Source organism: Cajanus cajan, chromosome 3 (genome assembly GCF_000230855.2).
Source record: "Cajanus cajan strain Asha chromosome 3, NIPB_CcT2T_4, whole genome shotgun sequence".
In the NCBI taxonomy this organism is placed as follows: domain Eukaryota; kingdom Viridiplantae; phylum Streptophyta; class Magnoliopsida; order Fabales; family Fabaceae; genus Cajanus; species Cajanus cajan.
The window spans coordinates 61,541,022-61,613,110 of NC_138519.1; the positions used below are offsets into that span (position 1 = coordinate 61,541,022).

At 37.7% G+C, this 72,089-nt stretch overlaps 2 protein-coding genes across 2 annotated transcripts; both read left to right on the plus strand.

Annotated features, from left to right (window-relative positions):
- The first annotated feature begins 36,158 nt into the window (after positions 1-36,158).
- Positions 36,159-37,646, plus strand: LOC145956372 (GDSL esterase/lipase At5g45910-like). Its single transcript, XM_083071956.1, has 4 exons — positions 36,159-36,396; positions 36,871-36,923; positions 37,038-37,128; positions 37,405-37,646. The coding sequence occupies exons 1-4, from the start codon at positions 36,159-36,161 to the stop codon at positions 37,644-37,646; spliced, it is 624 nt and encodes a 207-aa protein (XP_082928082.1).
- Positions 37,647-44,314: 6,668 nt separating this feature from the next.
- LOC145956373 (uncharacterized) lies at positions 44,315-47,355 on the plus strand. Its single transcript, XM_083071957.1, has 5 exons — positions 44,315-44,851; positions 44,990-45,464; positions 45,561-45,620; positions 45,674-45,798; positions 47,074-47,355. Exons 1-5 carry the CDS (start codon positions 44,315-44,317, stop codon positions 47,353-47,355), a joined length of 1,479 nt encoding a protein of 492 aa, XP_082928083.1.
- The last annotated feature ends 24,734 nt before the right edge of the window (positions 47,356-72,089 follow it).

The window sequence follows — 72,089 nt, forward strand, 5'->3', positions numbered from 1 at the left end:
GTGCCAGAACGGGCCGTTTCGATTTCAGAATGGGCCGTTCTGGATGTGAATTTTACACATGATGAAGGAGCCCAGAACGGGTCGTTCTAATTTTGAAACGGGTCGTTCTGGCCACTTCAAATTTCTATAAATAGAGGTTGTGCAGTTGATGAGAAGGAAAGATTTTTAGAGAGAAGTTTTAAAGAGAAGGACTTTGGAATAGGAAGCTTGCTTTGGGTGGATTGAAGTCCCGGGTTGAGCTTTGGAAAGGAAATTCCACTTCTTCTCATTTCTTGGCTATTCTGAGCCAATCTTCAGGTAAGGGAAGCTAGATTGTATGTTGTTTGGTTGTATGTGAGTTTAGGAACTCATATGGAGTTATATAATTACATTGAGATATATGATGAGCATAAAGTGAAATGAAGAGATGCATGTTGAGTATAGTGTTGTAATCTAAATGAGTAGTTGTGCCAAATAGAAAATGCGTTGAATACATGGTATGTTGCTAAAGTTGCTATATTTATGTGTGCATTATTTATATGTTGTAGAATATGATGAAATGATAATGTTGTGAGTTGTGAGAAGCATGATGTGAAATGTGTAGACGTGTTGAGATTTATACAAAATTTATTAGTAGACCATGTTGTTAACTTGTTAGAGAAGAGTTATATGTTGCTATAAAGTTGTATGTTGTGCCATGTGTTGAAAAGATATTATTTTATGATGATTGAGTTGTAAATTATGAGTTGAGCTAATAAATTGTTGAGTTGAATGTGTTGTTTAAAGTTGAAATGAGATGTTGTGTTGTTAAAATGTGTTGTTAAAGAATGTTTATGAGTTGTTGTGTTGATAAACTATGTTGTTCAAGTTGAATGTTGATTGAGATGATGAGTTGAAAAGTTGTATGTTGTTTAAGTTGTTAAGTTGATTAAGCTATGATGATTAGTTGTTGATCACTAGGACTAGGGGAGATGTTTTCAAAGTTGCTCATCCCATTGTGTGGATTGAGATAGTTCTGGTGCTCTGAGAGCCCAATTTGTTGAAAAACCCTCATTGGGAAGTTGTCCCTTGGAGTGGACGTTGTGTTCTCCTCTAGGACATAGATGATCCCGTGTGTGGCAAGGTCGAGGCACACGTGTACAAAGCGACCACGGTATAGGGGTCAGGCCGAGCTATACTGGTTACAAGCGGCCAGATGTTTATTATTGTAAAGTTGTTATGGTGTCTATTGTTGTAAAGTTGAAAAGTTGGGGACATATGGGGAAGATATATGTCCTATGTTGAGATACATAGTACTAAGGAGATAAGTTGAAAGTTATTTTAAAGTTGAATCCCTTAGTACTGTGTGGGCGACATGGAAGTAGTCGATCCATGTCATGGTTGAATGACCAATTTGAGTAAGGTATCTAGTTAGAGATGTAGTCTTTGACTAGGTACTGGAGGGTGCGTGGTACTTGGAGGACAGTGGGTGGGCTAACTCCATATATGGATTGGTGATGCTAGCCAAAGCCGTGGTAGGCTCATACCCAAACCCATCTGTCCTGACAGTAGTACTAGACCTCCGAGTCTAAGTGGCACACCTGAGCAATTGCCTATTGTTGTCTATACCTAGTTTTCTTCGAAGTTCCTAACGGTTTTCTATACCTGACCTGGTTGACATAGGTCAAACGCAGGATTCGGTAGGGTTTATGCCACCTAGACTGCTCAACCTCAATTGTTGGAGATCTGAGTTGCAATGTGTGACGACGCATAAGTTGTTGATGAGTTGATTTGTAAATGATAAGAGTTGTATCTATGTTGTTATGTTGTTAAGCTGTGATTATGTTGTATGTTGATCCAGTTGAGGATGACGATAGTGTTGTTATGTTGTAAGTTTCTTAATTGTATACAAGTTGATGATGATGCTAGTGTCGCAAGATTACCTGTGTTGTAAGGTGTTTTAAACATGTGTTGTTGAGAGGTGTGTAACACATGTGTTGGTTGTTGTTATGATGAATATGATAACTATTCCAATGGTTGTACAGTAGTTGCGTTGAGGTGTTGATACATCGTTGATACGTGGAATCAAGTTGAAATGATGTTAAGATGTATAATATATGTGTTGTTTATCTTTTGTGTCGGATGTGAAGATGATTATATAGTTGTGTTTCATATTTCATATTTATCAGTTGTTTATTGTCTCTAGCATACCCTTGCGTGTTTCCATGTAGTTTGGACTACGATGATCATACGTTAGTATGAGAACGGGCCGTTCCGCTTTGGAAACGGGCCTTTCTGGATGTGGTTTTAAAGACCAAAGTATTGACTCAGAACGGGCCGTTCTGGTTTTGGAATGGGCCATTCTGGGAGAGGCTTTTGTACATGTTCTATTTGCCCAGAACTGGCCGTTCTAGATTCAGAACGGGCCGTTATGGCCAAATCCTGATGCCTATAAATCCGTTCCGGCACTCTAAAAAATGAATTTTTTCACTTTTGACCTTTTTCTTCTACACTTTCTGGAGACCAAGGGGAACCCAGAGGAGGAGATCCTGCTTCAGTTTCAACCCCTGTTTATCGAGGTAAGAGGGGAGTGAGAAACCTTGCTCTGGGTGTGGGATTGTATGCTGGGTAGTGGTATTGGCCCCCAATCCTGTGTTTGTGGCATGTCATATTTTTCTTGTATGTTCCAATTACTTAATTAATATGCGTGTATGAATAGAAACTTTGTTTAGGCTATGATTGTGGAATTTGGTGCTCCTATGGGTTCTTACGGGAAACCCTAAGGGAGTGCATTGGTGCTTGTATGAGTAAATTAATTGTGATAATAATTATATATGTGAATTGTCTTATTTTAAATGTTTATTGCATAAATTGGAACACTCTATGGGTTTTTGAGAGAACCCTATGAGTAGCAGGAAAAATAGGAATATTTCTATTTTGCCTTCTGTCTGTTCCGTTATATTCCCTATTAAAAGAGATGTGTGAATATGTGTTTGGTTTTGCAAATGGGTGAGTGTTGTTGTGAATTAAAATGCTTATGAATACCTTGAAATTTCAAAAATTACGTAACCATGATGCGAAACGTGAATATGAAATATGAGAAGCGAGAATAACGAAATGTTACATGAAATATGATGATGTGTTAATTGGAATATTTCTGTTTGAGAAATTGATTATCCTAGTAGATTCTGTATGTGTTGAGGATTAGAAATACATATTTAATTTGTAAGAATGATGATCTAAGAGAAAGAAATTGTAGAAAAGTGCTTGTGAGTTGGGTGTTGGAATAATTGGAGATTTTATTGTTTGTATTAAAATTATATTAAATTGCTAATTTATTGATTATTATTACATTTATGAATGTTATATTAAATTGATAATTCTATTGATTTAATATTGTATTAAACTGGGGAATTAACTGAGTTTTATATTATTATTATAATGAGTATTCATGGTGAATTGCGTGAGGATGTGTAAACCCTTATTTTGTTAGACTTATCTGTTGAGTATGTGATATGAAATTGTGTATGTGATATGAAATCGTGATATGAGATGAGATGTTGTATGGACATGATTAAGGTTGTGATTGTGATGTGTTTCCTCACACTAGTGACTAGGGATGGCACGACCCCTGGGTAAGTGGTGCTACAGGGAGGGCATGACCCTAGTATGGTGTGGGATGAGTAAGACAGTTAACACACACCACTTATGTCGATTATGGCAGCCCTGACATAGGGTTAATTGCAAGAGATTGTATGGATGGTAATGTGATTGTGGGTTCCTCACATTCATGCTTCAGGGACGAGCGTACTCCTGAGTGATCAGGGATGATACGAACCCTGGGTAGGTGATGCTTCAGGGACGAGCGTACTCCTGAATGATCAGGGATGATACGAACCCTGGGTAAGTGATGCTTCAGGGACGAGCGTACTCCTGAATGATCAGGGATGATACGAACCCTGGGTAGGTGATGCTTCAGGGACGAGCGTTCCCCTGAATGATCAGGGATGATACGAACCCTGGGTAGGTGATGCTTCAGGGACGAGCGTACTCCTAGATGATCAGGGATGATACGAACCTTGGTATGGTGTGGGTTGAGTGAGGCAATTAACCCGTATCACTTGTGTCAGATGTGGCGAGGTCTTGGCATAGTGTTAATTGTAAGATTGGCTTGAATTATGGACGTGAAAATGATATTGTTAAACGTAAAATGGTGTGGATGGTGATGGATTGATAAATTATGATACATGCTTATATATATGAATTATGATGAGATTTCATTATGATGTGGTGGTATGTACTTTGCATATAGATATTTCTTTTTCTCACTGTATAAATTGTGGATGTTTTAGGTGAGGAAGATCCGGCTACGAGTAGAATGCCAACAGTTGAATTGTGGGTATGCTCTGATATTGTGACATCAGGGCAGAGGATTTTTAGGACATAGATTTGATATGGATTTGGAATTGTAAATATGATTTTGAAAACAATTTGTAAACTTTCAAGTTTTATTTTCAATTATTTTGTTGGTTATTGATAAATGAATATGAAGGTTTTATGTGAACCCTTTTACCAACGTTAAAAACTTTATTCTTTAGTTTATTTATATGATTAATATTTATATGTGTTGGGGTAGTAAGGGTGTCACATTTAGTGGTATCAGAGCAGGTCGATCCAATCGGCCGTGAGTTATGAGTTTACTATGCTTGTTTGGTAGATGAATGATGGAATATGTTTTTCTTTATGATGAGGATAATGATGATGATGATGATGTTTCCCTTGTGTTGTTAGTGTTGTGCTTACACTTATATTATGTTCTCATAGTTTGGCTGAAAGACATGATATAGCTTAGTTGATGCTATTCATAATTGCTTATTTGTTTTGATACTTCTTGCTTATGTAAGAAGTAGTGGTTGAGTGGTATCGCTCGTGTTGCGAGCATATGTGCTAGTAGTAGTGGACGAAGCCTTGTGCTAACCAACTAGAACTATTAGAACCTTGAATGTGGGCGAGACATTGATTTTTCGAGTGTATTAAGAGTTTACGATTTGTAGAGTTTCTGAAAGCTATAGTTCTAGTGATTGAATCTAAGAGGTTATGTGTTGAGCATTAGAGCTTTGAGTGTTCTTGATGAAAGGTCAAAGTTTTGGTGATTTCCTTAAGTTTTAGTGCTTGCATATTAACCTAGTTAGGGGTTAGGTTGCATGGGGATTTTACTTCAGATGTAAGTCTTTTGTGTGGAATATGTGAGTTGTTTTTGTTTAGGATTGTAGTAGAAAGCTTGAATATGAAGTTGAGGAGTGAGTTTGGAATGGTTGAGGTATTTTGTGGGATGTTAGTACACTATTGCTGTATGGTGTAGGGAATATTTTCGTTGCAGTCTTGTTGTGCCAATATCCGTACCGTATTGACAGATTTAGATTTTATGGTCTTCACAAAAGTTGTAGCCTTGGACGTTATCTTTCCAATGGAACTAGAATTAGGTAAAACGGAGGTCTAGAACTCCAATTATAGCTACTTTAGTGATCAAAGGTCTAGCTGTAAGCACCAAATATATCTGCTGAGGTTTTTAAATTTTTTAGCTAAGAAGATGATCTTGGAATTTTATGTCTTCATAAGAGTTGTAGCTTATTTTCTTAGCTTTCTTTTGAGATAGGTTTGAGATCATTTGGATGAGTATAACTCTCTGAGTGTCAATTGCTTTTACAGTTGTTGGAGGTAGGTATATGTTGTCATGATGTTTTTGAGTTGTTAGGCATAGCAAGGATAAAAATAGATTTGGATAGGATGTTTTGAGGTTTTGTCATTGAGAGGTTGTTTAAGGTGATATGATGTCATGTGGTAAGATTGATTCATGCTTTATGGTGTAAGCGATGATTGATTCGTATATGCTTAGGGATGGTATATATGAAGGTTTAAAATAGGTATTCTAATATGATTTGATATGCATGTATGTTGATATGAGGATAGATGATTTTATGGATCAATTAGTGGATGTTTGTGTATTAATGAGATTGACCTTAGGATGTGATATCATCATATTAAGAGTTAAGTGTGAAGATATATCCAAGATAAATTTAGGATATATTATCTAAGTATGATTTTTGACTGTATGAGATGAGTGTTCTAGGTCTTGTAATTTTTTACGGAGGTATAACGTAGATCTATCTAAGATAGAAGTTGTGCTTAAGTGAGAGATACATGAGTTTATTAGCGAGGTTATGAGTTTCTTGGATTAGCTCATTATTGTTGGATATTTGTTGAGTAACTTCTAAGATAGTGTTACCTTTGAACAGATTGAGTAAGAAGAGTGTTATTTTGTGTGAGATAGTAAGTGTGAGAGTAGTTTCCAAATTCTTAAGGAAAGATCGACTAGTGCGCTTGTATGAGCATTGGCCGATCTTAGTAAGCCTTTTGTGGTATGGGTTGATGTTTCTAAGATAGGTTGGGACAGAGTGTTGATGCAAGAAGAAACAATAGTAGCTTATGCTTCTAGGAAATTGAAAATTCATGAGAGGAATTTTCTTATCCATGACCTTGAGTTAGCAGCTTTAATACTTATACTAAGATTTGGAGACACTACGTATATGATTCTAAGCTTGAGATATTTATTGATCGTTAGAGCCTTAATTATCTGTTGACTGAAGGAGTTAATTACGTGACAAAAGAGATAGTTGGAATTTCTTAAGGAATAAGATTTTGATCTTATTTATTATTTGGCTAAAGCCATTGTGGTGATCGATGTTTTGTGTAGGAAACCTTTATATTTATCTTCCCTTATGATTAGAGAGATGAATCTTTTTGGCTCAAATTAGAGACTTAAGTTTGGCTTATAAGGTTACCCTTAGTAGTGTGAGACTAAGTATGACTTGAGTAACGAATGGATTGTTGAAGGAAATTAGAGAAGCATAATTTTGGTGACAAGATATGAGGCTATGGGATAAGGAGATGAATAAGAGTATGACTTGGGTGTAGATGGAGTGGTGAAATTTGAGATCTGATATGAATACCGAGTGTACTTACACTTAGGTACTTGATCTTTAGAAATGATCATAGAAGTAAAACTAATATTGTGGCAGATGCCTTGATTATGATAACCTCTGATATACCATTCTTGATGATTTAAGGATTAGATTTGATTGAAGAATTTAAAGACTTATGCTTGGTGTGTGAGATTATCCTTAGGAGCATTGAATTGATTATGTTGAAAGTGACTAGTGAATTAATGGATGAGATTAGAGAAGGCTAGGAGTCAGATCTTTTCTTAGGGAATCAAATGGAGAAGATTGGTAGAAGTATAGATAACCATTTTTTTGAATAGAAATCGACATTGTTTTGAAGTGCAAGAGCAATTTGGGTGCTTAGTAACCTTGAATTAAAAAAAAAAAAAAAAAAAAACAAAGATGATCTTAGAAAAAGAACGTAAGAGTACTCTTAGCATTCATTTAAGAGCTACTACAATGTATCAGAGTAGCGCAGCGTAAGTGTAGTGACCTAAGATGAAGAGAGGAGTAAAGAAATTGTATACTTGTGGTTAGCATACTAGAAATCTTTAAGAATTTTGTAGCACTTAAACGCTCCATTTTGGAAGTAAGATGGTGAGTGGATAGACCTTAGTGGTAGGTCTGTCTAAAACGCTTAAGAGATTGATTTTATTTGTGTTTCGGTGGATAGACTCGCCAGGTTTACATGTCTTACCCTTAGAAATTATTTGATAAAATTGATAGAGTTGTATATCAGTAAGGTAGTGAGGTGGCATAAGGATTAGAAAGTAAGAAGAGAGAAGTCTACCATTTCAAAAATTTCGGGGACGAAATTTCTTAAAGGAGGGGAGTATTGTAACAGCCCATTTTTCGTGGGCCAAAGGCCCAATTCGTGACCCAGAACGGGCCGTTTCAATTTTGAAACGGGCCGTTCTGGAATAGTAAGTATGGCCAAAATTGTAGAAGCAGAATGGGCCGTTCTGATGGGAGAACGGGCCGTTCTGATGGGAGAACGAGCCGTTCTGATGGGAGAACGGGCCGTTCTGGTTTGGAGAACGGGTCGTTCTGGAAACAGAACGGGCCGTTCTACTGGGTTTGAGAACGGGCCGTTCCAGTTGAAAAATTTACGTAGGTTTGAAGGGCCCAGAACGGGCCGTTCCGACTTTGGAACGGGCCGTAGTGGTAGGTGGGTGAAAAATCCTATAAATAGGCCTCAAATCCTCTCATTTCTACACACCTCTCATTCTCACTCTCTCTTCTCTTCTGTTCTCTCTATCGTTCCTCTTCTTCTCTCTGAAGACCAAGAGGAACTCAGAGGATGAAGTTCTGCTCCAGTTTTAGTTCCGATCCTTGTTTAAGGAAAAAGAGGAGGAGGTTCTGCCTGAGTTCCTATTTAGCCAGGTACGGGGGAAAAAAAGGAATTATTTATATGTAGAGTTACATGAGGGAATTGAGTAGAGGAAGAACCCTAATTTTATAATTATTTCTGTTTGGAGAATTCTTGGTTTTAAGTGATTCTATATGAATTTAGGATTATGAATATATGATTTATTTGTAAAAATGATGCTCTGGGAGAGAGAGCGAAATTGTAGAAAAGTGTCTGTAAGCTAGGTTTTGCGAAAAATTGGAATATTTCTGTTTGAGAAATTGATTATCCTAGTAGATTCTGTATGTGTTGAGGATTAGAAATACATATTTAATTTGTAAGAATGATGATCTAAGAGAACGAAATTGTAGAAAAGTGCTTGTGAGTTGGGTGTTGGAATAATTGGAGATTTTATTGTTTGTATTAAAATTATATTAAATTGCTAATTTATTGATTATTATTACATTTATGAATGTTATATTAAATTGATAATTCTATTGATTTAATATTGTATTAAACTGGGGATTTAACTGAGTTTTATATTATTGTTATAATGAGTATTCATGGTGAATTGCGTGAGGATGTGTAAACCCTTATTTTGTTAGACTTATCTGTTGAGTATGTGATATGAAATTGTGTATGTGATACGAAATCGTGATATGAGATGAGATGTTGTATGGACATGATTAAGGTTGTGATTGTGATGTGTTTCCTCACACTAGTGACTAGGGATGGCACGACCCTTGGGTAAGTGGTGCTACAGGGAGGGCATGACCCTAGTATGGTGTGGGATGAGTAAGACAGTTAACACACACCACTTATGTCGATTATGGCAGCCCTGACATAGGGTTAATTGCAAGAGATTGTATGGATGGTAATGTGATTGTGGTTCCTCACATTCATGCTTCAGGGACGAGCGTACTCCTGAGTGATTAGGGATGATACGAACCCTGGGTAGGTGATGCTTCAGGGACGAGCGTACTCCTGAATGATCAGGGATGATACGAACCCTGGGTAGGTGATGCTTCAGGGACGAGCGTACTCCTGAATGATCAGGGATGATACGAACCCTGGGTAGGTGATGCTTCAGGGACGAGCGTACCCCTGAATGATCAGGGATGATACGAACCCTGGGTAGGTGATGCTTCAGGGACGAGCGTACTCCTAGATGGTCAGGGATGATACGAACCCTGGTATGGTGTGGGTTGAGTGAGGCAATTAACCCGTATCACTTGTGTAAGATGTGGCGAGGTCTTGGCATAGTGTTAATTGTAAGATTGGCTTGAATTATGGACGTGAAAATGATATTGTTAAACGTAAAATGGTGTGGATGGTGATGGATTGATAAATTATGATACATGCTTATATATATGAATTATGATGAGATTTCATTATGATGTGGTGGTATGTACTTTGCATATAGATATTTCTTTTTATCACCGTATAAATTGTGGATGTTTTAGGTGAGGAAGATCCGGCTACGAGTAGAATGCCAACAGTTGAATTGTGGGTATGCTCTGATATTGTGACATCGGGGTAGAGGATTTTTAGGACATAGATTTGATATGGATTTGGAATTGTAAATATGATTTTGAAAACAATTTGTAAACTTTCAAGTTTTATTTTCAATTATTATGTTGGTTATTGATAAATGAATATGAAGGTTTTATGTGAACCCTTTTACCAACGTTAAAAACTTTATTCTTTAGTTTATTTATATAATTAATATTTATATGTGTTGGGGTAGTAAGGGTGTCATAGCGCGACTTAGCTATCCCGACGAGACTCTGGAAGTATATCCTTCTAGTGAGAGTGTGCTGAGGGTGTGACCCGACATGTACTCCTAGACTACTCTTCGTGTATTACTAGCGGCAATATGCCATGTGATGTTTTACTGGTGTCACATGCATGATAATATGTAGTCCGTGTCCATGCATGTGCATTCTTATTATTAAATGATGATAAATTACTATTTGTATGACTTGGATGATTGGATAAGCTATTGTTGTTGATTGATCTATGAGGTAACTGTATTGTTTGTGTTTGGCTATCCGGTGTGCGTTCCTACACCGTGAGCCAGAGTGAGATGTTTTTTACTCCATTCTTTTGTGTTGTTTCTCTTGTTTGAGATACAGGAGACCATCAACAACATGAGGCTGAGGATGTGGACGATGGAGCTTAGGCTTCTATGTGGGATTTTGCTCTGATAGGACATGTGACATCGGGACATAGTTAGAATTAGAATACGATGTTGTTTATGTTTTATTAAAGTGTATATTTTAGAAAATTCAATTTTTATTCTTTGTAATTTTATTTGCTATTTGGATTAAGTACATGAATGTGAATTCTCTACTCACATGATTATTGGAATTGTCGTTTCAATTTTAAATATTTTTTTATCCAATAAGATATTTCTTTTTATTATTATTATTATTATTATATATATATATATATATATATATATGTTGGGGTAGAGGGTGTCACACTTTCTAGAATTTTCTTGAATTATTTAAGTATCTTAATGATTAAGTTTCCAATTTATTTAATAATAGGGTGATGAGGTGTCAACTTTCTAGAATTTTGTAGGATTATTTAGTTATCTTAATGATTAAGTTTTCAATTCATTTTAATCATATGGTGATTATGTGTCCCCTTTTTTTGTAGAATTTTATAGAACATCCTAGAAACTTGTAGAATTATTTAAATATCTTAATGGTTAAGCATCTGATCCATTTTAGATTTCTATTATGTAGAATTTTATAGAACTTTCTTGAATTATTTGAAAATCTTAATAGTTAAGCTTCCAACCCATTTAATCATTTGGTAATTAGATATTTACTTTGGAGAGTTTTGTAGAACTATCTAGAACATTGTAGAATTATTAAAGCATCTTACATATTAATTAAAACTTTAAGAAACTAATATGAGCATTAGAATCTTGACCATTAAAAATATAAACTTTTGTTTCTTGATCATCTCTTAATTATGTTAATTAATATTAATTAAATAAACTATGATTTGCTTATGTGTCATAATTTAATTGGTTGAAACTTGTATTTTAATTTCACATAACTATACATTTTTATTAATTATTCCAAGCAATATTGATGATAAAATTATTTATAACCTTTTGAACATTTTCCATAATTTTCTAGCTTAAGGTTTTAACAAAATAATTTTTTTTGTAGTTAAATCCTTAGAGAATTTTTATAAATTTTAATTTAGAGATTTTCTCCCTTAACTGTATTTATTCTTAATCTACACTCAATAAATTATTATTTAAATTACAGATTACTTAAATTTTCTTAAATTGAGTTTCTTAGATTTTACAGCGTGCTCTCAGCGTTGTCCGAGAAACAGTCAAATTAGATAATAAATTACATGTTATTGATTAAAAAATCTTGTTAGATAATGCTACATAAATTTCATTCGTAGTAGCTTACATAATATTATATAATAATTTACAGAAATTATATAGCTAAATAGTTACAAAATTTAGGATGTTACAGTTGACCATTGAGCTTCATCTGGTGTTTGTTTGTTGCTGAGCCAACTTTGCTTGGTCTAGTTTTGCTCTTGTTTCTAATTTCTTATATTGCATTTCTGGATTGTTCTTAGCATATCTTCGTTTGGTATTCGTTGTCGTCTGGTGCGCAAGTTATGATCCTTCTTTCATTTAGCTTGATTTGTCCGATCTTTGTCTTGCTCGACCCTGCTTCATGCTTTAGTGTTGTCTGTTCTTATACATATATGAAACATTACTACACAGATTAGTAATAACAATATGTATTATATTTGTCACATTCAAAACCTTGCTGGGAATTGCTTCATCTGACTTAACAACATTGTCTCATCATATTCACATTGTCTCATACAAGGAACTTCTCAAAGGCATATAAATCAGAATAGCACATAAACCATACCAAGAAATTATCCAACATCATACACATTCAATTCGCAATTCATAACATTCGAAGAATAAAGGTCATAGACCCAACTTCATGATTTCACGCATTTGTTTTCTAACCAGCCAGTTAATATAATATTTCAATCGGTCAAAACACACCAAATATTCCCAAAACACGAATCGATAATCAATTTTACATATAATGCCTCAAAATTCATCCAAAGATCATATCCCTAATTTCACTTCATAGGGTTTCCCACAAGAACCCACAGAGCACTCTAATTCATATCAAAACTTATCTATTTTCAAAATTAAACACATATTCACACTCAACAAACATCAAGGAACACAACAGAAAACTCAGAAGCTAAAACAAAAAACATTTGAAATTTGCTTATTTCTTATAGGGTTTAGAAACCCATAAAGAACTTGAATCCATATCAAAACATATCCAAACTCAAAATTAAATATACATTTATGCTCTGTAATCATTAGGGAACACAACTGAAAACTCAAACACGAAAACAGAAAACATTCGAAAAGTGTTTGTTTCTAAGAGTATGCATCAGGCAAGGGATTGGGGCCAATCCTACTACCAAACATATCGATTATTGAAATTAAACACATATCCATACTCAGAATCACACAAAGAACGCAACAGAATAATCAGAAAGCATAAAACTTTCATGAAGTGCCTATTCCTATAAACATACATCACGCAAGGGATTGAGAGCCAATCCTACTATCCAACAGTTATTCCCACACCTTCGAGCGAGGTTTCTCACTCCCCCTTACCTGGATGAGTAAAAGATGAAGCGTAGGCAGGATCTGATTGGTCATCATGTCTTGGTTCTCCTTGGTCTTCAGAGAGTGTAGAAAAAAAGGAACTAAATAAGGAAGAAGTTAGGAGAAATGAAACATAAGGTAACTTCTCTTACTCCTGATAACTCCCTTATTAAAATAATAATAATAAGAATAACAATACTAATTAATCAAATGTTCATCACGTCCTTCATTCCCCTACCATAAAATAATTAATACAATATAATATAATTAAAATACACCTCTTCTTTTTAATCAAATAACATAAGTATAATTATTAATAAAATACAAATGATAAAAGTTATTGATATATCACCAATCCAAATAATAATTGCAAATTATGCTTATAAAAAAATAGTGCTCATATAAGTAGTTAAATAATATCATAATCCTTTAATAAACACATTTAAAATATTAAAATAAAATTTAAAATATTATTATTATAAAGTGTGAAATTCAAGATGTGACATTCACAATCAGTTACTATGATAATAAAAAAAAAAAAGAATTCATGTCATTGCAACCAATTGCTTTAGAACATGTTTTGCTAATAGCTGCAGAGACAATTATGTTAGCACCAACTGTACAAGTTGGTGTTTTTTTTTTTAAACAAGTTTAAAAAAATAAAGATTTAAATATGATTTTATTCTTTTAAGTTTAGGATAAATTTATTTTTGGTCCCTCAAAATTTAAAAGTTTTATTTTTAATTCCTATAATTTTAAAAAAAATTATTTTAATATTTGATATCCAAATTTTTTAAGAAATTTATTGAACATTATTTTATAAAATCTACCTGATGTTCTTGTTAGCGAAAACATCACATTAAATCCAATTGGTATTACATAACCGGCTTAATTTGTCACTTTTAGATATATTATTGGTGATTTAAGGGACTAAAGCAAGATTTTTAAAAATTACAGGAACTAAAAATAACAGTTTTAAATTTGATACACAAAAAATAATTATCTTAAATTTAAGGGACTAAAATATATTTAAACAAAAAATAAATGATATGATAAGAATAATTTTGTTTGAGTTCACTAGTGATCTTTTCTCTTTAATTCCTCAAAGTGAAGAATCCTGTCAAAATAACTTTAATAATATGTTTTAATAACTAACCTATTATAGTCAAATAGTCACACATGACCTAGTCATCATATTCATTCCTAGAGTTAATGGTCACACGAATAATGTAAAGGTAAGTTGTGTTTCCTAAACAATTAACGGTGAAGAGGTGTGTGCGTGTGTGTAACTTATATGATTTTTTTAGGGTACACAATATTAAGGGTTTGTTTATTTTGATCTATTTTCATTTTAAAGAAAACAAAAAATGGTATTGAAAACATGTTTGAGTAGATTGTTAGAAACATTTTTATTGAAAATATTTTCAAAAACAAGTGAAAACCTAAAAATGAAAAAATGTTTTCAAAATTTTCTCAAGAAATTAAAACAGACTATTGAAAACGCGGTGACAACGTTTGTAGTTCTAATCATAATTTTTTTTAATCTATTTACAATGTGCAACATTGTGGAGCATTGACCTTGAATTTCGAAATGTCCCTAACTTGATGTACTCAATATTTACAAAAGAAGGAAACACGCACAAAAATAATGAATAATATATGATAAAAAAAATTTAACCAATCACATATCAATTACACAACACATGGTGGGTACAAGTTAAAGTTTTATTTCCAATGAAATTTTTTCATTAAACATTCGTAAAAAATTGAAAAAATAGTACTATTTATTTTTAGGAAACTGCTATTGTACTCAGAAAATGAAGGATTTTGGTACCTTAAGTTACATGGACAACTAAATTTAAAATATAAAATCCAAACAACAGAAATTTCAAATTAAAAATTGATATCAGATGAATTAATAAAAAAGCTAACTAAAAATAATAAAAAATACAATTTACAAATTTTTTTTTATACAAAAAATGTGACAGAATTACAAAAATATAAAAGTAAAAGATTGTAATAATGTTGGAAAACATTAAAATGAAAGAAGAAATAATAAATAATACAATTGAAAAACTAGTTTATACTATAAATTCAAAAAATTAAAACCGAAGAAAAACTAAAATATATTAAAAAATTATTAATATTAAACTATTTAATTATAATAGATGTTATAGTAAGATAAAATATCTAAAAATATATAAATATAATATAAAGATATAAAAGTTTTTATAAGGATAAATTATTAAAAATACTAAATTAAAATGAAAATAACAACAAATAACATAGTAAAAAAATATTGAACTATTCCAATATCCCCTCAATTACATTAAGTGCCATAGAACTTTCCTTATTTTTATTGTAAAAAAATATGTACATAATATTATGTTGTCACTTAATCTTTCATTCGCAATTATTGTATAGATTATTTATTTTGTATTTTAATATAACTTTTATTATACACAAATTATCAAAAGTAAAACTTTATTTAGAATTTAAAATAATAATATAAGTACACAAGATATTTAAAGCTGAAGTTGCATATAAATTGTGTCGATAGTTAAATATATATTGTTTTTTTTATAAGAATATGACATATACCTCATTTATATTATTTCATTTTTTAAATATTTTTTTTTAGTTTTAATATAGTAATTTTAAGAGTATAAGTATTTCAATAAATTGAGTTTGATGTGTGCATAATAAAATTAACTTTGATGTCTGTTGGATCGAGCCCTTACCACTAGGCCAAAAGTTATAGCTGATAGTCAGGGCGCAACTTTTTTTACTTAAGAGCGCAGCAGCCCAAGCACCATGATTCGATAGTGACTTGGCCCACCTAGCCTCCGCCACGGGAGAATTATGCAACCCGCAACAATCTCCTCCTTAGCAATTGCCCCGCTGGGTATCGAACTCATGACCTTGGCTCTGATACCAATTGTTAGTCCCTTAGCCTCAATTAACTTAAGAGGGGGGGTGAATTAAGTTTACTAAATTTCCTCTTATAAAATTTTTTTCAATTACTTCTTTATCAATTTATTTCCTTAGACAAATTTGAAGGAATGAATGATGATGCAAACTACACAATTATAATTAATAACAAGAAATTAAAAGTGTAGGGAAAGAAGAATTGCAAACTTGATTTTATACTGGTTCGGCCAATCCTGCCTACATCCAGTCCTCAAGTCTCCCACTTGAGATTTCCACTACTCTTGTAAACCTTACAAGAATTGAATCCTCCAACACCTCGGAACTCCCTTTCCTTGTGTTGAGATTCAAACACTGTGACACCCTTACTACCCCAACACATACATCATAACAATGTAATTAAATTAAGAAAAATAAACTTTAAAATTTGGTAAAAGGGTTCACATAAACTTCAAAAATCGTTCTTTAATAACCTTGAATATTAAAGATTTAGAAAATGAAACACAAAAGTTTACAAATTATTTTCAAAATGATATTTACAATTCCAAATCCATATAAAAATTCTTTCCTAACAGTCCTCTGCCCCGATGTCACAATATCAGAGCATAACCCTTTCCCTTTAGAACTCAACACTATGAGTGCCTTCATCTTCACCTAAAAGAAAACCACATAAAAACAGGACGGTGAGAGATAGATAACATCATATATGAACATAGAGCTACCTAATTCCCACCCCACACCGTGCACCAAAATATCATTAAATATAAACAACAAATACATCTCATATAATTACCAAACATCATTTTTTTTTCAATCATACAAGCTTTCATACACATGCTCACTATATGCTCATACACATCTCCTCTCCTAAGAGTCTCAACTTGGCACTCCGCACAATGGGCGTACCTCGTCAATTCCCTTAGTTGTTGCCAATGCGGGCATACCGTTCTCACACCCTCCCAGGGCCGGTATGTTGCACGGTTAAACACCCAGCGGCCCGTGCAAAGGCAATCCACCCACCGTTAAACCCTCTGTGGCCAGTGAGCTGCGCAGTTAAACACCCAACGGCCCACGCATGGAATGCCTCCCACCATGGTCCCCCTGTCTCAACCCCTCTCTGGGCCCAGGGTCCAATGCAATATAGCCACGTCTGGCTTCTCAAGCACCACATGCAACTCATAAGTCTCATGCAACTCATGCATCCCACGTAACTCATAATTAATGCATCTCCATTATATAACATCATCACATGTCAATAACAATCCATGCAATATCATCCTCACATGCTAGGTACCTATCATTAAGTTATCAACATCATAGATCACAAATTTCACATAATTTTTCACACACATCACAATATCTATGACATTCAGTTAATAATTTAACCATAACTCGAGATATACATATCCTTTCTAAGTGATCCCAACTCCATTAGAATCCTAACATCAATATCTAAAACCTTCATGAAGAACACAAATCCTAATAAAGTCGTTTAGGTTACCATTCAGGGCTCACAAAAATTGATGTTGTGGTTCGCACACAGATTGGAAGGCTCAAATTGCAACTCACATAACTTGATCAGATATTAATATTTTTACACCATTCTCGTGTCTAAATGGTAGCCCCAGATGTCTAGTTTCTAACAAAACAAACGGAACTCGATTTGGATAACTACACAGAAAGATATCGCAAAATTACAAACGTATGTCGGGGTCCCGACGCCCGACGCCCAAAACTGGCGCTGAGCGCCCAAATCTCTGGGTCTTGGGGTTTTTCTAATCTCATCCATTAATTCACTAGTCACTTTCGACATACTCAATTCAATGCTTCTAAGGGTAAGCTCACACATCAAGCTTAAGTCTGTAAACTCTTCAATCAAATCAAACCTTAAATCATCAAAGACGATAGATGAAAGATCATCCTACTCAAGGTATCTGCCATAATATTAGCTTTTCTTCTATGACCCTCTCTAAAGATCAACCATCTAAGCATAAGTGCACTAGGTACACATACTAGATCTCAAAGTCTTACCACTTCATCTATACCCGAGATAAACACTTATCCATTATCTTGTCCTATAGCCTCATATCTTATCACCAAAATGAATCAACAAATTATGTTCCTCCAATTTTCCTTTAACAATCGACTAGTTATTCGAGTCATACCTAGTTTCACACTACTAAGGATAACCTCATAAGTGAAGCTTAAATCCCTAATTTGAACTAAAAGATCCATCTCTCTAATCATAAGGAAAAGCAAATATAAAGGTTTCCTACTCAAAGCATCGATCACCACATTGGCTTTACCTAGATAACAACTAAGATTAAAATCCTAGTCCTTAAGAAATTCCAATTATCTCCTTTGGTCAAAAGATATTTAAGGCTCTAATGATCACTAAATACCTCAAGCTTAGAATCATATAGGTAGTGTCTCCAAATCTTAGTATAAATATTACAACCGCTAACTTAAAGTCATGGGTAAGGTAATTCCTCTCGTGATTTCTCAATTTCCTAGAAGCATAAGCTACTACCATTCCTTCTTGCATCAACACTCCGCCCAAACCTATCTTAGAAGCACTACTATATACCATAAAAGGCTTACTAAAATCCAGTAATATTAACACTAGTCAATCTTTCCTTAAGTGTTTGGAAACTACTCTCACACTCACTATCCCACATAAAGGCAACTCCTCTTTCTCGTCAATCTAGTCTAAGGTAATGTTATTTTAAGAATTTTCTCAATAACTGTCCTATAATAATAAGCTTATCTAAAAAGACACTTAACCTCACTAATTGAGTTAGGTATCACCCACTGAAATACAACTTCTACCTTAGATAGATCTACATTATACCCCCACTAAAATTACAGGACCTAGAAAACTCTTCTTATACAACCAAAATTCATACTTAGATAACTTAGCCTAAAGCTATCTTGGATAAATCCTCACTCTCAATTCCAATTTGATGATAGCACACGTTAAGGTCAACCTTACTAAACACCCGCTAATTGATCCATAAGGTCATCTATCCTCATATCAACATACATGCATATCAAATCATATTAGAATATCTACTTCAAACAATCGATATATATCATTCTTAAGCATGTACGAATCAATCACCATTTACTCCATATAGTATGTACATGAACCAACTTTACCACATAACATCATACAATCTTAAACAACCTCTCAATCCACCTAACATCTTAGAATCATGACAAAAATCAATTTTTATCCTTGCATTGTCTAACGATTCAAAAATATCATGACACCATACATATCCCTTCAACAATGATCAAAGAAAATGATACCTAGAGAGTTATACTCATCCAAATGATCTCAAACCTATCTCAAAAGAAGGCTAAGAGAATAAGTTAAAACTCTTATGAAGACATAAAATTCTAAAAGATCATCTTCTTAGCTAAAAATTTCAAAAACCGCAGCAGATATATTCGGCGCTTACAGCTAGACCTTTGATCACCAAAGTAGCTATAACTGGAGTTCTAGACCTCCGTTTTACCTGATTCCAATTCCATTGGAAAGATAACGTCTAAGGCTACAACTTTTATGAAGATCATAAAATCTAAATCTGTCAATATGGTAGTCATAATGGCACAACAAAACTGCAGCGAAAATATCCTCTACACCAAACAGCAATAGTATATCAATATATCTAAGGCCACAAAAATACATCAACCCTTCCAAACTCACACCTCAACTTCATATTCAAGCTTCCCACTACAATCCTAAACCAAACAACTCACATATTTAGCACAACAGACTTAGAAAATAAAACTCACATGCTACCTAAACCATAAACGGTAAACATGCCAACACCAACACTCAAGGGAATTACCAACATTTCAATCTCTCATCAAGGATACCAAAACTCCAATTCTCATATACAACCTCCTTGGATTCAATCGCTACAACTATAGATTCTAGAAACTCCATTAACCGTAAACTCTCGACAAATCAATGTCTCACCCAAATCTAAGGTCCCAATAATTTCTAGTTGATTAGCAAGGCTTCGTCCACTACTACTGGCACATATGCTCGCAATACGAGCGACACCACTCAACCACTACTTCTTACATAAGAAAGAAGTATCAAAACAAATAAGCAATCATGAATAGCCTCAACTAAGCTATATCATGTCTTTCAGCCAAATTCTGAGAAAACAATATAAGTGTAAGCACAACACTAACAACACAAGGGAAACATCATCATCATCATTATCCTCATCATAAAGCAAAACATATTCCATCATTCATCTACCAAACAAGCATAGTAGACTCATAACTCACGGCCAATTGGATCGACCTGCTCTGATACCACTAAATGTGACGCCCTTACTACCCCAACACATACATCATAATAATGTAATTAAATTAAGAAAAATAAACTTTAAAATTTGGTAAAAGGGTTCACATAAACTTCAAAAATCGTTCTTTAATAACCTTGAATATTAAAGATTTAGAAAATGAAACACAAAAGTTTACAAATTATTTTCAAAATGATATTTACAATTCCAAATCCATATAAAAATTCTTTCCTAAAAGTCCTCTGCCCCGATGTCACAATATCAGAGCATAACCCTTTCCCTTTAGAACTCAACACTATGAGTGCCTTCATCTTCACCTAAAACAAAACCACATAAAAACAGGACGGTGAGAGATAGATAACATCATATATGAACATAGAGCTACCCAATTCCCACCCCACACCGTGCACCAAAATATCATCATTAAATATAAACAACAAATACATCTCATATAATTACCAACCATCATTTTTTTTTCAATCATACAAGCTTTCATACACATGCTCACTATATGCTCATACACATCTCCTCTCCTAAGAGTCTCAACTTGGCACTCCGCACAATGGGCGTACCTCGTCAATTCCCTTAGTTGTTGCCAATGCGGGCATACCGTTCTCACACCCTCCCAGCGCCAGTATGTTGCACGGTTAAACACCCAGCGGCCCGTGCAAAGGCAATCCACCCACCGTTAAACCCTCTGTGGCCAGTGAGCTGCGCAGTTAAACACCCAACGGCCCACGCATGGAATGCCTCCCGTCATGGTCCCCCTTGTCTCAACCCCTCTCTGGGCCCAGGGTCCAATGCAATATAGCCACGTCTGGCTTCTCAAGCACCACATGCAACTCATAAGTCTCATGCAACTCATGCATCCCACGTAACTCATAATTAATGCATCTCCATTATATAACATCATCACATGTCAATAACAATCCATGCAATATCATCCTCACATGCTAGGTACCTATCATTAAGTTATCAACATCATAGATCACAAATTTCACATAATTCTTCACACACATCACAATATCTATGACATTCAGTTAATAATTTAACCATATCTCGAGATATACATATCCTTTCTAAGTGATCCCAACTCCATTAGAATCCTAACATCAATATCTAAAACTTTCATGAAGAACACAAATCCTAATAAAGTCGTTTAGGTTACCATTCAGGGCTCACAAAAATTGATGTTGTGGTTCGCACACAGATTGGAAGGCTCAAATTGCAACTCACATAACAAAACAAACGGCACTCGATTTGGATAACTACACAGAAAGATATCGCAAAATTACAAACATATGTCGGGGTCCCGACGCCCGACGCCCAAAACTGGCGCTGAGCGCCCAAATCTCTGCCCAGACTCCCCTCTGTGCAATTAAACCTGCGTTTTACGAGTTCCAACAAGGTTTTTTACCAATTTTCACTACTTCTACACCCCGTTGGTTCAGTTTAACTCCATTTATATTCTTCATACGTTCCAAATCAATCCATACACATCTCAAGCCTATAAAATTGGTTTCCATTGGTTTTACAAAAAAAATTCTAAACTCTTCTTAACACATAAAATTCAAGTCATCAAATTTAAGGATAAAGAATTAACAAGAAAGCCCCAATGGAATTCAAAGACAATTCAAGAAATAAGTTCTTCCAAATGAATTAAGAATTTAGAACATCGATTGCACAGATAATCGTTCAGAATTTTAAATAGAGTTCCTAGAGGGACTTAGGGATTGCCCTCACTACCCGAACACCCCTATATTCACATATGAAGAAACCCATCCCCCCGTACCTTAAGGATGATGAACGAAGGCCAACAGAAGAACGACGGAGCAATCTGAACACTTTACGCCTTCCTTCAAGAATTTTCTCCTCTTTTTTTCCCTAACCCTTCAGAACGCAAATGAGGCAGATAGGGTTAACACCACCTGACTCCTTTCTTAAAATTAATCCATTGGACTGGGTCAACCCAACCCATTTTCCTTCTCTTCTAACCCACTTCTAATTTTCCTCAAAATAATTAAATAAAATAAATACATGTATATTATAAAATATTTTTTCTCTATAATAATAATATATTTCTGACCCTAAATATAATAATATAATTTCAATAACAAAATATCATATAAAATCAACCTTCTCTTAAAATATATAAATATTTATTTAAAAATTCTAATAAAAATACTTATTTAATACGTACAAAATAATTGTCCAAAATAATAATTATTTAAAACGTACAAAATAATATTCCTCTATAATTATTAAAATAATTATGACCAAATACCATCTAATAATAATAATAATAATAATAACCTTTTTGAAAATTGGGGTGTTACAAACACCAACAAGGAGAAAAACCCTTTCTCCTTTACAAATCAACAGATCAACAGGGTATTACAGAATGACTCTCTTTAAAGAGTAGATATTACACTTTCTATGAACTTGATGAACTCTTTAGATAATTGTTTGCAAATGATTTTTGGCCAAGTAGTTTTTGTAAATGATTTTCACAATAGAGTTCGTCACCTTTCTCTGAAAAATTATAGGTATTTATAGACAATTGTATCTTGAGTTATGTCTTTTCATGAAGAGTTGTAACTCTCTATAATTTTTCAGAAAATAGGCTCTGGTAATCGATTACAAGACTTGGTAATCGATTACAACGGTTTAAGTTCAAAATGTTTGAAACGTTGTATAGTTCAAATTCGAATTTTGAAAATTTCTCTTCTGGTAATCGATTACAGTCAGTGGTAATCGATTACCAGAGAGCATTTTAACATTTTGAAAGGTTTTCTTTCTCTGGTAATCGATTACAGCAAGTGGTAATCGATTACCAGAAACATGTCACTTGTTTTGGCTTATGAAAACTTAAGATATAAAGAGCTTCTATTTTGCAATTAAAAATATTTTTGTTTAATCTTTTGAATACTCTTTTTGCTTTCTTTTCAAACAACTTATTCTTATAGTCAAAAGTATTAAGTTTAGGTTTTCTTGAAATTCTCATTTTAATGGCCAAGTCAAATTTGCAAATTCTAAAAGTTCATTTTACATACTAAGCTAAGCAGTCAAGACTTATCTAGTTATTACTTGAGATCTTGCTTCTTGATCAGCTTGCTTTAACTTGACCTTTATTTTCTTCAATGCTTTGGCATCATCAAAACTTTGTGCATATTTTCTTCCACATTCTCCCCCTTTTTGATGATGACAATTCACTGTAAAGGGAAAGAAAATAAAACAATATATTTCGATCACTCCCCCTTAAACTCCCCCTTAGTAAAGCATTGATTGAAGTTCCTTTTATTTTTTAAAAGGACTTGTACTTATGTTTTGAAAAAGATTGTAGAGATAAATGTTTATATTTTTAAAACATAAGTGTCAAGTTGGGCATCAAGAATATTTTTGTCAAAATATTTTAGAAAAACTTAGCCCAAAGTAATATTATAAGTGTCAAGTTGGGCATCAAGAATATTTTTGTCAAAATATTTTAGACAAACTTAGCCCAAAGTAATATTAGAAAGAAAATAAACATTTTCTTTTCCTTTGCGGTCTTATCTCTCCCCCTTTGGCAACATCAAAAAGTCAAGTAGAGGATTAAGATAAGTGTTGTATTTTTCCTTTTGTGATCCTTATCCTTACTCTCCCCCTTTGGCAACATCAAAAAGAATATAATAACAAAATAATCCAAAGGTAAAGATCAAGCCAGATTGAAGTCCAAGGAAAAATTTAACTAGCCCATCATGGACATTTCAAAGTCACTTTGCATATCATTAGAAAACTCTTTGCACAAGTGATCATTAGTACTTCCAAAAATAAATCATCAACATAAATTTGCACTTTAAGAATATCATTCATTTTTCTTTTGATAAATTAATGTTGTATCAACCTTTCCTTTTGTAAATTATTTTTCCAAAAGAAATTTACTAAGTCTTTCATACCATGCCCTAGGAGCTTGTTTTAATCCATATATAACCTTTTTCAACTTAAAGACATGGTTTGGAAATTATGAGATTTCAAATCTAGAAGGTTGTTCAACATATACTTCGTCTTGAATAAAATCATTTAGAAATGCACTTTTTGACATCCATGTAATATAGTTTGAAATTCATTATAGATGCATAGGCTATTAACATTTTAATGGTTTATAGTCTTGCTACAAGTTCATATGTTTCTTCATAATCATACCATGTTCATTTAATTTATTTCTAAATACCCATTTGGTTCCAATAATTGGATGATTATATGGTCCAGGGACTAGTTTCCATGCTTGATTTCTCTCAAATTGATTTAACTCTTCTTGCATAGCTTTTATCCAATGTTCATCATTTAAGGCTTCATCAATGATTTTTAAATTCTATTTTAGAAACAAAAACCAAATTATTGCATGCTTCTTTGAGATAGTATTTAGTAGTTACCTCTTTTGATATGTCTCCAATGATATTTTCAAGAGGATGATTTCTTGAGATTCTCAACTCTCTTTGAGGAATCATGTTTGTTTGATTCTCATGAAAATGAGTGTTTTCAAAACTTTCAATTCTTCCAATGCCAAGTATTTTTTTCTTTGTTGTTGTCTCCATAGGTTACATGTCCACTTTTCTTAGGAGTATTGTCAATGAATTTTGAAGTATCTCCTATCATGTTCTTGGAACATCTACTATCAATGTACCAAGTTTGGTCTTTGGAATCCTTCAAGACAAAGAATGAATTGATTTTGGTACCCAAGTTTTCTTTGGGTCTTTAATGTTAGTAATAACAGAATAACCTTTAGGAATCCAAACCATATTCTTGAGATTGTTAAAATTCTTTCTAATATAGCAAGTTGAAGAATTATGACCTTTCTTTCTACAATAAAAGCATGTTGTTAATGGAGAACTAGTAACTTGTGTAGGAACAAAGAAATTTTTGTACTTCTTTTGTTGTTTTTGTGGATTGTATCCTAATCCTACTTTATCAAAACCACATCTTTGTTTTCCTAACAGTATATCTAAATTATTTCTACCAATGGTAAATTTTGAAAGAGTACTCCTTAAGTTGTTAACTTCTTCTTTAAATTCATGACATGATGTACATGGATGTGTAATGTTTGTAATTTCCAAGTTACTTGTAGAGCTATGATTTCCATTCTTAGAATTTAGCATTTTAACTTCTGATTTAAGACTATCTAATTCTTCATTTAATTTAGTAATTTCCTTTTCCATATTTGAAATTGTTTTCTTATAGGTTGATACTAATTTTGCAAGTTTAAAGGATTCTTTATGCAGATCATTGAATGCATCTTGTAGTTCATCAAATGAAATTGAGATATCAGTGTTAGAAGATGTTACCTCTTCTCCACTTTCGTAATCTTTGGCCATAAGTCCCAAATTCACAACTTCATTTTCAGAGTCACTTGTAGAATCCATGTCATTTCCTTCCCATGTGATATAAGCTTTCTTCCCTTTCATTTCTTTGAAGCTTTTCTTGTTGGATTTTTCCATTTTTCTTTTAAGGATTGGACATTCTAATCTCAAATGTCCTGGTCGATTGCATTCATAGCATCTCGGGGTTGAAGAAGATTCTTCTCCTTTCTTCTTTATGTTGAAATTGAACTTTCTTCTATTTCCTCTATTCTTTAGGAATTTGTGGAATCTTTTTACAAAGAGATTGAAATCTTCATCATCATCATCATCATCTTCCTCAATGTTGTCATCTTTTTCATTTTCTTCATGAGAGGATGAAGATGCTTTAAGTGCTATACTTTTCTTCTTTTTGTCACTATTTTCATTTTGACTTAGTCTCATCAATTCCATTTCATGCTCTTGAAGTTTTCCAAATAGAGATGCAAGAGACATGGTTGTTAGATCTTTTGATTCCGCAATTGCAGTCACTTTCGGTTTCCATTCCCTACTCAAACATCTCAAAATTTTGTTAATAAGATCTTCGTTAGGAAACACTTTTCCTAGATGATTAATTATATGTGTAAATCTCTTTTGCATGTCTTGTATGCTTTCATTTTGATTCATTCTAAATAATTCATATTCATGAGTGAGAGTGTTTATCCTAGATCTTTTCACATCATTAGTGCCTTCATGTGTTACTTCAAGTGTATCCCACATTTCTTTAGCACTTTTACAATTTGAAATTCTAAAATATTCATCAATTCCTAAAGCAGAAGTAATTATATTTTTGGCTTTCAAATTGTATTGAACTTTTCTTCTATCATCATTACTCCATTGATCTTTGGGTAAATCTTTTATTTCATGACCTACTACAATAGTGGGAATGAAAGGACCATTTTCAATAGAATTCCATATGTTTAAATCTTTGGCTTCTATAAACATTTGCATCCTAGATTTCCAATAATGATACCCTTCACCATTGAATATTAGAGGTCTATTAATGGAGTTTCCTTTGGGAAATAAAAAATTTGATGAGGCCATTTCAATTCTTGAAGATTTTAAGCCTTCTACAAGAAACCTGCTCTTGATACCACTTGTTAGATCGAGCGCTTACCACTAGGCCAAAATCTATAGCTGATAGTCAGGGCGCAACTTTTTTTACTTAAGAGCGCAGCAGCCCAAGCGCCATGATTCGATAGTGACTTGGCCCACCTAGCCTCCGCCACGGGACAATTGATGCAACCCGCAACAATGTCTTTGATGTATCACTTCCGACAAATATTTTAATATAACCGTTTCAACTACTCAAATAAAGATATACTTAAACATACTTACGGTAACTTTAATATTATTATTTTTTCTATATTTGCGTCCTTCTTGTTTGGTTTTAGTTGTAATAATATTCTCAGTTCTTTCCTCATTATCCTTTTAATATATAATCAATTTTCTTAGTCACTATCAATTTTTTTTTCAAAGGGACTAATTCTAAATGAACAAAATATAAAAGGGTGTTATGTAACGACCCTGCTGGTCACTACACTCACAACCACAACACACCGAAAACACTAGACAAAATAGAACGAGTATATAAATATAGGATCTAGAATATAATTATATACAATTTCCAATCCGACTAGAGTTAGAGTGTACAAAAGAAATACAACCAAAGTAGCCAGATAGTGGCCCAACAAACAAACATCGCCAAATAAGACTCCTCCCTTTGCCAGCTGCAGACTTGCCACTATCACCAGTCTAACCCTACTATGCTCCCATACATAGTATGATCATCGCAGTCCAAACCACATGGAAACAACTAAGGGTAAGCTAGTGAAAAGAAATAACATACATATATATATATATATATATATATATATATGAATAGTAAATAGCTACCCCTATCAGCACATCAAATCAACACATCAATCAGCTTAACAAAATCAGTTTAAAATACCAAAACATTCGGCAATAGCAGCACACATCTCACATCATCAACATATAACTCATCAACCATACAGCATAACAGCAATAAAACATACAATGCGTCGTCACGCATATAAGTTAGTATTGGTCGCTTGTAATCGATATAGCTCGACCTGGCCCCTATACCGTGGTCGCTTTGTACACGTGTGCCTCAACCTTGCCCACACACGGGACCACTAAGACTTAGAGGAGAACAACAAGTTACCACTCCAAGGGTCAACTTTCCAGGGAGGGTTTTCAACAAATTGGGCTCCAAGAGCACCACAGCCACTCAATCCACACAATGGGATGAGGAAATTTCGAAAACAACTCCTCTAGTCTTAGTGATCAACAACTCAGCCTTTCGGCCTACATCACCTCAGCCTTTCGGCCTACAACACCTCAGCCTTACGGCCTACAACACCTCAGCCTTTCGGCCTACAACACCTCAGTCTTACGGCCTACAACATCCGATATCAACACACAGTACAACACAATTGTACAGCTCAACATATCAACTCACAACAGTATACAACTGATACAGCTCAACATATCAACTCACAACAGTATACAACTGATACAACTCAACATATCAATTCACAACAGTATACAACTGATACAACTCAACATATCAACTCACAACAGTATACAACTGATACATCTCAACATATCAACTTACAACAATTTATAACTGATACAACCCAACATAATCGACTTACAACAACATACAACTGATACAGCTCAACATCAACAAGCAGCGTTAATCACAAGTCATCACATTATATTCATCAACTCAGCTCAACAACATTCATCATTAATAGCTTATACAACCTACAACATATTCAACACATAATACGACTCATCCACCCTAATTACAACTTATCTATCTTGTCAAATTAGCCATCCAAACAATACCAATCATCCTAAGCACCAAAAACAACTTTCAACTTAACCAAATCACTAAATGTGAAATGGCAACCTTCACAGAAAATAGTGCATCAGGAGTTATACTACTCCTACCATACTCATCCTTATCTCATATGAAAGATAAGAAGATTTCCTAAAACTCTCAATAAGACACCAAGTCCTAATTCCTTCATCTACCTTGTTAAAACTGATAAAAACCGCAACAGCTATAAGTAAAGCTGGCAACTTGACCCCTCTTCACTAAAACAGTCATATCTGGAGTTATAAAACTCCTTTTTGGATGATTCCAGCGCCATTGGAAAGCTAAGATCCAAGGCAACAACTTTAATGAAGACTACAAAGTCCAATTCTGAAAGCACAAAGGCGCTCAGCGCCTCCAAAGCGCTCAGCGCTTTACCTCCAGGGATTCTCCTCTTGCTCTCTGCCTCAAAGGCGCTCAGCGCCTTAAAATGGCTCAGCTGTTTGGTTCCAGGTGGCTCTCTGCCCCCAAAGCGCTCAGCGCCTTAAAATGGCTCAGTCGTTTGGTTCCAGAAACTCTCCCCTGTCACGAAACTCCCAAAGGGCTCAGCCGTTCAAAATGGCTCAGCCGTTTGTGACAGCAAACACAATCCCTCCTCCATTTTTGAACAACAACCTGCAATCAGAGAATTCCCAACACATGCAAACCTTCCAAATAGCCACATTTTCATCAATCAACACAAAAACCCCTTCTTTTTCAACATGCAACCATCAAAGAAGAAAAACCCAAAATTAGCCCAAAACCCCGAAAACCCAAAAACTAATTTTTCTTCAATCTCAACCAAAGATCATCCATCAACAAGCATCTAATGAGTTTATAGTACTCATTCTCAACCAAAAACAACAAAACCTAGCTTCCCTTACCTCGGTGCGAAGGTTCCGAGTTCTAGGAAGAAAATGACGAAGAACGAAGGAGAAAGGAGAGAATTCTGCACCCAGCTAGCTCCGCTTCAAGATTGTGAGAAAGGACCTCCAAGATCACTCACGACTCCAGCTAAAGGAAACAAAATCAACCACAAGGAATTTAGAGAAAGGAAGAAGAATAAGAGTGAGTGAGAGATGAGAATGAGAGCTTGAGAGTGAGTGAGAAAGAGAAAAAGGGGGAGGGGGTCACGGACCTCACAACCTCCCCAACAACAAAAGTTTTCGTCCTCGAAAACAGACTTACTTGGGAAAAGAAACGGATACTGCTCCCTGCACTGCTGCTCCACCTCCTAAGTAGCCTCACCAGTAGTTGCATCCCACAACACCTTCACCAGAGCAGTAAACTTGCCCCTCAACTCCTTCAGCTTATGATCAACCACAGCTACTGGCAGCTTCTCAAATGTCAGGTCCTCCTTCAATTGCACACCATCCAGCTCCACCACATGACTCGAGTCATGGACATACTTCCTCAGCTGGGATACATGAAATACATCGTGTAGATTCGAAAGAGATGGTGGCAAAGCCAACCGATAAGCAACCGGACCCACACGCTGTATTATCTAATAGGGACCAACAAACCTCGGGGTCACCTTCCTTGCTTTCAAAGCTCTACCCACACCAGAGGTTGGGGTCACCTTCAGAAACACATGTTCCCCTTCAGTAAACTCTATAGGTTTACGCCTCTTATCAGCATATGCTTTCTGCATACTCTGAGTTGTCTTCATCCTTTCCTGAATTATTTTCACCTTCTCAGTAGTCTGTAGGATCAACTCCGATCCCACAACTACTGACTCACCATCTTGACACTAGTACTGGGGAGTCCTACATATTCTACCATATAAGGCTTTAAACGGTGCCATCCCAATACTAGCATGAAAGCTATTATTATACGTGAAGTCAACCAGCAGTAGGACCTCCTCCCAGCTTCCCTTGTGGACTCACACACAAGCCCTCAGCAAATTCTCCATCACAGCTTTCTTCAGCTCAGCATCATGAGGTAGGCAAATCCTGCACTTGTACCTCAAGATTCCATCCCTGCCCAGCTCAAAATCAACAGCCTTCTCGGTACCCAGCAAACCAAAAAGTTTCACCAGCTCAACATCTTGCAACTATTTCTGTCCTCAAGAACTCACTAGTTATGGTAATCATCCCATAACTAATGTGATCCTAAGCTAACTCCACACAGAGATTTGGATCTCTAAACTCCTCAACCAGCTCCAACCCCCTCACCGTCATGCTCGACATGTGGATGGATTTCCTACTCAGCGCGTCTGCCACAACATTGGCCTTACCAAGATGGTACCTCAATTGGAAATCATAATCCTTCAGAAACTCCATCCACCTCCTCTAACTCATGTTCAGCTCCTTCTAATCAAACAAGTACTTCAGACTCTTGTGGTCACTAAAGACGCTGAACCGAGCACCATAAAGGTAATGTCTCCATATCTTCAAGGCAAACTCAACTACAGCTAACTCCAAGTAATGAGTAGGATAATTCCTCTCATGGTTCTTTAGTTGCCTTGAAGCATATGCCACCTCTTTCCTGTTTCGCATCAGCACACACCCCAGACCCTGGTGAGAAGCATCATAATACACATCAAAAAGTTCACCAGAGTCGAGCAACACCAGCACAGGAGAAGTAGTCAACCTCCTCTTCAGCTCATCAAAATTTCGCTCACAGGAAACAGACCAAATGAAAGGCTGCTCCTTCCTCGTCAATTGGGTTAGAGGCGCTACTATCTTGGAGAATCTCTTAATGAACCTCCTATAGTAACCTGCCAAACCCATAAAACTCCGAATGTCAGTGACAGTTCTTGGACATTCTCACTGCAACACTAACTCCACCTTAGCCGGATCAATAGCAATCCCCTTAGTTGAGATCACATGTCTCAAGAACTTCACCTCCTCCAACCAGAACTCACATTTTGAAAGCTTAGCATACAGCTACTTCGCCTTCAAAATCTCCAGCACCAACCGCAAGTGCTCTCCATGCTCCTCCAGGGTCCTTGAATAAATCAAGATGTTATCAATGAACACCACCACGAATTTATCCAAGAACGGCCGGAAGATCCTGTTCATGAAATCCATGAACATTGCCGGGGCGTTGGTCACACTAAACGGCATCACAACATACTCATAGTGACCATACCTAGTCCCAAAAGCAGTCTTCGGTATGTCACCCTCTTTCACCCTGATTTGGTGATAACCTGACCTCCAGTCAATCTTTGAGAAAACCGATGCTCCCTTCAATTGATCCATTAAGTCATCTATCCGGGGAAGTGGATATTTGTTCTTAATGGTCAACTTGTTCAACTGTCAGTGATCAACACACAATCGATTACCTCCATCTTTCTTTTTTACTAAAAGCACGGGAGCACCCCACGGCGAAACACTCGGCCGCACCAACTGCTTCTTCAACAGGTCCTCCAATTGACCTTTTAGCTCCACCAGCTCAGCAGGATCCATCCTATAGGGAGCCACCGACACTGGCCCCGCACCTGGAACTAAGTCAATGCTAAACTCCATCTCCCTAACAGGAGGCAACCCAGGTACCTCATCAGGGAACACCTCAGCTAAATCCCTCACCACATCAATCTCCGCAATGACCCTCTCGGTCTCCTCACTTATAGCAGCAAGCAAAAGACAACTCTCTGCCTCATCCCTCAACAATGATTCAACTTAACCAAGTGAATCAACATCTCTTCCTCTAGTAATAAGCATATGGTGAGTACTTATCCACCCATGCTCAGCCTCTCCAACCAGCATGTAGATAACATATGTCAGCCTCCTCTCTTGAGAACATCCCAACACAGTGAAGATCTTCTCCAGCTCATAGATCCAGTGGTCAGCTACCTCTGGGTCTGTATCTCCTTTGAACTATAGAGGATGGAATTTTCGGAATTCAACTAGATCCCGGCTCTCCTGTGACCCCACGACCTTGCTACACCTGCTGCGGCTCTATCAACGTCCAACCTTGCAAAATAAGCATTTTGCTACTACATAGCCATAGCCATCATCCCATGGCACAGGCTATCAGCTCATTGGTTATAGTCATTGTCTACAGAAGTAACAACATCTCCAGTATACAATAACTAAACCAAACAACCATCAACAACACAACAAAACACTACAGCAATCAACACAACAGACAACACAACTAGACAGCACAACACAGAGTTCAGCACAACAAAAGCCTAAAGGAACCACCCCCAAAGAGTGTCCACTAGACTCGAACCAGGCTCTGATACCACTAAAGTGTAACGACCCGGCTGGTCACTACACTCACAACCACAACACACCGAAAATACTAGACAGAATAGAACGAGTATATAAATATAGGATCTAGAATATAATTATATACAATGTTCCAATCCGACTAGAGTTAGAGTGTACAAAAGAAATACAACCAAAGTAGCCAGATAGTGGCCCAACAAACAAACATCCGCCAAATAAGACTCCTCCCTTTGCCAGCTGCAGACTTGCCACTATCACCAGTCTAACCCTGCTCTGCTCCCATACATAGTATGATCATCGCAGTCCAAACCACATGGAAACAACTAAGGGTAAGCTAGTGAAAAGAAATAACATACATATATATATATATATATGAATAGTAAATAGCTACCCCTATCAGCACATCAAATCAACACATCAATCAGCTTAACAAAATCAGTTTAAAATACCAAAACATTCGGCAATAGCAGCACACATCTCACATCATCAGCATACAACTCATCAACCATACAGCATAACAGCAATAAAACATACAATGCGTCGTCACGCATATAAGTTAGTATTGGTCGCTTGTAATCGATATAGGTCGACCTGGCCCCTATACCGTGGTCGCATTGTACACGTGTGCCTCGACCTTGCCCACACACGGGACCACTAAGACTTAGAGGAGAACAACAAGTTACCACTCCAAGGGTCAACTTTCCAGGGAGGGTTTTCAACAAATTGGGCTCTAAGACCACCACAGCCACTCAATCCACACACTGGGATGAGGAAATTTCGAAAACAACTCCTCTAGTCTTAGTGATCAACAACTCAGCCTTTCGGCCTACATCACCTCAGCCTTTCGGCCTACAACACCTCAGCCTTACGGCCTACAACACCTCAGCCTTTCGGCCTACAACACCTCAGTCTTACGGCCTACAACATCCGATATCAACACACAGTACAACACAATTGTACAGCTCAACATATCAACTCACAACAGTATACAACTGATACAGCTCAACATATCAACTCACAACAGTATACAACTGATACAACTCAACATATCAATTCACAACAGTATACAACTGATACAACTCAACATATCAACTCACAACAGTATACAACTGATACATCTCAACATATCAACTTACGACAATTTATAACTGATACAACCCAACATAATCGACTTACAACAACATACAACTGATACAGCTCAACATCAACAAGCAGCGTTAACCCCAAGTCATCACATTATATTCATCAACTCAGCTCAACAACATTCATCATTAATAGCTTATACAACCTACAACATATTCAACACATAATACGACTCATCCACCTTAATTACAACTTATCTATCTTGTCAAATTAGCCATCGAAACAATACCAATCATCCTAAGCACCTAAAACAACTTTCAACTTAACCAAATCACTAAATGTGAAATGGCAACCTTCACAGAAAATAGTGCATCAGGAGTTATACTACTCATACCATACTCATCCTTATCTCATATGAAAGATAAGAAGATTTCCTACAACTCTCAATAAGACACCAAGTCCTAATTCCTTCATCTACCTTGTTAAAACTGATAAAAACCGCAACAGCTATAAGTAAAGCTGGCAGCTTGACCCCTCTTCACTAAAACAGTCATATCTGGAGTTCTAAAACTCCTCTTTGGATGATTCCAGTGCCATTGGAAAGCTAAGATCCAAGGAAACAACTTTTATGAAGACTACAAAGTCCAATTCTGAAATCACAAAGGCGGTAAGCGCCTCCAAAGCGCTCAGCGCTTTACCTCCAGGGATTCTCCTCTTGCTCTCTGCCTCAAAAGCAGTCAGCGCCTTAAAACGGCTCAGCTGTTTGGTTCCAGGTGGCTCTCTGCCCCCAAAGCCCTCAGCGCCTTAAAATGGCTCAGCCGTTTGGTTCCAGAAACTCTCCCCTGTCACGAAACTCCCAAAGGGCTCAGCCGTTCAAAATGGCTCAGCCGTTTGTGACAGCAAACACAATCCCTCCTCCATTTTTGAACAACAACCTGCAATCAGAGAATTCCCAACACATGCAAACCTTCCAAATAGCCACATTTTCATCAATCAACACAAAAACCCCTTCTTTTTCAACATGCAACCATCAAAGAAGAAAAACCCAAAATTAGCCCAAAACCCCGAAAACCCAAAAACTAATTTTTCTTCAATCTCAACCAAAGATCATCCATCAACAAGCATCTAATGAGTTTATAGTACTCATTCTCAACCAAAAACAACAAAACCTAGCTTCCCTTACCTCGGTGCGAAGGTTCCGAGTTCTAGGAAGAAAATGACGAAGAACGAAGGAGAAAGGAGAGAATTCTGCACCCAGCTAGCTCCGCTTCAAGATTGTGAGAAAGGACCTCCAAGATCACTCACGGCTCCAGCTAAAGGAAACAAAATCAACCACAAGGAATTTAGAGAAAGGAAGAAGAATAAGAGTGAGTGAGAGATGAGAATGAGAGCTTGAGAGTGAGTGAGAAAGAGAAAAGGGGGAGGGGGTCACGGACCTCACATGTTAAATGAAAAATAATAGATATATCATAAATAGTAAAAAAAAATAAGTCATCAAAATAAAAATAAAAATTTACAATACCAAAATTAAATTAAATAATAGTATGATATAGGGACAACAAACATATTTAAACCATAATAGTAGTTTATATGAGTTTTACGTTGATATATGCATTTAATTCCCTACTCAATAATTAAGGAGGGAAAAAGTTAATCAACTTTATGATCTTTGTTGATAGAAATAGTTAAAGGTTTGGATTAAAAAAATAATATAAAATATTTAAGTTTGACATTAATTAAATGTCAAATAGAAGACTATTTTCGCATGCTTAATATAACTTTGTAAAGTTTCTAAATGAAGCATTCATTTTACAAAAAAAAATATAATTATTTTCCAACTTATCTATATCCATTCAATTGTTAAATATTTGTATCCTACTTCTTTCAGATGTTATTTTTTTAAAAAAGAAAATTATGTTGAAACAATTTAAGTTGAGTAATTTATGTAATAATTTTTTTATCCACAATAGACTTATAACGATGAGGAAAATAATTTGTTGAGAAATAAAGACAGTTTGGTTCAAGCATATAAGAAAATCGTTACAGCCTTTAATCGTTGTTGATGAATCTTGTTAAGAGAAGTCAAAGGAAAGAACCATATTATCATAGAATGACTAAAATAACAACACAACAAGTAATGTTAAGGAGTAACAAACCTATATTCAAGGATGTATATGTATTAGTTAAATGTATGAGAATACAACTTGCAACTCTCTTTTTTAAGAAGCAAAATAGTTAAGCGATGTCAAATTAAAATGACAGTAACATTGCGAGACAAAATGGTGGTTTATGTGACAATATATAATGCTTAATTCTAATTGATATTCTTGTACCCATCATCACACACAAATGTCCTTTAAACCTTTCTTGGGTTATAGTAACATCATGAAGATAGTCATTATCTTTTGCATCACCTTTACATGTGGTTTTCTTGGAAATGTTATTTCAAATGCCAATCCTCTCCCGTATGAAGCTATATTCAATTTTGGTGATTCTATAAGTGACACCGGAAATGCTGCTGCTTGCTACCCATCTATGGATGACAACAGTCCTTACGGCTCAACATATTTCAAACATTCGTCCGGACGTGTGTCAAATGGACGATTGATCATAGACTTTATAGGTACATGCCATTAGTTGTTTACATAGCTTAATCAAATTTCCTTGATAGGAAGGGAACATGAATAATGTACTGGTGGTTGAAAAAAATACTAACCTATGGTTGTTTCAATTGCAGCTGAGGCATATGGCTTGCCAATGTTGCCAGCATATCTCAATCTCAGCAAAGGCCAAGACATTCGACAATGAGTAAATTTTGCATTTGCTGGTGCAACTGCACTTGATATGGACTATTTCATACAAAAAAGGCTCATTCCACCATCGACGAATATCTCGTTGAGTGTTCAACTTGATTGGTTTAAGAAGCTAAAACCTTCCCTTTGCAAAAATAAACAAGGTTTTACCAAAATTCCTTTAGTAATGTTTTTTCTATATACATGATTTTTTTTCCAAATATGGCTTACAAATGTTATTCTCGTGGGAGAGATAGGTGGAAATGATATCAATGCACTTATCTCATCAAACAAAAATATTACAGAACTTCGTGAAATAGTTCCACTAATTGTTGAAGCAATAATCAATGTCACCACTGTATGTCATATCAAATTTAAGCATTGAAATATGGACTTTATATTTTGATTAGAAATATGATTTGGTAGCTCTAGATCGGTTATAAATTCAATTTTGTTTCAATTTATTTATCAGGAATTAATTAAAGAAGGAGCAGTGGAGATAGTGGTGCCAGGGAACTTCCCAATTGGGTGTAATACTGTTGTCTTAACAGTAGTGAATAGTGGTAACAAAGATGACTATGATCAATTTGGGTGCTTAGCGGCTTATAATGTTTTCATTAAATACTATAATTGGAGACTCAATCAAGCAGTAGACACACTAAGACAAAACAACAACCATGTTAACATAATATATTTTGATTATTATGGTGATGCCAAACGTTTATTTGAAGCACCACAACAATATGGTACCTTGTGTTTTTAATTTCTTATATTGGATAAGCAATTTTATTATGACTTGTTTTTTTCTTATGCTTTACTTATGTATATTAATGATGCAGGGTTTTCTTTTGGTAAGATTGACACTTTTAAAGCATGTTGTGGTAAAGGTGAACCATACAATGTTGATGTACATATATTTTGCGGAAGCCTTGCTTCAACGGTTTGCTCTGACCCTTCAAAACATATAAATTGGGATGGAGCACACTTAACTGAAGCAGCTTATAGGCTAATAGCAAAGGGAATAGTTGAAGGTCCTTTTGCATCTCCTTCTCTTAAATCGCCTGCTTTCAAGATAGCTTAAAATTGACATAAGAATTAAGGGAGGCTTTACTTATTTTGATCAATTCAAAATTAGGATTTATGTTTCTTTTACAAGTTTTTGTACATAAAAACCCATATCAAACCATATAACTTGAATGGGGATCTTGTGTTGTCCTTGCTATACTAGTTGTACTCCTAATTCTTTATGGAAAGGTTGTTCCTAATTAATATTTTTTTCTTAACTTTCATCTCCCTCCATGAAATCAATTCTATTTTTATAAAAAGTATAAAAATTTGAACCATGATACCATATATTATTATCTTTAACCATGGTGATTAATGTTAATTTTTTAAATATTTTTAATTACAAATTAACCAATCCATCAAGTTTCAATAATATGCAAAAAAAAATGTTGCCGATCTCAACTAATTTTATTTTATTTAATGATATCATCTCAAAATATCAACTCATTCAATTGCAACTGTATTTCTAATGAATCATTTTGTTCTTGATATCAAGTTCCACTAAATGGTTGTTTACAAAAATTGTTATTTTATAAATGGGATGAGTTAAACTAAATGATGTTGACAATTTTCCTAGTTAGCATGTTTTGAAATAAATTACAAAAGTGGGACAGTCAACACTGGACCTTGCATTTTTCATGACACATAGATCTTTTTTGTGTTTTATTTTGGCTAATGAATTATTAATGTTGAAGGACATCCTCATAGAAAACAAAGGTCCCATTTGGTAAACTGAAAACCCAAATGGAACTTGCCTTTTCCACACTCCATGTAAGCATTAATGTGTTGAAATTGCAAATGTCATACACGTTTTCTTTTAAATTTAATTTTTTATTTTTTTATCCCTGATGGGACGTCAATGATTATCACGTAACAAAAACGTAAGCGTCATTTTCATTTTCAACTTGTAATTATTTTTTTAAATTTTTAACAATTTGACACCAATGGCATGTCTCTAACTACCACCTGTATTTTCTATTATGATGTATCAATGTTGAAAATCTCTCATGGGAATTGCTTCAGAGAAAAAAAATAAAGTTTATTCACCTATAAATATTACAAGAAATCGTTTGTGCATTTCACATCTCTCGCAACTCAAGCTAATACTTTGTTTCTTTTATTATGTTACACATGAATTTTCAACTTGTCGTATTATATTATGATATACAAATTACAATACTCAACAAAATTACACTTAAATAGGATGCTCCAAGATTATTATAAGTAGAGGAATGCATTACATTGGAGGACTTGAAGAAATAAAAAACAAAGTCCATCCTTACATTGGATCTATAACTATCCAAGTTACAGAAGAAATCCATTATTGACACCCTGTATATAGATAGTACGATTGTACTTGTTAGTTAAGGTGATATTAAACTTATACATGACAATAGTGCGACATAAATATTTTTTTGTATTTCGTTAATTTTATATTATATGATTATACCTTTGAATTAAATCATTAATTCTCTTTTTCCAGGACAATTTGCAGAGGAAATTATAGAATGCTTATGTTGATTGATGTCTTCAACTAATTTTAAAATCAAAATCATTACAAGATATTGAGTAAGCCATGATAAAATGTTAGCAGTGTTATCATATTGAAAGAATTATCACTGCAATTGCTTTTAATATTATTTTTTTTATTTCAATGTATTTTTCTTTTTAGATGGAAATGCATTAAAACTTTATTATCTTCCAATTATGTGTAATTGAAATTTTATTAACTTATGCACATGAAAAATAAAACATTATAATGATCTAATATTTTTCAAACTAATATAAACAATTTATACTAAAATAACGAAATACAAGTAAAATAGAAAATAAATGTTTTTATTCAACAAAGTTAATCCAATTCAACTAGAAATGTCGGTTCACCTTCGTAATGTAGTTAGTAGACTGGAACGGGGCGTTCCCAGATTGGAACGGGCCGTTCCAAACTACTAAAATAAGGGTGATTTAGTAGCCCAGAATGGGTCGTTCCCAAACTGGAACGAGCCGTTCCAAACTACTAAATAGGCCTGTGAATCTTGGACTGGAACAGGCTGTTCTAGACGTGCCAGAACGAGTTGTTTCGATTTCAGAACGGGCCTTTCTACATGTGAATTTTACACATGATGAAGGAGCCCAGAATGGGCCGTTATGATTTTGAAACGGACCGTTCTGGCCACTTCAGATTTCTATAAATAGAGGTTGGGAAGTTGAGGAGAAGGAGATATTTTTAGAGAGAAGTTTTAGAAAGAAGGACTCTGGACTAGGAAGCTTGCATTGGGTGGATTGAAGTCCCGGGTTGAGCTTCGGAAAGGAAATTCCACTTCTTCTCAGTTCTTGGCTATTCGAAGCCAATCTTCAGGTAAGGGAAGCTAGATTCTATGTTGTTTGGTTGTATGTGAGTTTAGGAACTCATATGGAGTTGTATAATTACATTGAGATGTATGATTAGTAGAAAGTGAAATGAAGAGATGCATGTTGAGTATAGTGTTGTAAACTAAATGAGTAGTTGTTCCAAATAGAAAATGCGTTGAATACATGGTATGTTGCTAAAGTTGCTATATTTATGTGTGGATTATTTATATGTTGTAGAATATGATGAAATGATAATGTTGTGAGTTGTGAGAAGCATGATGTGAAATGTCTAGACGTGTTGAGATTTATACAAAATTTATTAGTAGACCATGTTGTTAAGTTGTTAGAGAAGAGTTGTATGTTGCTATAAAGTTGTATGTTGTGCCATGTGTTGAAAAGATATTATTTTATGATGATTGAGTTGTAAATTATGAGTTGAGCTAATAAGTTGTTGAGTTGATTGTGTTGTTTCAAGTTGAAATGAGATGTTGTGTTGTTAATATGTGTTGTTAAACAATGTTGATGAGTGGCTGTGCTAATAAACTATGTTGTTCAAGTTGAATGTTGATTGAGATGATGAGTTGAAATGTTGTATGTTGTTTAAGTTGTTAAGCTGATTAAGCTGTGATGATTAGTTGTTGATCACTAGGACTAAGGGAGATGTTTTTGAAGTTGTTCATCCCATTGTGTGGATTGAGATAGTTGTGGTGCTCTAAGAGCCCAATTTGTTGAAAAACCCTCCTTGGAAAGTAATCCCTTGGAGTGGACGTTGTAACGTGGTTTAAAAAAAAAAAAGTGGTTGATTTAGTAGCCCGGAACGGGCCGTTCCCAATCTAGAACGGGCCGTTCCAAGCTATTAAATTAAACTGAAATTCGTGGTTGGGACGGGCCGTTCCGGAGGGAGAACGGGCCGTTCCAAATTCCAGAACGGGCCGTTCTGGTTGGAGAACGGGCCGTTCCGGAAGGAGAATGGGCCGTTCCGGAAGGAGAACGAGCCGTTCCGGATGAGTCCCGGAATGGGCCGTTCTGTTTTCAGAACGGGCCGTTCTGGGCGTGGATTTTGTGTGTGAATTGGGAGTTCGGAACGGGCCGTTCCGAACTCGGTACGAGACGTTCTGGCCTCTCCGGATTGCCTATAAATAGGGGTGAGGGGGGGCCGTGAGGAGTTCTGATTCTAGAGAGAAGTTTTAGAGAGAAGGTCTCTGGGTCAGTGAGCTCCTCTCTCTCCCAAATTTCTCTGTTTAACTCCTTTTCTCCTCTAGATCAATAACTCCTTATGTCTTTTCTTGACATTCAGATTAGAAAGCTTGTTTTGGGAGGACTGAAGTTCCGAGTTAAGCCTCGAGGGAGAATTCTACTTTTGTTCAGTCTTTGGCTATCTGAGCCAATCTTCAGGTAAGGGAAGCTAGAATGTTTGTTATTTAGGATGTATGTGAGTTTACAAACTCAATGGGATTAGGCCGGGCGCAGGTTGAGTGTGCCAGGCGTGGAAGAGCTCAGAGCTCTTGGGTTGGAGTTAGGCTAGGTACGAGCTGACTGTACCAAGCGTAATTATATTTATAAATAATTATTTTAAATTGATGCTTATGCATGTTTAAAGTTAAAGTTTTAGATCATATATGTATGTATGGTGCGATATGATTCATATGTATGTTTGTAATGATACGTATGAATGTTTGAATATGAGTATGTTTATTGATCATAATGATGGATAGATCGTTTATGATGAATGATGCATTATTGCATGTGATGTCTTATGACATGTGTATGATTGTTGATCATGATGGTGGGCAGACCATTATGATGTATGATGCATGATTGCATGTGATGCCTGTGGCATGAGTCTAGCCTAGGACTTGAGGAGAGGAAAAATATTTTCGAACTGGATGAGCTCACATAGAGTCTCTTGAGAGTGGTGCTTGGATAGGCCACTGATATATGAGAGTGGTGCTCTGGGAGGCCACTGGATTTGGGAGAGTGGTGCTCAGATAGTCCACTGGGTTGGGTGAGTCTCCTCTAAGTCCTTAGCTAGTGTTGGAGCGGGGTATGAGGTCGAGGGTTATTCCCTTAACCAAGTACTCGGGAAGGTGCGTGGATCCTTGCGGATAGTCGGTGGGCGAACTCCACAATTGACTTGGTTAATGCATGCCAAGGTCGTGGTAAGCCCTTACCCAGCTGTGCTATACCTGACGGTGGATCTGGACTTCCAAGTGTGTAAGTGACATCATCCGAGTAAACCCGAGGGAGGATTATATCCTGTTTAGCTGTGACCGAGCGGGCGCTTTGGGCGTGAAAACGGTTGGGGTGGTTTCGGTAGGATGGAATGTCACTTATACAACTCTATTGTTATGGAGATCTCCTAGGTGTATGCGTGACGATGCATTTGATGATTGATATGCATTGATATCTGTCATGAGTGTAGACCCCTAAAATTGTCCGGGTCGGAAATAAAGCTCAAGGACTCTCAAAGACCGAAGGAAAGTCAGCCGGAAGGACTCCTGGAAGACCCTAGGATGATTCTTTGTAGGTCTAGAAGTCTTAGAGTAGCTTAGAATAAGGGTGTGTGAGGATTGGAGCCCAATACGCCCTCCCAAAGGTTCAGTACGGCCGTACTGAGTCATTTGAACTGCAATACGGCCGTACTGAAGTTTTTGAACTTCAGTACGGCCGTACCAAATTCAATACGGCCGTACTGTAGTTCAAAAACCCAGTACGGGCCGTATTGACCTCCCAGACCGTATTGCGGCTCAATCCTATAAATAGGACGTCATTTGCACGTCATTCCACACTTTTTCCACACTTCTGGACCCTCGTGCTGAGTATTCTTGGGTTTTTGAGCTATTCTCTGCCCTAGAAGTCTCTCCGAGAGCCAATCCGATGAAGTTCTTGAGTCATGAGCCATTAGCTTGAGACTCGAACAAGTCGAAGGGAAATCTCTTTGATTTCCATAGTAAAAATTATCTTTAGGGAAAGGAGCGAGCGGACGTGTAGTGGGAAGGAGCGCCAAAAAGCCTCCTAAACTTTGTTTTGAATATATAAAAGCACGCTTCGAAGGTTTATTCGCAAAATCCTTTCTTTTACCGCTTTTTGATTGTTGCATTACACGTTTAAAGCTTTCATCATGTAAATATTTCACTTATAATCGTTTCTAATAAATGGGGGTAATTTAGTAACTTTACGCTATTATTTATGAAATAATCTGTCATAGGGAACCCGAAAGGGGCGTTGTGGGGTGCTAACACCTTCCTCACACGTAACCGACTCCCTTACCCAACTCTGGTTGTAATGGCCGAAGTTGATTTGCGAAAATCAATTGCCTTATATCTTTTTCCAATGTTTTGAGTAAAACATTGGTGGTGACTCCAAGAACCCATTCTTTTTGCGAAAACCACTAATCCATGGAGGGTCCCGCTTGGGATTAACATGGATTGGTGAGAGTCATTTAAACAAAATTGTTAGCTCGATGAGGTCTCAGTTTGAGAATAAGTCGTTCTAACAATCCATCATTTTTCAAAACTTAAAAAGAGTCCGACCATCGTCGCGAATGCCAATGTCCGTTTCGGCGGGTGGCGACAATGAGATGTATTTACTGCATGATTATTGACATGATGAAGTGGGGTGTTTGACTTCATGTTTGATGAATGAATGATTGATTGAGATGAAAGGTTCCTTAAGGACAGGATTTGGGATGCATGTGTAGTATAGATTTTTATTCTGTACTTGTATTATTGATTTTTGAATTCTAGCTTACCCTTTTGTTTTCCATGTGGTGGAACTGCAATGATCATACTTGGTATGGGAGCAGGTCAGGGATAGCTTGGGAGTAGAGGTGATCGTTGCGAGACGAGGAGCTGAGTCTCGTGTTTTGAGTTACCATTTTGGGTAACATTCTTTTTGTCAGTGCTTGAACGGCACTAAGGAATATTTTGGGATGACTGTACATATATGGTGCTATATTTTATATACAGAAACTTAATTATTTTGATCTTTATATTTATGCCTGTATGTATGTGTTATCCAGTTTAATATTCTCTTAGTTAACTAGTTGTAGTGCGATTCCACTAAGTGTAGAGACCGTGGCGGGTCGTTACACTTTTATTGTATCAGAGCCGGTCGAGTCTTTTAGGATACTCTGTGGGGAGTGATTCTTCTAGGTTTCTGTTCTGTCATATCTCTGATATGTGCTAGCCTTTGGTGAATTGTGGGGGTATTATGTTACTAATAGGATGTTTGAATTCTTGTAGTATGGTGAGACCCCAGTATGACCAGATTGCTAGGGCCATGGAGATGATAGCCATGGCGATGCAGCAGTAGAGTGCTCACTTTGCTCATATGGAGGCAGCTAGAGCTGCGGTTGAGGCAGCTAGACCGGTGGTCTCTCAGGAGGGGAGAGATTTAGCAGAGTTCAGGGGATGTCAGCCTCCTCAGTTCCGAGGGGATTCAGATCCTGATGTGGCAGATCAGTTGTTGAGGGACATGGAGAAGATTTTTAGTGTTTTTGGATCTTCTGATGAGAGAAAGTTGGCTTATGCAGTTGACATGCTGGGGGGCGAGGCTGAGTATTGGTGGAGAGGCACCAGGCAGATGTTAGAGAGCAGGGGTGTGATTGTTGACTGGGATTGCTTTAGGAGGGTCTTTTTGGAGAAATATTTCCCGGATAACGTTAGATACGCTAAGGAGGCAGTGTTCATGAGATTACATCAGGGGAGCTTGTCTGTTTTTGAGTATGCTATGAGGTTTAAGCATTTAGCTCGTTTCTACTCTCAAGCCATATCTGAGGCTGAGAGATGTAGAAAGTTTGCAGAGGGTTTGAGGCACGAGCTGAAGAGGGTCATAGTCCCCATGTCCATAGTGGAGTTTCCTGCCTTGGTTGAGAAGGCAAAGACTGTTGAGAGTTTGGAGGGTGGTGGTAGCAGCAATAAGGCTGCTAGAGTTCAGGAGGGATCATCTGGGTCCAAGAGGGGAGGCCAGCAGAGGGGACCCTATGACAGACCTGTACAGTCTTAGAGAGGAGCTGTTAGTAGGGGACCTCGACCTGTTACTCCTCAGGGCGGAGCACAGTCGGTGCGGTGCTATCGATGTGGAGGAGCACATATGGTGAGAGATTGTTCCCTTTCGGGGAATGTTTGCTTTAGATGTGGTAGGCCAGGCCACATCTCTAGAGATTGTCAGACACCACCGACTTCATTTGCGAGTGCCCCGAGGCCGCCCAGACCTACAGCTGCGGGGAGAGTGTTTGCATTGTTAGGTGCAGAGGCTTCCACTTCATCAGACTTGGTGAAGGGAAATGGGAAGGCAGCAGGTGAGGATGTTTTATTTTTGTTCGATTCTGGTGCCACGCATTCTTTCATTTATGTTGATTGTGTGAAGAGATTGGATTTGTCAGTATCTTCCTTGCACGTTGATTTGTCTGTGTCTACTCCGGCTTCAGTTTCTGTGGTGACGTCGGAGATGTGTGTGAGATGCCCGATAGAGGTGTCTGGTAGGAGGTTTCGAGTGAACCTGATTGTGTTGCCCATGGTGGATATCGACATAATCTTAGGGATGGATTGGTTATCTGCCCATCACATCCTTATAGATTGTGCTCGGAGAGAGTTGGTGTTTCCTCAGTTAGAGGATGAGGTGTTAGTATCAGCAGGTCAGGCTGAGCAGTTGATGATGGATGGAGCTGAGTGCTTCATTTGTTTGCAGCTTTGAGTATTGAGACAGAGAGAGTTATCGCTGGGATCGAGATTGTCAGTGAATTTCCTGAGGTGTTTCCAGATGATGTGCCAGGACTGCCACCCAAGCGTGATGTTGAGTTTAGCATTGATCTGGTACCAGGTGCAGGACCGGTATCAGTGGCTCCTTATAGGATGGCTCCAGCTGAGTTGGTAGAGCTGAAGAAACAGATTGAGGATTTGTTGGAGAAACAGATGGTGAGGCCCAGTGTTTCTCCTTGGGGTGCCCCGGTACTGTTAGTGAAGAAGAAAGATGGTAGGGCCCGTTTGTGTGTTGATTATCGGCAGCTGAATAAATTAACGATAAAGAATAAGTATCCACTTCCGAGGATTGATGATTTGATGGATCAGCTGAGGGGAGCTTCAGTGTTTTCAAAGATTGATTTGAGATCTGGATACCATCAGATCAGGGTGAAGGAGAGTGACATACCGAAGACTACTTTCAGGACTAGGTATGGCCACTATGAGTATGTGGTGATGCCTTTTGGTGTCACTAATGCTCTAGCAGTGTTCATGGATTACATGAACAGGATCTTTAGACCGTTCTTGAACAGATTTGTGGTGGTCTTCATTGATGATATTTTGGTGTATTCTAGATCATTGGAGGATCACCGTGAGCATTTGAGGTCGGTTTTGGAGGTGTTGAGGGAGAGACAGTTGTATGCCAAACTGTCCAAGTGTGAGTTTTGGTTGTCCGAGGTGAAATTTTTGGGGCATGTGATATCGACAGAGGGGATTGCAGTAGATCCAGCCAAGGTGGAGGCTGTGCTTCAGTGGGAGCGTCCGATGACTGCTACAGAGATTAGGAGTTTTGTTGGGTTAACGGGTTACTATCAGAGATTCATGAAGAGTTTCTCTCGAATAGTAATGCCTTTGACTTAACTGACTCGGAAAGATCAACTTTTAGTTTGGATGGACGCTTGTGAGCAGAGTTTTCAGGAATTGAAGGGGTGATTGACTACTTCTCCAGCTTTGGTGTTACCTGACACTGGTGAGTATTTTGATGTGTGCTGTGATGCTTCTCACCAGGGGTTGGGCTGTATGTTGATGCAGGAAGGGAGAGTAGTAGCGTATGCTTCGAGGCAACTTAAGACTCATGAAAGAAATTATCCTACTCATGATTTGGAGCTTGCATCTGCGGTGTTTGCCTTGAAGTCATGGAGGCACTATCTATATGGTACGAGATTCAGGGTATTTAATGATCAGAAGGAGTTGAATATGAGGCAGAGAAGGTGGATGGAATTCCTAAAGGACTTTGATTTTAAGTTGATGTATCATCCTGGGAAGGCGAGTGTGGTAGCGGATGTATTGAGTAGGAAATCCATTCATGTGTCAGTTATGTTGATTAAGGAGTTGGAGCTGATTGAGTAGTTTAGAGATTTGAGACTAGAGGTGGTGGTTGTTCATGATCATATTAGTTATGGTATGATCACCATAGCTAATGAGTTCTTTAGACAGGTGGGAACTAAGCAATTACAAGATCTAGAATTGTTGAGGATTTTGGGATTGCTTGGTATTAAGAGGGCAGCTGGGTTTGAGCTTAGTGCTTTGAGCTTAGTGCTGATGGAGATTTTCGAGTGGAAGTGTGATAATGTCACTAAGGACTTTGTGGTTCGGTTGCCTAGGACAGCTAGGAACAGTGACTCTATCTGAGTGATTGTTGATAGGTTGACAAAGTGTGCGCACTTTCTTCCTATCAAGAGGTGGTCCTTGGAGAGGCTTGCACAGTTGTATATCAGAGAGATAGTACGGTTGCATAGAGTTCCTTCCAGTATTATCTCTGACAAAGATCCAAGGTTTACTTCCAGGTTGGCAGACTCTGCATCAGGCTTTGGGATGTTTATCATCCACAGAAAGATGGTCAGTCGGAGAGGACAATTCAGTCAATGGAGGATCTCTTGAGAGCTTATGTGTTGGATCATCTGGGTAGCTGGGAAGAGGTGTTACCATTGGTAAAGTTTATTTATAATAACAGTTATCACTTGATTATTGGCATGACACCTTTTAAGGCTTTGTATGGTAGGAGGTGTAGAACTCCATTATGTTGGTATCAGGAGGGTGAGTCAGTAGTGTGTAGACCCCTAAAATTGTTCGGGTCGGAAATAAGACTCGAAGACTATCAAAGACCAACGGAAAGTCAGCCAGAAGGACTCCCAGAAGACCATAGGATGACTATCTGTAGGTTTAGAGGTCTTAGAGTAGCTAAAAATAAGAAAGTGAGAGGAGTGGAGCTCAATACGACCTCTTTGGAGCTCAGTACGACCCGTATTGCATTTTTGAACTGCAATACGGCCGTACTGAAACCAATACGGCCGTATTGATGTTTTTGAACCTCAATACGGCCGTATTGAATTCAATACGGCCGTATTGAAGTTCAAAACTTCAATACGGGCCGTATTGACACCAGGGGCCGTACTGCGCCTCACCCCTATAAATAAGACGTCATTTGGACGTCATTTAACACTTTTCCACACTTCTTGGACTCTCTCCTTGAGTATTCTGGGGTTTTTGAGCAGTGTTCTGCCCTAGGAATCTCTCCGAGAGCCGATCCGACGAAGTTCTTGAGTTCTGAGCATTTAGCTTGAGAATTCGAACTAGTCGAAGGGAAATCTTTTTGATTTCCATAGTAAAGATTAATTTTTAGGGAAGGAGCGAGCGAGCGTGTAGTGGGAGGGAGCGCCAAAAAGCCTCCTAACATCTGTTTAGATATATAAAAGCACGCTTCAAGAGGTTTTTCTTAAAATCCCTTCTTTTATTGCTTTCTGATTGTCGCATATTTAATTTTGTCATCATGTAGATATTTAATTTATAATCGTTTATAATAAATAGGGGTAATTTAGTAATTTTGCACTGTTATTTATGAAATAATCCGTCATAGGGAACCCAAAAGGGGCGTTGTGGGGTGCTAACACCTTCCCCGCACGTAACCGACTCCCTTACCCGACTCTGGTTGTAATGACCAAGGTTGATTTATGAAATCAATTGCCTTATCCCTTTTTCCAATGTTTTGAGTAAAACATTGGTGGCGACTCCAAGAACCCTACCTTTTGCGAAAACCACTAATCCATGGAGGGTCCCGCTTGGGGTTAACATGGATTGGTGAACCATTTTAATAAAATTGTTAGTTCGACAAGGTCTCAGTTTGAGAATAAGTCGTTCTAACAATCCACCACTTTTCAAACCTTTAAAAAGAGTCCGACCATCGTCGCGAATGCCAAGGTCCGTTTTGGCGGGTGGCGACAGATGGCGACTCCACTGGGGAAGCCTCGAGAGTCAGTCCCATTTAGTGATGGATTATTTTTAAAATAATAGTTTAAAATTACTTCATTACCCCTCACTTGTATGATAACACGTTTTATCTATTTGGCTTTAATAACTGTTGTATGTTTAAATTTTCGCAATTGTTTGAAATACAAACTGCACACGAACCTTTGCACACAACAATTCCCTCTATACCCGGGGGCATGAGTGGTAAGCCATAGGGAGTGGATGTTAGTACGGCCGGTTGTCGAATGGGTCTATAGGTGCCCGTAGACCGTTGTCGAAAAGCATCACTCAAGGTGATAACCATGAACTCAAGTCCGACAGTGCGTTGGAACTTTCCATCGACTTACGACGAGAGGAATTGGGTCCCTATAATGGGGGCACCTTGGGGGCCTCAGACCGGTGAGAACAGTTAGAACCTCCTTGAATATGCACTTTTCTGCAGGATACCCCTACCTCGTGATTCGCTCGTGACTGTTCGTGGATGAGTGAATTGTTTGTGCATTGTTTATGTGACATTGTTTGAGCATACATTGCATTATTTAAACATACAACATTCCCTTTTTAAAATAAGAATAAATAGGAATAAGAATCTTCCATTACATGGTGTTAACATCTACCTTCATCACATTCATATAGGTAGTTTCCCTTTTCACCCAAAAAAAATAAATAAAAATACAAAAAAAACAAAATACCCAAAAAAGAAAAAGGGTTATTTATCCAAACCAAGCAATATCATGCATCATCTCAGGAGCATTCCGAAAAAATGATAATGCTTAGTTGAATAAACACAATGCATGCATATTCATCGCCATCATCTCATATCATGCATTCTTATAAAAAATCATGGAGGGATCTAGGTTTGCATTTCATACATCCCTCCTAGTAATTCATTAATAAACATTAATAAAAAGAAAGGATCAATCGATGCGTATGTTCAGAATGGATCGCACGCCGTTTGTTATTAAGTGTAAACCAACAACCGCGCCAAGCGAACGCACATCAACTCCGTTGTTGGTAATCAAGACGAACAAAGGGGAAGGTCCAACACGGTTAAGGATCACTACTCCAAGGCCTTTTCCCTACGAATCAAATAAGGCTGTGCCATGGATATACGACATCCATTCTTCTGCCGACAGCGATATCTCTAACATCGCTGGACTTGGGGGCATGACTAGGAGTGGCAGGATCTACACTCCCGAAGATCTTCATGATAAAGCTCCCAAGAATAAAGGGAAAGAAAAAGAAGAGAAAACCGAGGAAAACAAAGAATCCGAGGAGGAGACTGATGAGCTGTTAAAGTTTATCCGACAGAGCGAGTACTCCATCGTGGATCAACTTCATAAGACGCCAGCAAAGATTACGCTGTTGTCTTTGATCCTAAGCTCCGAACCGCATCGGCAAACTCTGTTGAAAGTCTTGAACGAGGCATATGTATCGCATACTATCTCCCAAGACAAGTTTGAGGGGATCGTTAGTCACATCACGGCTAATGATCACCTCACTTTCACCGATGAAGAGATCCCCGCTGAGGGACCAAATCACAACAAGCCCTTGCACATCTCTGTAAAGTGCAAGGAATATCACATCGCAAAAGTCTTGGTGGATAATGGATCTTCCTTGAATGTGATGCCTAAAAGAACTCTTGATCAAGTGGCAATCAAGGGGGTCCAAATGCGCCCGAGCAACATGATCGTTCGAGCCTTCGATGGTTCTAAAAGAGAAGTGGTGGGAGAGATCAATCTTCCAATCCAAATTGGACCCACTATCTTTAATGTCGAATTCCAAGTGATGGACATTACTCCCGCATACAGCTGTCTCCTCGGCCGACCTTGGATTCATGATGCAAGAGCTGTTCCTTCTACGCTCCACCAGAAAGTCAAGTTCATAGTGGGTGACAAGCTGGTGAGTGTACAAGCTGAAGATGACATACTCATCAGCAAGCCATCCGCCATACCTTACGTGGATGCAGCAGAGGAAGCTCTAGAGACCGCCTTCCAAGCATTGGAAATCGCCAATGTCGAAACGTTTCCCCGAGAAATGAAGAAGGTAGCCTACATGCTTACCAAGAACGGATACTTGCCCGGATGAGGACTTGGCAAGGATTCCCAAGGAATTCCCGAGCTACCCATTATCAAGGATAATCCGGGGAAACAAGGGTTAGGATACAACCCTAATAAAGATCAAAGGACGAAGAGGAACCAAGATCCTTCTCGACGTTCTTTAAGCCAGATCTTTAGGAAGGCCGGTTCACAAGCGTCAAGGCCGGTCGTCGTCATCAAGTGCTCTTCTTCTTCTGATAGGGATGTATAGACCTGATGACTATTAGAGATTACTCCTCGGGGACAGCCCGACCCCCGAGCCTCGATAGGGCACATGTTTCCATTATGATTATAATAAAATCATTCTTTATTATTTCTTATTGCTTCTTTTCTTGCTTGCAATAAAATTCTAGACCGCATTATTATTAACCCTGTTTGAATAAACATGAATGAGGTTAAAATTGTCTTAATAATAATAAATCCGCATCATTTTTATGTGGAAGTGTGCGACAACTTAGAGCACCTTTCCTTGGCCTCGACAAATGCCATCATGGATAAAAAATCTTAAAAACAAAAAGCTCGGCAGGAAACCCAAAAAGGGGGCTGCGCAAAAATAAGAGCAAAAGACCCGCTAGGAATCCCACGAAAGGGTGACCTAGGCAAAAGTTAGGGTTGTAAAAATGAACAAAAATCAAAAGTCCGCTAAAACGCCGCAAAGAGGTGTTTTAGGCAACAATAAGGACAATCAAAAAATCAAAAAGAAATCCATGATGGTACCATGAACAGAATTCAAAAAGAAAAAGTTCAGGGAAAGCTATCTAAGTTGTCAAATCACAACGTCAATAACAAGATTTGATTAACTTCATAAATGCTTAAACAAACAAGCCTAAACACAATAAGCCTACCTTGGCCAGCCATTCTTACAAAAACCATTTTCAAAAAAATAATCCCCTCTAAAACACAAACTTCTGAACAAAAAATATCTTTCCTTTCTTTTCTCTCTTGTCCCAAACGATTTTGGAATAATCTAGTGGAAACATGGAGATATAGTGGTCAATAGGAGGGTTGACATGTCTTCTAAAGGAAGGGAAGAATCACTTGGTTGATGACGCCCATAACACGCATCATTCCTCAGTTACAGAAATCGGCAGCGCACAGCCCGTCTAGAGGAATGGCAAGATCCAAACAAAGAAACGCATCGGTTAATTCTTTTGAAAAAATAAATCAAATAGAATTAGGTGCATCATACCGCATACATGCATACAGATGATAGGTGTACTGGAAGATCACTTATTCTCTGTTTATTGAAAAAACAAACAAAAAAAACAAAAACAAAAAAAACAAAAAAACAAAACAACAAAAAAACAAAAAATATAAACTTCAGAAAAAACAATGCGCCCGTATCATGTTCAGTACACCCGTACTAAAATCAGGGTTATGAACAAATTTTCAACTCAATACGGGCGTACCGAAATGAATACGGCAGCATTGGCCATAACATCCACACCAATACAGGCGTATTAAATTCAATACGGCCCGTATTGGCCCATTCTCATTCATCACAACATCTTCATTCCTCTGCATACTTCATCTGTGAGTGTGTTTGAGATCCCTCCAACAGAAAAAGCCGAAAAATCGACAAAAAAGGCAAAAATACAGAAAAAGCCAAAAATCAACAAAAAAAGGCAAAATACAGAAAACCCAACAAATTGTACAAAATAACTGAGCCTGGAGAGGCTTGCCGAAATAATACTCGTACAGAATAACTGAGCCTGGAGAGGCTTGCCGAAATAATACTCGTACAGAATAACTGAGCCTGGAGAGGCTTGCCGAAATAATACTCGTATAGAATAACTGAGCCTGGAGAGGCTTGCCGAAATAATACTCGTACAGAATAACTAAGCCTGGAGAGGCTTGCCGGAATAATACTCGTACAGAATAACTGAGCCTGGAGAGGCTTGCCGAAATAATACTCGTACAGAATAATTGAGCCTGGAGAGGCTTGCCGAAATAATACTCCCTCATCACACAGAATAACTGAGCCTGGAGAGGCTTGTCGAAATAATACTCCCCAGAGACTTCTCAGCTCACTCTCGTGGATCAAATCCCTAGTAAGAGCTATCAAAGCAAGATCAGCAAAATTCCCCAATGGAAGCATGATCATCCAAACAGAATATCCGAGTCAAAGGACTCTGACTTCCTCAGTGGAAGATAGCTTTCCAACTCAAGCGAAGAGTGAAGCTAAGCCTGCAGAGGCTTTCTAAATAATACTCTGGGATACATAAAATCCTCAATTCACATTCGCCTACTCAGAGGCACTCCTCCAAAAAAGGAAAAATCCAAAAGATCAATACCCATTCCCCAAGCGGAATTTGGTATTCAACCATACACCGAATGCCAAGATGATCTGCCTAACAAAAGAGGCTAATCAAAATTATCACAACAGAATCCCCCAGCGGATAACAGCCTATGCAGAGGCAACAAAAAACAGAAAATCAAAAGAGTCACCCGAATAAGGATAACCGGGATACTCCACCACCGTCGAAAGGACGTCAGCCAAACATAAGGCACCGCTCACATCAGAAAGAGCATCTTTGTGTCTACACCCCCAAGGAATCAGAAATTCCCCAGTGGGCATCAACTACGCAATGGAAAGTTGGGACACAAGAACCTATGAGTAACTGCACATCCCCTAGACGGATCCCTGCGTTATCCAGCCCTCAGCGGCACCAAAATCAAAAACAAATCGTCGAAGCAGCATCGTGGACTGTGGAGACAAAACCATCACAGACCCTGGAGAGGGCAAACTCAACTGCCTAGGTTGCCAGAAACACCGAAGCAGAGCCTGGAGAGGCGGTACTCGGCTACCCCGAGGTTGTCAAGAACACGGAGGTATGCAACTGCCAGTGTCGTCAAGAACACGCTGGTATAGCCTGGAGAGGCGGTACTCGGCTACCCCGAGGTTGTCAAGAACACGGAGGTATGCAACTACCACGAGGTTGTCAAGAACACGTTGGTATAGCCTGGAGAGGCGGTACTCGGCTACCCCGAGGTTGTCAAGAACACGGAGGTATGCAACTACCACGAGGTTGTCAAGAACACGTTGGTATAGCCTGGAGAGGCGGTACTCGGCTACCCCGAGGTTGTCAAGAACACGGAGGTATGCAACTACCACGAGGTTGTCAAGAACACGTTGGTATAGCCTGGAGAGGCGGGTACTCGGCTACCCCGAGGTTGTCAAGAACACGGAGGTATGCAACTACCACGAGGTTGTCAAGAACACGTTGGTAAAGCCTGGAGAGGCGGTACTCAGCTACCCCGAGGTTGTCAAGAACACGGAGGTATGCAGCTTCTGGCTCGGGCGGCGAGCGAAGCTAAGCCTGGAGAGGCGGTACTCAGCTACCCCGAGGTTGTCAAGAACACGGAGGTATGCATGAGCCTGGAGAGGCGACGACTAATACTCAACCTGGAGAGGCTACTCAACAATTTTCCACCGGAAGACACTACAAGTCAGAAGGATGGCCTACTCCCCGGACAATTGGGTCAACTCCTTTACTTGTCAACCGGTACACTAAAAAGCCGCTTGACTAAGTAAAGGGGGGGCAGCTGTAGACCCCTAAAATTGTCCGGGTCGGAAATAAGACTCGAAGACTATCAAAGACCAACGGAAAGTCAGCCAGAAGGACTCCCAGAAGACCATAGGATGACTATCTGTAGGTTTAGAGGTCTTAGAGTAGCTAAAAATAAGAAAGTGAGAGGAGTGGAGCTCAATACGGCCTCTTTGGAGCTCAGTACGGCCCGTATTGCATTTTTGAACTGCAATACGGCCGTACTGAAACCAATACGGCCGTATTGATGTTTTTGAACCTCAATACGGCCGTATTGAATTCAATACGGCCGTATTGAATTCAATACGGCCGTATTGACACCAGGGGCCGTACTGCGCCTCACCCCTATAAATAAGACGTCATTTGGACGTCATTTGACACTTTTCCACACTTCTTGGACTCTCTCCTTGAGTATTCTGGGGTTTTTGAGCAGTGTTCTGCCCTAGGAATCTCTCCGAGAGCCGATCCGACGAAGTTCTTGAGTTCTGAGCATTTAGCTTGAGAATTCGAACTAGTCGAAGGGAAATCTTTTTGATTTCCATAGTAAAGATTAATTTTTAGGGAAGGAGCGAGCGAGCGTGTAGTGGGAGGGAGCGCCAAAAAGCCTCCTAACATCTGTTTAGATATATAAAAGCACGCTTCAAGAGGTTTTTCTTAAAATCCCTTCTTTTATTGCTTTCTGATTGTCGCATATTTAATTTTGTCATCATGTAGATATTTAATTTATAATCGTTTATAATAAATAGGGGTAATTTAGTAATTTTGCACTGTTATTTATGAAATAATCCGTCATAGGGAACCCGAAAGTGGCGTTGTGGGGTGCTAACACCTTCCCCGCACGTAACCGACTCCCTTACCCGACTCTGGTTGTAATGACCAAGGTTGATTTATGAAATCAATTGTCTTATCCCTTTTTCCAATGTTTTGAGTAAAACATTGGTGGCGACTCCAAGAACCCTACCTTTTGCGAAAACCACTAATCCATGGAGGGTCCCGCTTGGGGTTAACATGGATTGGTGAACCATTTTAATGAAATTGTTAGTTCGACAATGTCTCAGTTTGAGAATAAGTCGTTCTAACAATCCACCACTTTTCAAACCTTTAAAAAGAGTCCGACCATCGTCGCGAATGCCAAGGTCCGTTTTGGCGGGTGGCGACATAGTGGTTGGTCCAGAGTTAGTTCTTCAGACTACTAAGATGGTGAGATAGATTCAGGAAAGATTGAGGGCTACCTAGAGTTGATGAAAGTCCTATGCTGATAGGAGGAGGAGACCTCTAGAATTTGAAGAGGGAGAGCATGTGTTTCACGTTTCACAATTGAGGAACTACATCAGAGACCTGAGTCAAGTAGTAGAGATGGATGAGGTGCAAGTTAGAGAGAACTTGACCTATGAGAAGAGATCGGTAGCTATGGTTAATCACAAGTTGAAGAAGCTTTGTGGCAAATCCATCGGCTTGGTGAGAATTGTTTGGGATGCAGCTACTGGTGAGGTTACCTGGGAGGTGGAGAGTCAGTTCAAGGAACAATATCCATTCCTCTCTTCAGGTTGACCTATTTTCGGGGACGAAAATTCCTGTTTGTTGGGGAGTATTGTCACGTGGTTTAAAAAAAAAAAAAAAGTGGTTGATTTAGTAGCCCGGAACGGGCCGTTCCCAATCTAGAACGGGCCGTTCCAAGCTATTAAATTAAACTAAAATTCGTGGTTCGGAACGGGCCGTTCCGGAGGGAGAACGGGCCGTTCCAAATTCCAGAACGGGCCGTTCTGGTTGGAGAACGGGTCGTTCCGGAAGGAGAATGGGCCGTTCTGGAGGGAGAACGAGCCGTTCCGGATGAGTCCTGGAACGAGCCGTTCTGTTTTCAGAACGGGCCGTTCTGGGCGTGGATTTTGAGTGTGAATTGGGAGTTCGGAACGGGCCGTTCTGAACTCGGTACGGGCCGTTCTGGCCTCTCCGGATTGCCTATAAATAGGGGTGAGGGGGGGCCGTGAGGAGTTCTGATTCTAGAGAGAAGTTTTAGAGAGAAGGTCTCTGGGTCAGTGAGCTCCTCTCTCTCCCAAATTTCTCTGTTTAACTCCTTTTCTCCTCTAGATCAATAACTCCTTCTGTCTTTTCTTGAAATTCATATTAGAAAGCTTGTTTTGGGAGGATTGAAGTTTCGAGTTAAGCCTCGAGGGGAAATTCTACTTTTGTTCAGTCTTTGGCTATCTGAGCCAATCTTCAGGTAAGGGAAGCTAGAATGTTTGTTATTTAGGATGTATGAGAGTTTACAAACTCAATGGGATTAGGTCGGGCGCAGGTTGAGTGTGCCAGGCGTGGAAGAGCTCAGAGCTCTTGGGTTGGTGTTAGGCTAGGTGCGAGCTGACTGCGCCAAGCGTAATTATATTTATAAATAATTGTTTTAAATTGATGCTTATGCATGTTTAAAGTTAAAGTTTTAGATCATATATGTATGTATGGTGCGATATGGTTCATATGTATGTTTGTAATGATACATATGAATGTTTGAATATGAGTATGTTTATTGATCATAATGATGGATAGATCATTTATGATGAATGATGCATTATTGCATGTGATGTCTTATGACATGTGTATGATTGTTGATCATGATGGTGGGCAGACCATTATGATGTATGATGCATGATTGCATGTGATGCCTATGGCATGAGTCTACCCTAGGACTTGAGGAGAGGAAAAATATTGTCGAACTGGAAGAGCTCACATAGAGTCTCTTGAGAGTGGTGCTTGGATAGGCCACTGATATATGAGAGTGGTGCTCTGGGAGGCCACTAGATTTGGGAGAGTGGTGCTCAGATAGGCCACTGGGTTGGGTGAGTCTCCTCTAAGTCCTTAGCTAGTGTTGGAGCGGGGTATGAGGTCGAGGGTTATTCCCTTAACCAAGTACTCGGGAAGGTGCGTGGATCCTTGCGGATAGTCGGTGGGTGAACTCCACAATTGACTTGGTTAATGCATGCCATGTAACATCCCAAATTTTTCTACTAATACTACAAATTATTATTATTTATTTTTGTATTTATGAAGATTATTTCCTTATAATTATTTTGATTAATTAAATGAGTTTGATTGAATTTTTAAAGGTTTTTAATAATAATCATTTATGAAAATTTTTTTGTATAATATTATTAATTATGATATTTTTGTTATAATTATTATTTGAAGAAAATCATGTTTTAAATTGTATTGATATTTTATTTTGATATATATATACGTTATTTATTTATTTATTTATTAATCAGTAATTTGGATTTTCATAGCTCTGGAACGGGCCGTTCCACTTTGGGAACGGGCCGTTACAAATCAAGCATTCGTGGGTAAAATTTTAACCCAGAACGGGCCGTTCCACTTTAGGAACGGGCCGTTCCGGATGTGATTTTAAAAGAACAAAGTTTGACTCATAACGGGCCGTTCCACATTGAAACGGGCCATTCCGGAAACCCCAGAACGGGCCGTCCGGGCCGTTCTGGGAGAGGCTTTTGTACCTATTCTGTGTGCCCAGAACGGGCCGTTTCAGATTCGGAACGGGCCGTTCTAGCCGCGATCTGATGCCTATAAATAAAGCGTTTTGCACTCTCTAAAACTCATTTTTTCATTTTCTAATCTTCTTCCTCCTTTCTCTCTGAAGACGAAGGGGAACCTAGAGGGGGTGCCCAACAAGATTCGGCTCCTGTTTATCGAGGTAAGGGGGGAGTGAGAAACCTCGCTCTGGGTGTGGGATTGTATGCTGGGTAGTGGGATTGGCCCCCAATCCTGTGTTTGTTGTATGTCATATTTGTCTTGTATGTTTCAATTACTTAATTAATATGCGTGTATGAATAAAAACTTTGTTTAGACTATGATTGTGGAATTTGTTACTTCTATGGGTTCCTACGGGAAACCCTAAGGGAGTGCATTGATGCTTGTATGAGTAAATTAATTGTGATAATAATTATATACGTGAATTGTCTTATTTTAAATGTTTATTGCATAAATTGGAACGCTCTATGGGTTCTTGAGAGAACCCTATGAGCAGCAGGTAAAATAAGAATGTTTTCTGTTTTGCTATCTGATTGCTCTATTGTATTTCTTGTTGAATATAATGTATAAATATGTGTTTAATTTATTAAATAAACAAGTTTTGATATGAATTAGAGTGCTCTGTGGGTTCCTGTGGGAACCCTATGAGAAACCGACATATTTCTAATAGTTTCTGTTTTAGCTTCTGGTTGTTCTGTTGTATTCATTGTTGTATGAGATGTATGAATATATGTTTACTTTTGCAAATAAATGAGTTCTGATATGAATAAAAGTGCTCTGTGAAAATTGTGAATATGATATGATAATGCGAATGTGATGATGAAATGTAATGATGAGATGTGATGATGAAATATAATGAGGAGATGTGATGATGAGATATGTTGAGACATGATAATGTGATATGGGAATGAGACATGAAAATGTGATATGTGTTAATGCATAGAGTCTTGTTTGACATGCATCATTTGCATAAATGTTTTAAGGGTACAATATGGAATACACCGCCAGAGAAGGCCCCCTAGTGTAAAAGCTTTGGGGATTAGTCCTTGGGGATAGCTCGGTTTGGAAGTCCCAGTCTCGCCCATTGTGTGCATGGGATGTATCTTGCGCGGCTTAGCTATCCCGACGAGACTCTGGTAGTATATCCTTCTAGTGAGAGTGCGCAAAGGGTGTGACCCGGCATGTACTCCTAGACTACTCTTCGTGTATTGCTAGCGGCAATATGCCATGTGATGTTTTACTGGCGCCACATGCATGATAATGTGAAGTTCGTGTCCATGCATGTCCATCCTTATTATTAAATGATGATAAATTACTATTTGTATGACTTGGATGATTGAATAAACTATTGTTGTTGATTGATCTAAGAGGTAACTGTATTGTTTGTGTTTGGCTATCCGGTGTGCGTTCCTACACCGTGAGCCAGAGTGAGATGTTTCTCACTCCCTTCTTTTGTGTTGTTTCTCTTGTTTGATATACAGGTGATCATCAGCGTGAGGCTGAGGATGTTGGTGATGAAGCTTAGGCTTCTATGTTGGGTTTTGCTCTGATAGGACATGTGACATCGCGACATAGATAGGATTAGTTTACCCTTTTGTTTTCCATGTGGTGAAACTGCGATGATCATACTTAGTATGGGAGCAGGTCAGGGATAGGTTGGGAGTAGAGTTGATCGTTGCGAGACGAGGAGCTGAGTCTCGTGTTTTGAGTTACCATTTTGGGTAACATTCTTTTTGTCAGGGCTTGACCGGCACTAAAGAATATTTTGGGATGACTGTACATATATGGTGCTATATTTTATATACAGAAACTTAATTATTTTGATCTTTATATTTATGCATGTATGTATGTGTTATCCAGTTTAATATTCTCTTAGTTAACTAGTTGTAGTGCGATTCCACTAAGTGTAGAGACCGTGGCGGGTCGTTACAGACGTTGTGTTGTTCTCCTCTAGGACTTAGTTGATCCCGTGTGTGGGAAAGGTCGAGGCACACGTGTACAAAGCGACAACGGTATAGGGGCCAGGCCAAGCTATACCGATTACAAGCAGCCAGATGTTTATGGTTGTAAAGTTTTTATGGTGTCTATTGTTGTAAGATTGAAAAGTTGGGGACATATGGTGAAGATATATGTCCTATGTTGAGATACATAATACTAAGGAGATAAGTTGAAAGTTGTTTTAAAGTTGAATCCCTTAGTATTGTCTGGGCGACATGGAAGTAGTCGATCCATGTCATGGTTGAATTACCAATTTGAGTAAGGTATCTAGTTAGATATGTAGTCTTTGACTAGGTACTGGAAGGTGCGTGGTACTTGGAGGACAGTAGGTGGGCTAACTCTATATGTGGATTGGTGATGCTAGCCAAGGTCGTGGTAGGCTCATACCCAAACCCTTCTGTCCTGACAGTAGTACTGGACCTCCGAGTCTAAGTGGCACACTTGAGCAATCACCTATTGTTGTCTATACCTGATTTTCTTTGGAGTTCCTAATGATGTTCTATACCTGACCTAGTTGAAATAGATCAAATGCTGATTTGGTAGGGTTTATGCCACCTAGACTGCTCAACCTCAGTTGTTGGAGATCTCTGAGTTGAAATGCCTGACGACGCATAAGTTGTTGATAAGAGTTGTATCTATGTTGTTATGTTGTTAAGCTGTGATTGTGTTGTATGTTGATCCTGTTGAGGATGATGATAGTGTTGTTATATTGTAAGTTTCTTAATTGTATACAAGTTGATGATGATGCTAGTGTCGCTAGATTACCTGTGTTGTAAGTTGTTTTAAACATGTGTTGTTGAGAGGTGTGTAACACATGATTTGGTTGTTGTTATGATGGATATGATAACTATTCCAATGGTTGTACAGTAGTTGCGTTGAGGTGTTGATACAACGTTGATATGTGGAATCAAGTTGAAATGATGTTAAGATGTATAATATATGTGTTGTTTATCTTTTGTGTCGGATGTGAAGATGATTATATAGTTATGTTTCATATTTGATATTTATGAGTTGTTTATTGTCTCTAGCTTACCCTTGCGTGTTTCCATGTGGTTTGGACTGTGATGATCATACGTTGGTATGAGAGCTGGGAAGGGATAAGCTGGGAGATAGTTACTAGAGGCCACAGGAGGTGCCTCAAGATGGATATTTTTTTTGGTAGGCTACCTTATATTAGCATATTTTGTTGTATATAACTAGTTGTTGTTGGTTGCTTGATTAACAACTTGTGTTGTAAATATTTTTTTATACTATTCTAGTATATATTTTCCAGTAGTGTGTTGTGTTGTTTCGTAGTGTGATGACCACGGCGGGTCGTTACACTTTTATGGTATCAGAGTAGTTCGAGTCTAGTGGACACTCTATGGGGGTGGTCCCTTTAGGCTTTCATTGTGTTGAACTTTATGTTGTGTTGAATGTTGTGTTGATTTGTGTTGAGTAGTTGAGATTTATTATGTTGAATGAGTTTTTCATTTTGTAGAAGATGCTTAGAGAAAATGAGCAGATAGCCCATGCCATGGAGATGATGGCTATGGCTATGCAACAGCAGAATGCCTACTTTGCTAGGATGGATGCTGAGAGAGCTGCAGCTAGTGTAGCAAGACTAGTTGGGTCACAGGAGAGTCAGGACTTGGATGAGTTCAGGAAGTGTAGTCCTCGTTAGTTTAGAGGTGATGCAGATCCAAAGGTGGTTGACCACTGGATTTGCGAGTTGGGGAAGATATTCTCAATTCTAGATTGTTCAGGGGAGCGGAAGCTCGCCTATGTAGTGTATATGTTAACAGGGGAGGTAGAGTATTGGTGGAGAGGTACTAGTCAGATGCTGATTGACCGTGGAGTGGTTGTGGACTGGGTGTGTTTCAAGAGAGCCTTCCTCGAGAAGTACTTCCCAGAGTGTGTCAGGCATGCTCGGGAGGCATAGTTTATGAGATTACAGCAGGGTGGAATGTTGGTGACCGAGTACGCCATGAGGTTCGAGCACTTGGCACGCTTCTACACCCAAAACACCTCTGAGGCTTGGAAGTGTAGGAAGTTTACTGAAGGCTTGAAGTATGGTTTGAGGAGAGTGGTGGTGCCTATGGCCATCACGAAGTTTCCAACCTTAGTAGAGAAGGCGAAGGTTGTAGAGCGGTTAGAGAGCATCGGCAAGCCGACGAAGATTATTTGTGGGCCAGCTGGGTCCAAGAGTGGTGGTGGTTCTTAGAGGAAGCCTTACGATAAGCCTCAATCACAGTGAGGGGGTCCTGTCACAATGAAACCTATTGACACAACTAGGAGTGGGGGTTAGAGTAGAGCTGTTACTCTTAGATGTTATAGATGTGGTGGACCTCACTTCATTCGTGATTACCCTCATACCGAGAGCAAGTGCTTTAGGTGTGGCCAGATGGGTCACATGTCAAATGGTTGTCTTGCAGGTGCTAGACAGACCAGGAGTGCCCCGAGGGGTGATAGATCTATTGCAGCTGGGAGGGTGTTTACCTTGACCGGAGCCGAAGCTTCCACTTCATCTGATCTAGTGAAGGGGAAGGGTAAAGCTACTGGTAAGGATGTGATGATGTTATTTGACTCAAGGCCTCCCATTCATTTATTTTATATACATGTGCTGAAAAGTTGGGTTGCCTATACGTAATTTAGGGTTGAGATTGCTTGTGTCTGCGCACGCTTTTGTTTCTATTGTTGCCTCTAAGATATGTGTTGGTTGTCCCTTGGAGATGTGTGATAGGAAGTATAAGGTGAACTTGATCTGTTTGCCTTTAGTGGATATTGACATAATCTTAGGTATGGATTGGTTATTTGCTAATCACATTCTTATAGATTGTGCCAATAGGGAGTTGGTTTTTCCCTTAGGGGGAGGATGAATTATTGATTTCAGCCAGCCAAGCTGAAGTGATGTTGAGAGATGGAACAGAGTGTTGTATTCTGCTTGTTGTTGTGAGTGTGGAAACTGAGAAGGTGATCAATGGGTAGGAGTTGTGAGGGAATTCCCAAAGGTGTTTTTGGATGAGGTGTCTGGGTTACCTCCTACTAGGGAGATTGAGATTAGCATTGATCTGGTCCCTGGTGTAAGGCCATTGTTGGTTGCTCCTTTTAGGATGGCCCCAACAGAGTTAGTTGAATTGAAATGTTAGGTGGAAAAGTTGAAGAGAAAGATTGACTACTTCTCCTATGTTGGTGTTGCCTAATCCTAGTGAGTCATTTGAAGTGTGTTGTGATGTTTCTCACCAAGGGTTGGGGTGTGTGTTGATGTAGAATAAGAGAGCAGTTACATATGTTTTAAGGCAATTGAAGAATCATGAGAGGAATTACCCTACTCATGACTTAGAGTTGGCAATAGTTGTTTTTTCCTTAAAGGTATGGATGCACTATTTTCATAGTGCAGGATTTAATGTCATTGGTGATTACAAGACTCTGAAGTACTTGCTTGATTAGAAGGAGTTGAACATGAGATAAAGACAGTGGATGGAATATTTTAAAAGACTATGAATTTCAGTTTATGTATCACCCTAGGAAGGCCAATGAAGTGGCAGACGCTTTGAGTAGGAAGTCCATCCACATGTCTAGTTTGATGGTGAAGGAGTTGGAGCTGGTTGAGAAATTCAGAGATTTGAATCTTTATGTGGAGTTGGCTCAAGACCACATTAGCTATGGCATGACTACCATTGCTAGTGAGTTCTTGTAGCAAGTTGGTATGAAGTAGTTGAAAGATTCGAAAGTTATGAAGGTTCTTAATTTGTTGGATATAGAGAAAGTAGTTGGCTTTGAGATGGGTGAAGATGGGATTTGAGGTTTAAGGGCAGAATTTGCCTACCTCACGATTCTGAGTGACAGAGACACTGTTGAATATATTACGACCTGTCTGATTTGTCAGAGGGCTAAGGTTGGGCACTAAAATTCTGGTGGTTTGTTGTAGATGATGGAGATTCTGTAGTGGAAGTGGATAATATCACTATGGATTTTATTGATGAGTTGCCTAAGTCGACTAGGAATAGTGATGCTATTTGAGTTGTGGTTGACAGATTGACCAAGTGTGCACTTTTCTTGCCTGTCAATATCAAGTGGTCCTTGGAGAAGTTGACACAGCTGTATGTGAAGAAAATAGTACAGTTGCACGGGGTGCCTTCTAGTATTATTTCAGATAGGTATCCAAGGTGCACTTCTAGATTTTGGCAGAGTTTACACCAAGCCTTAGGCAGGTTGAGGTTGAGTTCTGCTTATCATCCACAGACGGATGGTCAGTCAGAGAGGACAGTTCAGTCCTTGGAGATTTTGGTGAGAGCTTGTGTGCTAGACCACTTGGAGAGTTGGGAGGAAGTCTTACTACTGGTAGAGTTCATGTATAACAATAGCTTTCATGTTGGTATCGGGATGGTACCGTTTGAAGCCCTGTATGGTAAGAGGTGTAGGACTCCTTTGTGTTGGTACCAAGATAGTGAATCAGTGGTTATGGGACTTGAGTTAGTCCTACAGACTACTAAGAAAGTAAAGTTGATTCTAAAGAGTATGAAGACTGCCCAAAGTAGACAGAAGTCATACGCTGATAAAAGGCAAAAGGCTTTGGAGTTTGCTGAGGGGGAACATGTGTTTCACGTTTCACAGTTGAGGAAGTATGTCCATGACCCGAGTCATTTAGTTTAGATGGGTGAGATTCAGGTCAAAGAGAACCTGACTTATGAGAAGAGACCGGTAGCTGTGATTGATTACAAGTTGAAGGAGTTGAAGGGCAAGTCAACTAGATTGGTAAAGGTTCTTTGCGATGCAGCTACTGGTAAGGCTACTTGGGAAAATTGAACAGTAGTGTAGAGAGCAGTATCCTTCTTTATTTCCAAGTAAGTCTATTTTCGGGGACAAAAATTCCTATTTGTTGGGGGGTATTGTAACGTAGTTAGTGGACTGGAACGGGGCATTCCCAAACTGGAACGGGCCATTCCAAACTACTAAAATAAGGGTGATTTAGTAGCCTAGAATGGGTCATTCCTAAACTGGAACAGGTCGTTCCAAACTACTAAATAGGCCTGTGAATCTTGGACTGGAGCGGGCCATTCTAGACGTGCCAGAACTGGCCGTTTCGATTTCAGAATGGGCCATTCTGGATGTGAATTTTACACATGATGAAGGAGCCCAGAACGGGTCGTTCTAATTTTGAAACGGGTCGTTCTGGCCACTTCAAATTTCTATAAATAGAGGTTGTGCAGTTGATGAGCAGGAAAGATTTTTAGAGAGAAGTTTTAAAGAGAAGGACTCTGGACTAGGAAGCTTGCTTTGGGTGGATTGAAGTCCCGGGTTGAGCTTTGGAATGGAAATTCCACTTCTTCTCAGTTCTTGGCTATTCGAAGCCAATCTTCAGGTAAGGGAAGCTAGATTGTATGTTGTTTGGTTGTATGTGAGTTTAGGAACTCATATGGAGTTATATAATTACATTGAGATATATGATGAGCAGAAAGTGAAATGAAGATATGCATGTTGAGTATAGTGTTGTAATCTAAATGAGTAGTTGTGCCAAATAGAAAATGCGTTGAATACATGGTATGTTGCTAAAGTTGCTATATTTATGTGTGGATTATTTATATGTTGTAGAATATGATGAAATGATAATGTTGTGAGTTGTGAGAAGCATGATGTGAAATGTGTAAACGTGTTGAGATTTATACAAAATTTATTAGTAGACCATGTTGCTAAATTGTTAGAGAAGAGTTATATGTTGCTATAAAGTTGTATGTTGTGCCATGTGTTGAAAAGATATTATTTTATGATGATTGAGTTGTAAATTATGAGTTGAGCTAATAAGTTGTTGAGTTGAATGTGTTGTTTAAAGTTGAAATGAGATGTTGTGTTGTTAAAATGTGTTGTTAAAGAATGTTTATGAGTTGTTGTGTTGATAAACTGTTGTTCAAGTTGAATGTTGATTGAGATGATGAGTTGAAAAGTTGTATGCTGTTTAAGTTGTTAAGTTGATTAAGTTGTGATGATTAGTTGTTGATCACTAGGACTAGGGGAGATGTTTTCAAAGTTGTTCATCCCATTGTGTGGATTGAGATAGTTGTGGTGCTCTGAGAGCCCAATTTGTTGAAAAACCCTCCTTGGGAAGTTGTCCCTTGGAGTGGATGTTGTGTTGTTCTCCTCTAGGACATAGATGATCTCGTGTGTGGCAAGGTCGAGGCACACATGTACAAAGTGACCACGATATAGGGGCCAGGCCGAGCTATACTGGTTACAAGCGGCCAGATGTTTATTATTGTAAAGTTGTTATGGTGTCTATTGTTGTAAAGTTGAAAAGTTGGGGACATATGGGGAAGATATATGTCCTATGTTGAGATACATAGTACTAAGGAGATAAGTTGAAAGTTGTTTTAAAGTTGAATCCCTAGTACTGTAGTCTTTGACTAGGTACTGGAGGGTGTGTGGTACTTGGAGGACAGTGGGTGGGCTAACTCCATATATGGATTGGTGATGCTAGCCAAAGCCGTGGTAGGCTCATACCCAAACTCATCTATCCTGACAGTAGTACTAGACCTCCGAGTCTAAGTGGCACACCTGAGCAATTGCCTATTGTTGTCTATACCTAGTTTTCTTCGAAGTTCCTAACGGTGTTCTATACCTGACCTGGTTGACATAGGTCAAACGCTAGATTCGGTAGGGTTTATGCCACCTAGACTGCTCAACCTCAGTTGTTGGAGATCCGAGTTGAAATGCGTGACGACGCATAAGTTGTTGATGAGTTGATTTGTAAATGATAAGAGTTGTATCTATGTTGTTATGTTGTTAAGCTGTGATTGTGTTGTATGTTCATCCTGTTGAGGATGACGATAGTGTTGTTATGTTGTAAGTTTCTTAATTGTATACAAGTTGATGATGATGCTAGTGTTGCAAGATTACCTGTGTTGTAAGTTGTTTTAAACATGTGTTGTTGAGAGGTGTGTAACACATGTGTTGGTTGTTGTTATGATGAATATGATAACTATTCCAATGGTTGTACAGTAGTTGCGTTGAGGTGTTGATACATCGTTGATACGTGGAATCAAGGTGAAATGATGTTAAGATGTATAATATATGTGTTTTTTATCTTTTGTGTCGGATGTGAAGATGATTATATAGTTGTGTTTCATATTTCATATTTATCAGTTGTTTATTGTCTCTAGCTTACCCTTGCGTGTTTCCATGTAGTTTGGACTGCGATGATCATACGTTAGTATGAGAACGGGCCGTTCCGCTTTGGAAACGGGCCTTTCTAGATGTGGTTTTAAAGACCAAAGTATTGACTCAGAACGGGCCGTTCTGGTTTTGGAATGGGCCATTCTGGGAGAGGCTTTTGTACATGTTCTATGTGCCCAGAACGGGCCGTTCTGGATTCAGAACGGGCCGTTATGGCCAAATCCTGATGCACATTTTTCTTGTATGTTCCAATCACTTAATTAATATGCGTGTATGAATATAAACTTTGTTTAGGCTATGATTGTGGAATTTGGTGCTCCTATGGGTTCTTACGGGAAACCCTAAGGGAGTGCATTGGTGCTTGTATGAGTAAATTAATTGTGATAATAATTATATATGTGAATTGTCTTATTTTAAATGTTTATTGCATAAATTGGAACGCTCTATGGGTTTTTGAGAGAACCCTATGAGTAGTAGGCAAAATAGGAATATTTCTATTTTGCCTTCTGTCTGTTCCGTTATATTCCCTATTAAAAGAAATGTGTGAATATGTGTTTGGTTTTGCAAATGGGTGAGTGTTGTTGTGAATTAAAATGCTTATGAATACCTTGAAATTTCGAAAATTACGTAACCATGATGCGAAACGTGAATATGAAATATGAGAAGCGAGAATAACGAAATGTTACATGAAATATGATGATGTGTTAATGCATAGAGTCTTGTTTGACATGCATCATTTGCATAAATGTTTTAAGGGTACGATATGGAATACATCGCCAGAGAAGGCCCCCTAGTGTAAAAGCTTTGGGAATTAGTCCTTGGGGATAGCTCGGTTTGGAAGTTCCAGTCTCGCCCATTGTGTGCATGGAATGTATCTTGCGCGGCTTAGCTATCCCGACGAGACTCTAGAAGTATATCCTTCTAGTGAGAGTGCGCTGAGGGTGTGACCCGACATGTACTCCTAGACTACTCTTCGTGTATTACTAGCGACAATATGCCATGTGATGTTTTACTGGCGCCACATGCATGATAATATGTAGTCCGTGTTCATGCATGTGCATTCTTATTATTAAATGATGATAAATTACTATTTGTATGACTTGGATGATTGGATAAGCTATTGTTGTTGATTGATCTATGAGGTAACTGTATTGTTTGTGTTTGGCTTTCCGGTGTGCGTTCCTACACCGTGAGCCAGAGTGAGATGTTTTTTACTCCCTTCTTTTGTGTTGTTTCTCTTGTTTGATATACAGGAGACCATCAACAACATGAGGCTGAGGATGTGGACGATGGAGCTTAGGCTTCTATGTGGGATTTTGCTCTGATAGGACATGTGACATCGGGACATAGTTAGAATTAGAATATGATGTTGTTTATGTTTTATTAAAGTATATATTTTAGAAAATTCAATTTTTATTCTTTGTAATTTTATTTGCTATTTGGATTAAGTACACGAATGTGAATTCTCTACTCACATGATTATTGGAATTGTCGTTTCAATTTTAAATATTTTTTTATCCAATAAGATATTTCTTTTTATTATTATTATTATTATTATTATTATTATTATTATATATATATGTTGGGGTAGAGGGTGTCACACTTTCTAGAATTTTCTTGAATTATTTAAATATCTTAATGATTAAGTTTCCAATTTATTTAATAATAGGGTGATGAGGTGTCAACTTTCTAGAATTTTGTAGAATTATTTAGTTATCTTAATGATTAAGTTTTCAATTCATTTTAATCACATGGTGATTATGTGTCCCCTTTTTTTGTAGAATTTTATAGAACATCCTGGAAACTTGTAGAATTATTTAAATATCTTAATGGTTAAGCATCTAATCCATTTTAGATTTCTATTATGTAGAATTTTATAGAACTTTCTTGAATTATTTGAAAATCTTAATAGTCAAGCTTCCAACCCATTTAATCATTTGGTAATTAGATATTTACTTTGGAGAGTTTTGTAGAACTATCTAGAACATTGTAGAATTATTAAAGCATCTTACATATTAATTAAAATTTTGAGAAACTAATATGAGCATTAGAATCTTGACCATTAAAAATATAAACTTTTGTTTCTTGATCATCTCTTAATTATGTTAATTAATATTAATTAAATAAACTATGATTTGCTTATGTGTCATAATTTAATTGGTTGAAACTTGTATTTTAATTTCACATAACTATACATTTTTATTAATTATTCCAAGCATACTATATTGATGATAAAATTATTTATAACCTTTTGAACATTTTCCATAATTTTCTAGCTTAAGGTTTTAACAGAATAATTTTTTTTGTAGTTAAATCCTTAGAGAATTTTTATAAATTTTAATTTAGAGATTTTCTCCCTTAACTGTATTTATTCTTAATCTACACTCAATAAATTATTATTTAAATTACAGATTACTTAAATTTTCTTAAATTGAGTTTCTTAGATTTTACAGCGTGCTCTCAGCGTTGTCCGAGAAACAGTCAAATTAGATAATAAATTACATGTTATTGAATTAAAAAATCTTGTTAGATAATGCTACATAAATTTCATTCATAGTCACAAAATTTAGGATGTTACAGTTGACCATTGAGCTTCATCTGGTGTTTGTTTGTTGCTGAACCAACTTTGTCTTGGTCTAGTTTTGCTCTTGTTTCTAATTTCTTATATTGCGTTTCTGGATTGTTCTAGGCATATCTTCGTTCGGTATTCGTTGTCGTCTGGTGCGCAAGTTTTGTTCCTTCTTTCATTTAGCTTGATTTGTCTGATCTTTGTCTTGCTCGACCCTGCTTCATGCTTTAGTTTTGTCTGTTCTTATACATATATGAAACATTACTACACAGATTAGTAATAACAATATGTATTATATTTGTCACATTCAAAACCTTGATGGGAATTGCTTCATCTGACTTAACAACATTGTCTCATCATATTCACATTGTCTCATACAAGGAACTTCTCAAAGGCATATAAATCAGAATAGTGTAACACCCCAATTTTCAAAAAGGTTATTATTATTATTATTATTATTATTATTATTATTAGATGGTATTTGGTCATAATTATTTTACTAATTATAGAGGAATATTATTTTGTACGTTTTAAATGATTATTATTTTGGACAATTATTTTGTACGTATTAAATAAGTATTTTTATTAGCATTTTTAAATAAATATTTATATGTTTTAAGAGAAGGTTGATTTTATATGATATTTTGTTATTGAAATTATATTATTATATTTAGGGTCAGAAATATATTATTATTATAGATAAAAAATATTTTATAATATACATGTATTTATTTTATTTAATTATTTTGAAGAAAATTAGAAGTGAGTTAGAAGAGAAGGAAAATGGGTTGGGTTGACCCAGTCCAATGGATCAATTTTAAGAAAGAAGTCAGGTGGTGTTAACCCTATCTGCCTCATTTGCGTTCTGAAGGGTTAGGGAAAAAACGAGGAGAAAATTCTTGAAGGAAGGCGTAAAGTGTTCAGATTGCTCCGTCGTTCTTCTGTTGGCCTTCGTTCATCATCCTTAAGGTACGGGGGGATGGGTTTCTTCATATGTGAATATAGGGGTGTTCGGGTAGTGAGGGCAATCCCTAAGTCCCTCTAGGAACTCTATTTAAAATTCTGAACGATTATCTATGCAATTGATGTTCTAAATTCTTAATTCATTTGGAAGAACTTATTTCTTGAATTGTCTTTGAATTCCATTGGGGCTTTCTTGTTAATTCTTTATCCTTAAATTTGATGACTTGAATTTTATGTGTTAAGAAGAGTTTAGATTTTTTTTTGTAAAACCAATGGAAACCAATTTTTGAGGCTTGAGATGTGTATGGATTGATTTGGAACGTATGAAGAATATAAATGGAGTTAAACTGAACCAACGGGGTGTAGAAGTAGTGATAATTGGTAAAAACCTTGTTGGAACTCGTAAAACGCAGGTTTAATTTCACAGAGGGGAGTCTGGGCAGAGATTTGGGCGCTCAGCGCCAGTTTTGGGCGTCGGGCGTCGGGACCCCGACATACGTTTGTAATTTTGTGATATCTTTCTGTGTAGTTATCCAAATCGAGTTCCGTTTGTTTTGTTAGAAACTAGACATCTGGGGCTACCATTTAGACACAAGAATAGTGTAAAAATATTAATATTTGATCAAGTTATGTGAGTTGAAATTTGAGCCTTCCAATCTGTGTGCGAACCACAACATCAATTTTTGTGAGCCCTGAATGGTAACCTAAACGACTTTATTAGGATTTGTGTTCTTCATGAAAGTTGTAGATATTGATGTTAGTATTCTAATGGAGTTGGGATCACTTAGAAAGGATATGTATATCTCGAGTTATGGTTAAATTATTAACTGAATGTCATAGATATTGTGATGTGTGTGAAGAATTATGTGAAATTTGTGATCTATGATGTTGATAACTTAATGATAGGTACCTAGCATGTGAGGATGATATTGCATGGATTGTTATTGACATGTGATGATGTTATATAATGGAGATGCATTAATTATGAGTTACGTGGGATGCATGAGTTGCATGAGACTTATGAGTTGCATGTGGTGCTTGAGAAGCCAGACGTGGCTATATTGCATTGGACCCTGGGCCCAGAGAGGGGTTGAGACAGGGGGGACCATGACGTGAGGCATTCCATGCGTGGGCCGTTGGGTGTTTAACTGCGCAGCTCACTGGCCACAGAGGGTTTAACGGTGGGTGGATTGCCTTTGCACGGGCCGCTGGGTGTTTAACCGTGCAACATACCGGCCCTGGGAGGGTGTGAGAACGGTA

Coding starts and splice junctions, on each gene's coding strand:
- LOC145956372 (XM_083071956.1), top strand. CDS start 36,159: ATGAAGATAGTCATTATCTTTTGCATCACCTTTACATGTGGTTTTCTT. Junction 36,397..36,870: donor ATTGATCATAGACTTTATAG/GTACATGCCATT, acceptor AAAATATTACAG/AACTTCGTGAAATAGTTCCA. Junction 37,129..37,404: donor CTTAACAGTAGTGAATAGTG/GTAACAAAGATG, acceptor TTAATGATGCAG/GGTTTTCTTTTGGTAAGATT.
- LOC145956373 (XM_083071957.1), top strand. CDS start 44,315: ATGGAGGCAGCTAGAGCTGCGGTTGAGGCAGCTAGACCGGTGGTCTCT. Junction 44,852..44,989: donor TAGTGGAGTTTCCTGCCTTG/GTTGAGAAGGCA, acceptor GTACAGTCTTAG/AGAGGAGCTGTTAGTAGGGG. Junction 45,465..45,560: donor ATGCCCGATAGAGGTGTCTG/GTAGGAGGTTTC, acceptor ACATCCTTATAG/ATTGTGCTCGGAGAGAGTTG.